This window comes from Vigna unguiculata, chromosome 9, assembly GCF_037176805.1.
Source record: "Vigna unguiculata cultivar grain cowpea cultivar isolate G323 ecotype 2 chromosome 9, ASM3717680v1, whole genome shotgun sequence".
Taxonomy (NCBI): Eukaryota; Viridiplantae; Streptophyta; class Magnoliopsida; order Fabales; family Fabaceae; genus Vigna; species Vigna unguiculata.
In genome coordinates, this window is record NC_140800.1 from 33,833,546 (window position 1) to 33,903,176 (window position 69,631).

General features: G+C 36.3%; 7 protein-coding genes and 1 pseudogene across 21 annotated transcripts in view; 4 read left to right on the top strand and 4 right to left on the bottom strand.

The window, feature by feature from the left end:
• The first annotated feature begins 11,073 nt into the window (after positions 1-11,073).
• LOC146883928 (uncharacterized) lies at positions 11,074-13,574 on the top strand. Its single transcript, XM_085666783.1, has 4 exons — positions 11,074-11,417; positions 11,693-11,868; positions 11,957-12,454; positions 13,237-13,574. Exons 1-4 carry the CDS (start codon positions 11,074-11,076, stop codon positions 13,572-13,574), a joined length of 1,356 nt encoding a protein of 451 aa, XP_085522909.1.
• A 10,223-nt stretch (positions 13,575-23,797) lies between these two features.
• LOC114163754 (Major facilitator superfamily protein) lies at positions 23,798-27,897 on the top strand. The gene is made up of 8 exons (XM_028048058.2): positions 23,798-24,040; positions 24,853-24,997; positions 25,092-25,260; positions 25,868-26,138; positions 26,440-26,705; positions 26,806-27,021; positions 27,120-27,222; positions 27,446-27,897. Exons 1-8 carry the CDS (start codon positions 23,890-23,892, stop codon positions 27,502-27,504), a joined length of 1,380 nt encoding a protein of 459 aa, XP_027903859.1. The 5' UTR covers positions 23,798-23,889; the 3' UTR covers positions 27,505-27,897.
• Positions 27,898-28,704: 807 nt separating this feature from the next.
• On the bottom strand, positions 28,705-31,130 carry LOC114196195 (uncharacterized). Its single transcript, XM_028086760.2, has 3 exons — positions 30,896-31,130; positions 29,825-29,984; positions 28,705-29,087 (listed from the first exon to the last, which is right to left on the bottom strand). The coding sequence occupies exons 1-3, from the start codon at positions 30,996-30,998 to the stop codon at positions 28,838-28,840; spliced, it is 513 nt and encodes a 170-aa protein (XP_027942561.1). The 5' UTR covers positions 30,999-31,130; the 3' UTR covers positions 28,705-28,837.
• LOC114162617 (MAG2-interacting protein 2-like) lies at positions 28,705-39,324 on the bottom strand (annotated as a pseudogene). Its single transcript, XR_014984481.1, has 9 exons — positions 38,291-39,324; positions 36,626-37,596; positions 34,882-34,970; positions 34,351-34,710; positions 32,783-34,007; positions 32,293-32,558; positions 30,896-31,943; positions 29,825-29,984; positions 28,705-29,152 (listed from the first exon to the last, which is right to left on the bottom strand). The product of XR_014984481.1 is annotated as an MAG2-interacting protein 2-like (transcript).
• A 1,126-nt stretch (positions 39,325-40,450) lies between these two features.
• LOC114162619 (uncharacterized) lies at positions 40,451-45,785 on the top strand. Of its 8 annotated transcripts, XR_003599259.2 has the most exons (6): positions 40,451-40,465; positions 40,564-40,977; positions 41,186-41,714; positions 44,431-44,648; positions 45,034-45,109; positions 45,407-45,785. XR_003599259.2 is itself a non-coding variant. In XM_085666331.1 (5 exons), the coding sequence occupies exons 3-5, from the start codon at positions 44,439-44,441 to the stop codon at positions 45,382-45,384; spliced, it is 297 nt and encodes a 98-aa protein (XP_085522457.1). In that variant the 5' UTR covers positions 40,505-40,977; positions 41,186-41,714; positions 44,431-44,438; the 3' UTR covers positions 45,385-45,396. The 8 variants fall into 8 exon arrangements, 4 of the variants coding, with proteins under 4 accessions (XP_085522456.1, XP_085522457.1, XP_027902372.1 ...); XM_085666331.1 differs by lacking the exons at positions 40,451-40,465; positions 45,407-45,785 and adding an exon at positions 45,374-45,396 and having other exon boundaries at positions 40,505-40,977; XR_014984483.1 differs by lacking the exon at positions 40,451-40,465 and having other exon boundaries at positions 40,507-40,977; positions 45,000-45,109.
• A 922-nt stretch (positions 45,786-46,707) lies between these two features.
• LOC114162859 (uncharacterized) lies at positions 46,708-48,528 on the bottom strand. The gene is made up of 4 exons (XM_028046843.2): positions 48,300-48,528; positions 47,839-47,914; positions 47,185-47,311; positions 46,708-47,009 (listed from the first exon to the last, which is right to left on the bottom strand). Exons 1-4 carry the CDS (start codon positions 48,417-48,419, stop codon positions 46,826-46,828), a joined length of 507 nt encoding a protein of 168 aa, XP_027902644.1. The 5' UTR covers positions 48,420-48,528; the 3' UTR covers positions 46,708-46,825.
• A 239-nt stretch (positions 48,529-48,767) lies between these two features.
• Positions 48,768-59,029, top strand: LOC114162857 (deoxyhypusine synthase). 5 transcript variants are annotated; one of them, XM_028046837.2, is made up of 9 exons: positions 48,768-49,005; positions 51,322-55,652; positions 56,447-56,689; positions 56,771-56,938; positions 57,095-57,313; positions 57,562-57,648; positions 57,880-57,985; positions 58,075-58,310; positions 58,585-59,029. In XM_028046837.2, the coding sequence occupies exons 3-9, from the start codon at positions 56,627-56,629 to the stop codon at positions 58,660-58,662; spliced, it is 957 nt and encodes a 318-aa protein (XP_027902638.1). In that variant the 5' UTR covers positions 48,768-49,005; positions 51,322-55,652; positions 56,447-56,626; the 3' UTR covers positions 58,663-59,029. The 5 variants fall into 5 exon arrangements, with proteins under 5 accessions (XP_027902638.1, XP_027902639.1, XP_085522402.1 ...); XM_028046838.2 differs by having other exon boundaries at positions 56,462-56,689; XM_028046840.2 differs by lacking the exons at positions 48,768-49,005; positions 51,322-55,652 and having other exon boundaries at positions 56,775-56,938.
• Positions 59,030-60,877: 1,848 nt separating this feature from the next.
• The window catches only part of LOC114163335 (neuroblastoma-amplified sequence protein), a 12,531-nt gene continuing 3,777 nt past the window's right edge, over positions 60,878-69,631 (bottom strand). For 2 of the 3 annotated variants that reach the window (XM_028047582.2, XM_028047584.2), the window contains 6 exons: positions 68,329-69,299; positions 66,584-66,672; positions 66,053-66,412; positions 64,485-65,709; positions 64,045-64,310; positions 60,878-63,696 (listed from right to left, as the gene is read on the bottom strand). In XM_028047582.2, coding sequence (XP_027903383.1) covers positions 61,102-63,696; positions 64,045-64,310; positions 64,485-65,709; positions 66,053-66,412; positions 66,584-66,672; positions 68,329-69,299 — 5,506 coding nt within the window. In that variant the 3' untranslated portion in view covers positions 60,878-61,101. The remainder of the gene's footprint in view (positions 63,697-64,044; positions 64,311-64,484; positions 65,710-66,052; positions 66,413-66,583; positions 66,673-68,328; positions 69,300-69,631) is intronic. The other variant, XM_028047583.2, reaches the window with a different exon arrangement.

The following is a 69,631-nucleotide window of genomic DNA, read 5'->3' on the forward strand; positions in this document are numbered from 1 at the left end:
TTTAACCCAATTATATTAACTTTTTTTTATGTGTCGAACGCTTTTCATATTAGTATTGGAGTTTTTTTATACTGTTTGACACATTCTTGGTTTAATATCTACTGAGAAATATGTTCGACACTTCAAAACAAGTTAACTTAATTGAGTTAAAATGACTATATTCATTAATTTTTTAAAGTTTAGGGACCAAAATATATTGAAGTTTCAGATAGGGACGAATTCCAATTTTGGGTCAAAGTTTACGGACTAAAAACATACTTAACCCTTTTTTAAATTTATTTATCCATATTTTTTCTTCCATTTTCATAATTTTTATGGCTTTTTAATTTGTATATTTTTCTCTAAGGGTGGGCAAAAAATCTAATTTTTATGATTTAATCCTTTTTTTCTATGATCCAATCCATTTAATATCCATTCTATTAAAAATCCAATCCATTTAAAATCCATTTTATTGGATCTGGATATCAATCTAATCTACATTTTATATATTTTATGGATTGGATATTCATTCTCAAAATCTAGATTTTCAAAATATATAATCCAAAATATACAATCCAAATTTTCACTTTATATTTTTTGTTAGGTTAGGCTAAAGGTTGAGACAGACTAGCCCAAATTTAGTTGTATTTGATTGAGTTGGCGTGACCCTATACAAAATTTGGCCGAATTAGGCCAAATTCTGTCAAGTCGGTCCCCATCGAGATTTGACCCAGTTGGTCCTGGACAAAATATGGAAGTATTCGGCCAAATCTGTCAAATTCTTTGGTGTCATCCCTATGGATACAAATTTGGATCCACATCCATTATTTGGATCCAAAATGGATGTAGATTAGATTTTTGATAGGGCTGACACCATAAAATTTGGCAGATTTTTGTCGAGGCCAACGAGGCCAAATTTCAGCATGGGATGAATATGGATGATTTTCGAACGAATTTCGGTCGGGGACGACGTGACCAAATTTGGGCTAAGGTCGACTCGGCAAAATTTCAGTCGAGATCGACTGGACTGGATTCGACTGAATTTTGACCAGGGCTAATTTTGCCTAATACGACCAAATTTCTGCCAGAGTCGACTTGGCTAAATATGGCCACGTTTGGGTCAGGGCCTGATCAGTCAAATTTCGATCAGGGTTGACTCCACTAAATTCGTCGGCTGGGACCGACTTGATTGAATATGGCCAATTTTCGATCACAACCGACTAAGTTGAATATAGTCAAATTTCATTCGGGACTTAGTCGACCGAATACGGCTAAATTTGGGCAAGTGCCGACTTGACCAAATTTTGGTCATGACCAACTCGACTGAATTTGGCCAAATTTAGGTTAGGACCGACTCGCCTAAATATGACTAAATTTCGGTCGCGATCGACTCTGCCGAATACGACCAAATTCAGGCCAAGACCAACTCGGTCAAATTTTGGTCGAGGCCAACACGATCGAATTTTGACCAGAGCCGACTTGACTAAATTTGGCCGAATTTCGGTCGTGTCCGACTCAGTTGAATATGGTCAAATTTCGATTGTGACCAACTCATTTGAATACGGCCAAATTTCACTCTAGGCCGTCTCAGCCAAATACGACCAAATTTGGGCCAGAGCCGACTGGGCCAAATCTCAATCGGTGCCAACTCGATTGAATTCAACCAAATTTTGACTGGAGCCAACTAGGCTGAATACAACCAAATTTTGGTCGCGATTGTCTCGGCCGAATACGGTCAAATTTTATCTAGGTCGACTCAGCCCAATGCAGTCAAATTTGGGTCGGGCTGAACTCAATCGAATACTTCCAAATTTTGTCCAGGACCAGCTTGGCCAAATTTCGATTGAGACCGACTTGACAGAATTCGGCCAAATTTTGTATAGGGTCACACTAACTCAATCAAATACGACTAAATTTGGACTAGTCGGTCTCACCTTTTAGCCTAACCTAACCAAAAATATAAATTGAAAATTTGAATTGGATATTTTGGATTATCCATTTTAAAAATTTAGATTTAGAGAATGGATATTCAATTCATAAAATATATAAAATATATATCAGATTAATATCCATATCCAATAAAATGGATTTTAAATTGATTGAATTTTTAATAAAATAGATATTAAATGGATTAGATCATAGAAAAAATAGATTGCATTATAAAAAATGGATTTTTTGCCCACCCTTGATTAGAATTTTGTAACACATCTCTTTGCATATTGAATGTCAGAACAGAAAACCAATAGCAGACATTTGCAAAAGTTTCAAATTACTGTTGTTACATAAGGTTAGCTTTCCTATTTCCAGTAAAATAATGTCTTTTCTCTTCCTTCATTCGATCAATAAGAAACTATTATCTGAAGAAGAATAAATAGCAAAGAAGAACCTTAGCTATACTGCAACCAGTAAACCAAAGCACCATTATTTTATGAAAGAATCAAGTATTTAAATGCAGTAATGTGAGACGTGCGACATGTAACGTGAAACGTGCTATGTGGGACGTGGAAGGTGAGACGTGGACGTGATACGTGCAACGTGAGACGTAGGACGTGGGACGTGAGACGTAGGACGTAGGACGTGAGACGTGAGACGTGAGACGTGAGACGTGAGATGTAGGACGTGGGACGTGAGACGTGGAAAGTGGGACGTGGGACGTGAGACGTGAGACGTGGCACGTGAGACGTGAGACGTGGCACGTGAGACGTGGCACGTGAGACGTGGGACGTGAGACAAGAACGTGGGACGTGAGACGTGAGATGTGAGACGTAGAACGTAGAACGTGAGACGTGAGACATGGGACGTGGGACGTGAGACGTGAGACGTGAGACATGGGACATGGGACATAGGACGTGGAACGTGGGACGTGGGACGTGAGACGTGAAACGTGGACCGTGAGACGTGGAATGTGGGATGTGGGACGTGGGAGTGAGACGTGAGAGATGTGAGACGTGAACGTGAGGCGTGCGACGTGCGACGTGCGACCTGAGACGTGAGACGTTCGTAAACACTAAACCTTGAAATTTACATTCATAAACTTTAAACCTTACAATTTAATTGAAAATTTTAGAAGTTTAATAAAAGAATTGTTAATGTATCCATAAATTCGTACTAACAAATTTAAATTATATTCGTGTAAAAAAATGTATTAATAAAAAGAGATTAAATACATATAAAAGTGAAAGAATAAAAATATGAGGGTAAAAGTAATAATTAATGTTTATTTAAGACATAAAAATAAAAATTACGAGGATAACAACAATAATTTATATTTATTGAACTCTTAAATGAGCGGAAAGAAGCAGAGGATGATCTGAAAAGTTAAACTAAGGATGGGCAAAAAATCTAATTTTTATGATCCAATCCATTTTTGCTATGATCCAATCCATTTAATATTCATTTTATTAAAAATCCAATCCATTTTATTGGATTTGGATATCAATCTGATCTACATTTTATATATTTTATGAATTGTATATCCATACTCTAAATCTAGATTTTCAAAATGGATAATCCAAAATATCCAATCCAAATTTTCAGTTTATATTTTTGGTTAGGTTAGGTTAAAAGTTGAGACCGACTAGCCCAAATTAGTCATATTTGATTGAGTTGGCGTGACCCTATACAAAATTTGGTTGAATTAGGCCAAATTCTGTCAAGTCGGTCCGATCGAAATTTGGCCCAGCTGGTCCTGGAAAAAATTTGAAAGTATTCGGTTGAGTTCACCTCGACCCAAATTTGACAGCATTGGGCTGAGTCGACCAAGACAAAATTTGACCGTATTCGACCGAGACAACCGCGACCAAAATTTGGCTGTATTTAGCCTAATTAGCTCCAATCAAAATTCTGTCGAATTCAATCGAGTTGGCCTCGGATTGAGATTTTGCCGAGTCGGCCCTGACCCAAATTTGGTCGTATTCGGCTGAGATGGCCTATGATGAAATTTGGCTGTATTCAAATGAGTCGGTGATGATCGAAATTTAGCTGTATTCAACTGAGTCGGCCATGACCGAAATTCGACCAAATTCAGTCGAGTCGGTTGTATTTTTCTCTCCATTTTTTGCACCCATTGTTTTTCGTATCATTTAGTTTTTTTTCCCTGCTCGTTCACATTTTATTGCTTATTGGATGGTTGGTTTTGTCCCCTCGTTTCTGTCCAAATTGGTTAATGTTAACAAAAATTGGGACCTAATTAAACAAAAATAACAAATATAGGGACAAAATTGAATTTAGAACATTGACTTTGACACGTGGCACGCTACTGGGTTGACACGTGGACATTTAAAAAAAATTCAAAAAAATCATGAAGTGACATGTGGCACACTCCTGGGTTGACACATGTACATTTTAAAAAAATTTAAGAAAATTAAAAAATAAATCAAAAAAACCACGAAGTGACACGTGGCAGTCACTGTTCATGGTCATTAATGATTTAAACGGTGTTAGCAAAAAAGGACCCAATTGAAAAAAATTGATGAAAATTCAGACTTATTTGAACACAAAACCAAAATTAGGACTTATTTAAAAAAAATTGACAAAAATGGTGATCAAAAAGGTATTTTAACCTATTTTATATTATTAACAATATTATTAATAATAATATATAATAATATAATTAAAAATAATAATAATAGAATTGTTGTTATTGGGTCTTTGGACCTCTATACTTAGGCTTTTAACTCTTTTTATTTATTTTTTAAATTAACTATGAAAACTATGGGATAGGCCTTATAAAAAGAAAAAATAACACATGACTCACTGTTTGCACATAAAATAAATTTTGATGTCGTTAAAAAATTAGGAATTAAAACTAATATTTTTAAAAGGACAAAGACTAAATAGTATATAAGTTTCGACTGTCAAGCAAAAAAATATTTTTCCCAAAAAGTAATGCCTGTTGTTTGGGGGTTTAATTACTATTTGAGTTAAAGGTAAACTATTCTCACTGAATTTAGTTTAATTATATAACTTAGGATCTTTTTTCTCTCTATTTTTTAATCAAACTGTATATTTAAATTACTGTTTACGCTTTAAGAAAATTGTTATACTTTTCACAAAAATAACATGAAAATTAGAAAAAACATAAAACATTTCATACCAAATATATTTATAAAGTTTAAACAAACAAAATAATTCTGTTGTTTTAATACCAGACCATGTTGTAAACGCAATAATAGAATTAGTTTGGAGGTAGTTTTCTCCCCCACCTCCATAAATTTTCTCCTATTTGAAAAAAAAAATTACTCGAAGAGGATTAAGAAAAAAATTACTTCTGAATTTGTATAATTCGAAACTCATTTTGTTTTCAAATTATATTATCAGAAAGTTATTTTTTATTTTCAAATTCTACAATCTGAACTTCATTTTAATTTGAAAATATTCTTTAACTTTTAAATTATATAATTGGAAAATCAGAGATAACCATCAAATAGTACCATTCAAAAAGATAAAAATGATGAGGGTGCAAAAGGAAACTTATGGAGATACAGGAAGAAACTGATTTAGTTTAGCCATTTCTGCATCACAGTACGTCCGATTCAAATCTCTAATCTAGAATAGACCATTATTTTGTTGCGTTTTTCTTTCTCCACTTCCAAGTTTGATTGTGAAGACCATTATGTCCTTTAAAAAAATAAAAATAAATTATAAACTAAATATTTTCGTAGCTGGTATCCAAGAATGAAAGTCGATAATACCTGGTTTCTGAAAACTAGTAACACCGAATTTTGAAAGCCAGTTACATCGGATTCTAAAAGTCGGTAACATTGGATCTCATAGTTTAATAAAAAAACTTCGTAACATACTACAACCATGACAGAATACTATAATCTAAAAACATAAATATTATATATGAGTATGAGATAATGAAACTCGTCTCGTTCCACTCCGTTGACATCCTTAATAAAGATCAACATCGACCACAGACGTTTCGATCTCCTCAACTCTTCGCACTTCTTCACACCATCATTTGTTATCTAATGGAAGTGTTATATTTATTATGTAACTACAAACAAAAAGGGTAGCATTGGAATTATAAAAAATTTGGGGATGTAGGAAGAAAATTGGGAGTTCAGGAAGAAAAACCCTATTTTGGTTTAGGCTTGAAGGGTTTAAATGTGTCATAAAACTCAAACAAAAATAAACCGAGAGAACCCTCAAAATACTTTTATTCTTCAAACACTAATTTTTCTTTCTCTATTTTATGTTTTATATTAAAACTTTAAAAAATGAACATGAAAATCCAAAAAACCTTTCTCAAATTTTATTTAGACATAGTTGTAATTGTTTTTCGTAAAATACTTCGTTTTTTCCATGGTTTCCCAGGTTTCAAGTAACAGTAACCAATCTTTTAGAGAAGAAAGAGAAATAGATGTAATGTGAAAAGAAAGTTGGAACATTTACTGATGAAGTTGATTTGAATGAATTAAGAAAAAATGGGTAGCATTAGTGAATGTAACGTCGTGCATAAACGTTTGTTTGTGGGGAAGAAAACAAAGTTCAATTATGTTCGGCAAATGTCAATGTCTGCCATGAATCGTGACGATGACTTGTTAAGCAGTTATGCATAGACTGAGATCAAATTGCTGCATTACCGACATTCTATATTTTAATAATTTCACTTTTTTTTCTATCAATATCTACTTTACCACCAACCCACCACATGGTTAAGGCTACCACATGCTCCTATAAATATCATGTGTAAATACATACAAATTTTATATTTAATGCTATTTAAACACCCATCGTCAACTTCATTCTTCTTCATAAATATGATTCTTCAATAAATAGTTATCGTGCAACCTACAATTAAGCCACGAAGATCGCACATAATTAAAAATCCTTTTTTTAAGTTTTACTAAAATTACGTAAATTATGTTTTCGGTATGTCCAATCAATTTCGTATGTGTCTTAAAAGTCGAGATCAAGAACAATTTAAATATTCATTTTTTTCTTTTATCTTTTTAGATATCTTCTATTGTAAAATCGTAATCAAATTCTACACTTTAAAGCATAATCAAATTCTACACTTTAAAACAGACAATATCTAAAGAATGTGATGATTGATCTCAAGAATAAATCTAATAAATTCACGCTCCGAATACTTATGCCGCATCATTTTAATGTGACGAGAATTGTTTAGTTGGGTTAAATTGCTCTTAATTTTGTTGTCATAAGTTGGTATTGTTGGTATAAATCTTCAATATCAAAATGCTGTTTGGTCTTGGTTTTCCTGCAACTTACCGAAAATCTTGGTTCTTCTTCCACTCGTTGACCTTATTCAACCAAAGAAAAAGCTTTCGTTGAATCTCAAAAGCTAGGGTTGAAGATTGTGGTTTCGTTAAACAAGCATATGTGAGTGGCCTGTTTATTTGTTTATTGATGGAATACAATAAAGTGCTATTTGTTAATAGATCTTCCAAGTAGGCAATTTTCCATTCTTATTTGTATGTTAACTATAGATGGCAAATAAACTCGTCTCCGCGGGTATTGTCCGAACCCGTTCCCGTTTTGACGGAGAATTTCCGCATTGACTGGGTATGGGTATAAAGAATTCCCGACTTTTTCAATTAGGTATGGGGATGAGTATGAGGATGTACATATCCCCACTATAATACCTGTCCCTGCCATATCTCCGTCTCCGTTTAAATTATTAAAATATTCACAATTAATTAAGTAACATATATATATATATATATATATATTCTATCTTTTATTTCTTCTAATTATTTGGTTTGTCATGACTCATTTGCATCTCCAATATATATTTTTCATCTTATCATAACCTTTATGTAATTATGTTAAAATGATGTATGTCAATTAAAAAAAATTTATGCTTCACATTTGAATATTTTTATTATTTTTTAATATTTTTATTTATTATATATTTTCCTTTCACATGAGAATGTTTAATACTCTCAATTTAAAGGTAATATAAAAAAATCTTTACTTATTATTATTAATTTTTGTTTAATTTGAAGAACTTTTTTGTTTCAATAAAATAATTTTTGTTATTTTTCAACTATTGAGTATATATGTTGATATTTGAAAAGTTTTCTTAGATCAAATATTTTTCATCTTATCATATCCTTAATTATATATTTGATTTCCTTTGTACGATTTCTTTCAAAGTCTCTCAAAATTATTTATAAGACACACATTTGTTAATTTTTTAATATTTTTATTTCTTGTTTATTTTCATCACGTGGAATAATATTTTGATATATTCTATCTAATTATTTTTTATTTTCTAACTCATTATCAATCATACTATAATTTTTCCACTTTAATTGTATAAATAACTTTTATTTACTACAATATAAAAATTTAATGTAATTGCCATGAATATTTTTGTCACTATCCAACATATATCGGAGTTCAAAAGATACAAAATTTATGTCAAAATTATATTATTATTGTAAGGCCACTTTTTTTCTGCTTCCTTTTTAAGGGCTGCCCTACAATAATGGGCCTAAAGGCTGGCCCATAGGATAAAAGCCCTTCGTGTTGCCCTAATTTCACACTTCCTTTCACTTTCAGAAACGTAGTCGTCATCTTCCCCCGTGCGCCAAAAATAAGCTCTGCTAGGGTTAGGTTCCTGCCATCTTCAAGCTAGCTCGAAGTTGTTTCCTACTCCATGTAAGTACTGTGGCTAGCCCATACTCGTCTCTATTGTTCCTTTTCGTTCTTTTTCCAGTTAGGGTTTCCAAGTGACCCATATCGTGCTTCTGTTTCTTATCCTTTCAGCTCCTCCGTTCGTTCCTTGAGCTGCTGTGCTTGTGCGTTTTGTGTCGAGGGCGTGTCGGGTTATTTTGCTAGCTTATTTCCAGGTAAGGGAAGCTAGAACCCTATTGTTCGGTACAATAATGGTTGTTTTGATGATATTCCGTGATTTTCATGCTTATATGTGACTGTGAGTGTTTGGTATGAGTTATTTTGTTGTTTGGGTATGAAACTATGCTGATGGCAGAGAGGAACAGTGGCGGAGTCTGATAAACTCGCCCAGGCGGGAGTTGTAGGGACTCGCCTAAGTATTTCTTCGCGAAGGGTCGCCCAGGCGACCCACTGTACATTTTGGGCGAGCGAACTTCTCGCTTAGGCGAGGGGGGTCTCGCCTAAGCGAGAACGCGCCCAGGGTTCTCATGCTGGAAGTCGAGCTCTCACCTAGGCGAAGGGAGCTCGCCTGAGCGAGGGTCCTCCTCACCTGAGCGAGACCTTTCTGCTTGAGCGAGATGCTGAGCGAGAAAGGGGTTGGTCTTGATGTTTCCTTGAAAGTGAACAACATGCTTGTATGAGTCTTATCTTTAAACTTATGAACTGAATGGCCTGTATGAATGAGGTGATGTATGAGTTGTGATTTGTGAGTCTTAACATGACGTGAACATGATAATTGTATGAGATGATTCATGAAATTGAAATGATGAGTTTGGTATGAGTTCGACATGAGACATGAAAGGGTTGGTATCAATGTGGCATGGTAATGGTATGAGACAGAGCTCCACATTCTAGGTTCGAGAACAATGAGTTGGCATGGTTTGGTTGGAAATACTAAAGAGGTGGATTACGAGAAATTCTATGTATATGTATATGTATATATATATATATATATATATATATATATATATATATATATATATATATATATATATATATTGTGTGTATGCATGCCGAGTCTGTTTGATTGATTAAGAAAGTTTGGTCTGTGTCAGTGCGTAAGTCCTTGGGATCTCTAGGTGAGATTCCCAGGGTCGCGCTTCAGTGGTCGGGACGTAATTTCATGGCCCCTGTTAATAGGTGTCCATGGTGGTGCCCCATCTGTATAACTAGGTAAGGATTCAAGGTAAGGTTGCATCCTGACACTCTAAGGAGTCAGTTAGTATCACTTAGAGCGGATTGACTCCTGTGGTGAGAGTAGCAGGAGGCCCGAAATTCATTAAGGGCTAACCTTGTGGTGAGGGAAAACTGATTCATTGTAACACTTGTAACACATAACTCGGGGGTGAGCAGCTCGGGGGTGAGCAGAGGTATCCACCACAAGCACAAGCATCCGCTGAATCCGATCAAGTTATACGTATTCGGATGAGTCGAGTCGAGTCGTAGTGTATTGATTGAAACGTCTTAACATACTTGGATGTTGTATTGATATTGGATGGTGAAAGTATATTTAACTGTATGATAAAAATGTTGATTGGCTCTAGCTTACCCTTTTCTTGTTGGTTGCTTTGTATGTCGTGTTTTTATCTTTGCGATGATCATCAATTTATTGATGGGAGCAGATGCGAGGGATAATCGTGGTCATCAGGGAGGAGGCGACTCTGCAACTTAGTTTTCTTGGAATATCTTGAGGGCTACGACCTATGTATTTGTCAGTCTTTGCTTATGCTTGTGTTTCTAGTAGACCGTTTATGACGCTTTTTTTTTATGGCACCGTGGTGTGCCTTAGTTGTAAGGTCTCATGTTTAAACTCCCGAACTGCGCTGTTATATTATAATCATGTGACGTTTTCTTTTAATTACACTCATGAATTAATTGGGACGTTACATTTATGGTATCAGAGCGGTCATTCCTTAGGTCTGTGGACTTGGATGTCCGCTTAGCTTTCTCTGTGTCTTCTGAGTGTTCTTAGTTAAATTCTTGTCTTTATCGAGCCTAACCAAGTGATTTTCTGTGTGCCAGTGAACTATGACACCTCCTCGTAGGACTTCGCAATCGTCCCAGGGTGATGTGCCTGATATCGTCAGGGCAATAGAGGCGATGGTGGCTGCCATGACACAACAGAGCACCGCGATGATGCAGCAGCACAAAGCATCCATGCAGCGACAGGCAGCGTCGCTTGAACAGCAACAACTTGTGATGCAGCAGATGGAGGCTGCTAGGGCAGCTGCTGAGGATGCCCATCGGCAGCATATGGAGGCCCTTCGCCAGCTGGAGGAGAACAAGACGGCTGCCCCTATGCTTGGCCCTAAGCCACGACCGCCAGTCAGAGAGTGGAGTCTGGAAGACTTTCTACAACACCATCACGTGAAGTTCAACGGGAAGACTAGCCCAGATGCAGTCGATTAGTGGCTGAAGGACCTGGAGAGAATCTTCGATGCGAAGATGTGCCCAGCAGAAAACAGGTTGGCTTTTGCCGTCTATATGCTGACCGGGGAAGCCGAACACTGGTGGATGAGCATGAAGTCCATCATGGAGGAGAGAGGAGAACCCGTGACTTGGGAGGTCTTCCGGGGAAAGTTCCTCTCAGAGTATTTCCTTGACAGCGTCAGATATGTCAAGGAGGTGGAATTCCTCCAACTCACACAAGGAGGGAACGGAGTAGCTGACTATGCTGAGAAGTTCAAGCACCTCAGTTGCTTCTACACCTTCCCGCTCGATGAGGAGTGGAGATGCCGTAAATTTGAGAACGACCTTAGGGGAGACATTCGCTTGATGGTGGCACCCTTGTCCATCAAGGATTTTGCTGCTCTAGTAGAGAAGGCCAGAGTGATGGAGAAGATGAAGAATGAGGTAGAGGGTCAGCGACCTCAACAGCCTTAGAGGATTGGTGGACCATCTGAGTCCAAGCCCAGACATGATGAGCGGAGGAGACCATACGACAAACCTCACCATCATCATCAGGGGTCTAGGGGTCCTCCTCCCCAGCAGGGTCGAGTTCAGTGCTATATGGCAAAGGCCCTCACTTGAGGAGTGTTTGCCCGTGCATGGAGGGTTACCGCAGATGCAACAACTATGGCAAGGAAGGCCATTTTGGGAAGGACTGTCCCAACCTTGCTAGGACAACAACACGTCCTCCAGTTCAGACTCCTTACCAGCACCAGCAGAGGGACAGAGGCAACAGGCCTCAGTCGACAGGCAGGGTGTATGCTATGACAGGAGCAAAGGCGACTGGTTCAGGTAACTTGGTTATGGGTTGCTGCTTGATAGTTGGTGTGTCTTGTTGTGTATTGTATGATTATGGAGCAACACACTCTTTTTGTGTCAGATAGTGTTGTGAAACGTCTGGGTCTGCCAGTATGCGAGCTACAATGCGAGCTTGCGGTGTCTACTCCGGCGTCGGGATTGGTCACGACGTCGTCTTTGTGTGCTAGGTGTCTAGTGGAGGTGGAGGGACGCAGGTACAAGTTAAATCTAATCTGCCTGCCACTGCAAGACTTAGAAGTGATCTTAGGGATGGACTGGCTCTCTACCAACCACATCCTTATAGATTCTCGAGAGAAGAGGTTGTTGTTTCCCGACTTAGAGGAGCTTGAGTTGGTGTCTCCTCAAGGAGTGGTGAAGGAGATCCAGAGTGGCGCGCGATGCTTCATAATCTTTGTCCGCATGGAGGTGGGAGAGAGAGATGGAACTTCAGTGATACCGGTGGTGCATGAGTTTGAAGACGTGTTTTTGGATGAAGTACCAGGGTTGCCTCCCAGTAGAGAAGTGGAGTTCTCTATTGACCTAGTACCAAGAACGGGTCCAGTATCGATGGCTCCATATCGTATGGCTCTGGCAGAATTGGTGGAACTCAAGAAACAGATAGAAGAGTTGATGGAGAAACAGTTCATCCGACCCAGCACTACACCTTGGGGAGCATCAATCTTATTGGTGAAGAAGAAGGATGGGAGTTCGTGCCTGTGTGTGGACTACAGGCAACTGAACAAGATGACGATCAAAAATAAGTATCCGCTCCCTAGAATTGATGACTTAATGGATCAACTGCATGGGTCATCAGTGTTCTCGAAGATAATCTACGATCGGGTTACCACCAGATTTTGGTAAAGGCTGATGATGTACAGAAGACGGCCTTCAGGTCCAGGTATGGCCACTACGAGTATGTGGTTATGCCTTTCGGCGTGACCAACGCTCCGGCGATGTTCATGGATTACATGAACAGGATCTTCCGGCCTTTTCTAGATAAGTTTGTCGTAGTCTTCATAGATGACATTCTCATCTATTCTAGAACTCAGGAAGAACATGTCGAACACCTAAGGTTGGTACTTGGTGTTTTGAGGGAGAAACAGTTATATGCCAAGTTATCCAAGTGTAAATTTTGGATGGAAGAGGTCCAGTTTTTAGGCCATGTGATATCCGCCTAGGAGATTATAGTGGACCCAGCAAAGGTCGAGGCGGTAGTAAAGTGGGAAAGTCCTAAATCAGCCACAGAGATCAGGAGTTTTGTGGGGTTAGCAGGTTACTATAGGAGATTTATAGAGGGATTCTCCAAGATAGTGGCACCCCTGACACTGCTTACCCGGAAGGACCAACCCTTCACTTGGACAGATAAGTGCGAGGAAAGTTTCCAGGAGCTGAAGAGAAGATTGAATAGCGCTCTGATACTTGTGATCCCAGATGTCGGGAAGCCATTCGAGGTCTACTGCGATGCCTCCCACCTCGGACTTGGATGTGTTTTGATGCAGGAGAAGAAGGTTGTGGCATATGCTTCGAGACAACTTAAGGTGCATGAGTGTAACTATGCCACTCATGACCTGGAGTTGGCGGCTATAGTTTTTGCCTTGAAGATCTGGAGGCACTATCTTTATGGTGCTCAAGTTCGGGTGTTCAGCGATCATAAGAGCCTCAAGTACTTGTTTGACCAGAGGGAGTTGAACATGAGATAGAGGAGGTGGATGGAATTCCTGAAAGATTATGACTTTGAGCTCCTATATCATCCAGGGAAGGAAAATGTGGTGGCAGATGCCTTAAGTAGGAAGGTTGTACATACGACACATCTCATGATAAAGGAGATGAAACTGCTAGAAAGGTTCAGAGACATGAAGATACAGGTGGAGTTGGGGTCTGAGTTCATTAGGTGTAGTACCCTGACTATATCTAGTGACTTCTTGACCTCGATTAGAGAGAGGCAGTTGTTGGATGCCAGTTTGAATAAGATTAGAGAACAACTTGGATCAGATAAAGCCAGAGACTTTGCTTTGGGTGATGATGGCATACTGAGGTTTCAGGGTAGAGTATGTATACTTGATGATGCGGAGGTAAAACGGTTAATTCTTGAGGAAGGACATAAGAGTCGTCTTAGTCTGCATCCTGGCATGACTAAGATGTACCAGGATCTCAAGGAAACCTTCTGGTGGCAAGGGATGAAGCAAGATGTGGCTTAGTTCGTGTTAGCATGCTTGACGTGCCAGAAGGCGAAGGTAGAGCATCAGAAGCCCGGTGGGATTCTACAGCCTTTGGAGATACCAGTGTGGAAATGGGACAGCATCTCGATGGACTTTGTGACCCATTTGCCACGGACCTTTAGAGGGCATGACACCATCTGGGTGATAGTGGATCGATTAACCAAGAGTGCCCACTTCTTGGCGATGAACTTGAGGATGTCCATGGCCAAGTTGGCCCAGCTGTACGTTAAGGAGATCGTGAGATTGCATGGAGTACCTTCGAGCATAGTTTCCGACAGAGACCCACGGTTTACATCCCGGTTCTGGTAAACCTTACAAGAGGCTTTGGGGACCAAGTTGATTATGAGCTCAGCCTACCATCCCCATACTGATGGCCAATCAGAGAGGACCATTCAGTCTCTTGAGGACTTAGTGCGGACTTGCATATTGGATCATCTGGATGCTTGGGATGAGGTGTTACCTTTGATAGAGTTCACCTACAACAACAATTTTCATGCGAGCATTGGCATGGCGCCATATGAGGCTCTTTATGGCAGGAGGTGTAGGTCTCCTCTCTGTTGGTATCAGGATGGAGAAGCAGTATTTGTCGGACCAGAATTGTTAGAGCAGACCACCAAGAAAGTGAGAATGGTGAGGGACAGGATGCAGGCTTCTCAGAGTAGACAGAAGGCCTATGCAGACCGTAGGAAGAGACCCCTGAAGTTCGCAGCTGGTGATCATGTATTCTTAAGGGTGACCCAAACCACGAGCGTGGGAAGGGCTCTCCGCTCAAGGAAGCTTTCGCCCAAGTTCCTTGGCCCCTATCAGATCACGAGGAGGATTGGGCCGGTGGCTTACGAGATAGCCTTACCCCCGTAGTTGGCGAACCTTCACCCAGTGTTCCACGTCTCACAGCTGAGGAAGTATGTGTTTGACCCAGCTCATGTGTTAGAAGCCGAAGATATACAGATCAGGGTCGACCTCACCGTGGAAGTACCCCCCATCGCTTTGGAGGAGAGCAAGGTTGAAGAACGCCGAGGGAAGACGGTCAGTCTGGTTAAAGTTATCTGGGATCGGAGGACAGGTGACTCGACTTGGGAGTTAAAGGAGGACATGAGAAAATCACATCCACATCTGTTTGTCTGGTGAGTCTTTATTTTCGAGGTCGAAAATTTTCTTGTTGGGGAGAATGTAAGGCCCCTTTTTTTCTACTTCCTTTTTAAGGGCTACCCTACAACAATGGACCTAAAGGCTGGCCCATAAGATAAAAGCCCTTCGTGTTGCCCTAATTTCAAACTTCCTTTCACACTTTCAGAAACGTAGCTGTCATCTTCCCCCGTGCGCCAAAAATAAGCTCTGCTAGGGTTAGGTTCCTGCCATCTTCAAGCTAGCTCGAAGTTGTTTCCTACTCCATGTAAGTACTGTGGCTATCCCATACTCGTCTCCATTGTTCCTTTTCGTTCTTTTTCCAGTTAGGGTTTCCAAGTGACCCATATCGTGCTTCTGTTTCTTTATCCTTTCAGCTCCTCCATTCGTTCCTTGAGTTGCTGTGCTTGTGCGTTTTGTGTCGTGGGCGTGTCAGGTTATTTTGCTAGCTTATTTCCAGGTAAGGGAAGCTAGAACCCTATTGTTCGGTACAATAATGGTTGTTTTGATGATATTCCGTGATTTTCGTGCTTATATGTGACTGTGAGTGTTTGGTATGAGTTATTTTGTTGTTTGGGTATGAAACTGTGCTGATGGCAGAGAGGAACAGTGGCAGAGTCTGATAAACTTGCCCAGGCGAGCCTGTCAAGCCCAGGCGGGAGTTTCAGGGACTCGCCTAAGAATTTCTTCGCGAAGGGTCGCCTAGGCGACCCACTGTACATTTTGGGCGAGTGAACGTCTCACTTAGGCGAGAAGGGTCTCGCCTAAGCGAGAACGCGCGCAAGGTTCTCATGCTGGAAGTCGAGCTCTCGCCTAGGCGAAGGGAGCTCGCCTGAGCGAGGGTCCTCCTCGCCTGAGCGAGACCTTTCTGCCTGAGCGAGATGCTGAGCGAGAAAGGGGTTGGTCTTGATGTTTCCTTGATTTCAAAAGTGAACAACATGCTTGTATGAGTCTTATCTTTAAACTTATGAACTGAATGGCCTGTATGAATGAGGTGATGTATGAGTTGTGATTTGTGAGTCTTAACATGACGTGAACATGATAATTGTATGAGATGATTCATGAAATTGAAATGATGAGTTTGGTATGAGTTCGACATGAGACATGAAAGGGTTGGTATCAATGTGGCATGGTAATGGTATGAGACAGAGCTCCACATTCTAGGTTCAAGAACAATGAGTTGGCATGATTTGGTTGGAAATACTAAAAAGGTGGATTACGAGAAATGAAAGCATGACACTTAAGTGATAACTTTATACTTTTTTAGAAATGAAAGCATGACACATAAATCGAACTCATTTGTTTAAATATTCTTTTAATCTCTATTTTCATTGTATTTGTTCAATTTTATTTTTATTTAAACATTTAATTAAGTCTTAATTTTTGTTAATTTAATATTTTCACTAATAGTGCTTAAATTTGATTTTTGTGAAAATTTCATGCCACATATTAGTTAATGATATATTTTTTTTTTGTTTTGAAAAAATTATCCACACATGTCAAGTCAATATCGTCCCATATGTCATTGTTAATGCCATGTGTCACCTTGTGATTGTGTCATTTTTTTTGTTTGATTCAAACCTATATTCATTATTTTTATTTAATTTAATCCCTATTTTTATTAAAAATGAACGATTTTATCCTTTTCGAATTGATACAAAATTTAATTTTTATATAAATAAAAAATAAAAAAAATCCAAAAAACCACAAATTAACACGTGACATTAACTTTAACACCGAATTGAATCATTTAAAAAAGAAAGTAAAATCAAATTGAGATAGAAAAAAATAGAAGACCAATTTGACATTTCTTAATAAAAATAAAGACAAAAAAAAGAGTAATTTAATCTAAAATTTTCTTTAATTTTCACTTATGTGGTTAATTTTCTTGCTTTGTTTCATCTGATAAAAATGTGTGCATCTTTTCCGGTAACAATAATATTGTTTGTTTTGGGTGAGAAGAAATTGTATATTTGTACATGGAACACCAAAGAGATCCTACCCTAGGATGGTATATAAAGTGCAGAAACTTACCAATGTATAGTCTCTGATGAGGCTGTGAAACAATTCAATGTATAATTGATAAAAGACATGGTTGGACCCAATTCAAAGTAATCTCTCAGACTTTGACCAAATGTTTCTTCTGCTTCCTACCAATGAGGTGGATAATTAACCCTACATCTCCTCAAAAACCTTTTCTGCCATCTCATTTTTTCTTTATGCATCTTCAATATAACCATTCCTTCATAGTTTTGGGTGGAGCCCCATTCCCCACTTTCTTCTTTCTTCCCATTTAATCACTATTTTTTTTTTCTGGGTACGGCCAAACTAATAATATTTAATGTTCAAAAGTAATTTTATAACTAGTACAACTTATATCAAGCCATTTGTCGCACAACATTAACTCACTTTTAGTGGTTTGGTTGCAATGTATCGCTAAATTCAAAAGCTCTTCCAACTAATAAGATGGATGTTTGAAACAATCCTAAATTCAAACTAATAGTGTAAAATATATTTGAAATTATCAAAGCATTTCAAAGTTTAAGTCAAATATCTTGGCATATAACAAAATTTCCCCCTTTTTTTTATAAATTCACACACACAACACTTATACATGATATAAAATCATCAAAAAAATTCATTAGTAATCATCTAATAGTTTGTCAACTTATAACAAAATCGATCCTACTTCTCAACTAAATTGGATCACAAAATCACTTCTTTCCTCATATTCACAAAGTAAAATTATACCACTAAATTTCTCATATCCTCATCACCCAACTTAAAATTAAAACAAAAACAAAATTATATTTCTATGTCTCAATTTTTCTTGTACCTTAAGTATACAATTTTTAAATAGAACAATATATTGAAAACACTCATAGAATTCTAAATTTTTCCAAGGAATTAAACACCATGCAAGGGTATTTGGCCGCATATATTTTTGTTATTCTGTCCTGATTTCAGAATTCGAAACATATAAGACCGAGATCAACAATGGTTAGCTTTTGGTCTCGGGTGTTACCCGAGGCAGAAAACCCATTTTCTACCTCAGTTTTACTGAAAACCAAAGCAATATCTCTTCATTATTGCCTCGATTCTGATGCAATCGAGGCCTAAGACGTTCAAAATTTAAAAATATAAGAAATGATACAATTAAAGGGGGTTCTAGAATTCTCTTCATTCCTCCGTCGTCCCCACTCCACGACCCAAGCCCATCTTCCACTCCATTTTTCACTTGCAGAGAGATTAATCTTTCCAACATCACGAAACACTTCATAAATGCGTCCTTCCATCACCGATTATGGTTCCTCACAAACCTCACCACCCAATCTCAATCACTTGCACAAAATCATCAAAACAAATTTATATCAAACCATCACATATTCATCTTTACCAATTTGTGCCAATACATTGAACCATATCTAGCGGTCCCAATATTCTCCTCCTTTCTTCTCCTATGTAAAAGAAGAACAAAGAAAAATAACCATTAAAAAAAACAAGAACAAAAACAAAGAGAGGGGTTGAAAGCTCGGTGGCTACGCATTTGAGCGAAAGGAAGAAAACGCCTGACACGTTTGGAGAAGAAGATGGAGCCAAAAACCCCAAACGCATAGGAAATGGCGTCGCCGATGCTGTCTTCGGCAACAATGGCGCGGTGTGGCTGCCATAGCGCGACATGGTGCGGTGGCGGCATGGAGGCTAGTCGTGCAAGGAAGAAGCTGTCCAACTCTAGCGTGGAGAAGAAGATGGAAAGCGCCGACAACACCAGTGACGTTGTTGGTTCCGACGATTGCTCCAGCGACGACTTTGGTTGGCGACAGGGAAGTTCGTCTACGGTAGTTCTTGGTGGGGGAGACGTTCCCGCATGAAGGATGAAGAAGAAGCCCCCCTTTAGGGTTTCTTGTACAGGATAGAAGAAAGGTTTGGGCCTAAGGATTTTAACTAGCTTTATTGCCTTGGGTTCAAACAATTGAGGCATATAAGGCCTTACTGCCTCGGGTTAGTATCAACCAGTGCATAAAACTTTTGTTTTAAATTTAAAAATCTATGTGGCGGGAGGGGGGAAATTTTAGAGAGGCTTTAGGCCTCTGGTCCCTTAGAACTGAGGCATAAGACTAGTTTTTACCTCAGGTCAACTAGTAATCGGGACATAAAATGTTGTATAAATTACAAAACTGTCACCACGTGTTTATATGTCTCGTTTCCACTATGATCGAGGCATAAAGCTCGAGTTAAAAAGCGTAAAATACACTAGTGAAACCTTAGGTCAAGCTAAAAATCCAATTTTTACCTGTAACCCATCAACTCTAATTCATGTATGTCTTAAGATTGAAATTAAAAACAGTAAAAAGATCTTACATGTTGTAAAACTCAAGGTGATAATTTTTTTCCTTAGCAAGATAATAGAAAATTTTATAAGGTAGGATCAATGTTAGGGTTATAGAAATTTGGAAATGAGAGATGAGAGAATGGGATATAAAAGTAGTTTTGCTGTTTTTAGAACGGACAAAATTTATAAACTTTTCAAACACACATTTAACTTACTTTCTTAAATTGTTTTACACACCCAATTAATCACAAAGAAACAATACTTTTATAAATTGGATTACTAATTTAGTTTCTAAAATTATAATAGTAAGTGAAATTAGTTATTAAAATTCAGAAAAATGGCAAAACAATCCATAAAATTACATACAATCAATTAATGTAGTGTCTTTGTTATTAAAGAAAGAAAGATAGAGATAATCTATATATTATTATGAAATATGGTTAAAATATAATGAAGGGCATCGCACAGATTGAGGGTGATTAACACTAAATATTCTAATGTTTAAGTCAAGATATAAAATGAGTGTATTGAAACATATTTGGTGCTTAAATTGGTCTTATATAATTTTGATTTTGACTTAAATAGTGATTATGGGTGATGTGACAAAGTGAATTAAGTTTTTCATGTTTGATGTGTGAACTTGGAAGACAATACACATGAATAATAAACATGTGTCATGTGAGGTAGTTGGTGCATAAATGGTCTAAAATTACAAACTTGATTCTTTATTCATCAAGTGATGGGGAGGTAGAAGATGCCCAAGAACACGTAAAACAATGGTTGTCATGGCATAGTAATAAAAATTAATTGACACATTATAATTCTTTTTAGCCCTATTAATTTCACATTAGTCTTTTAATCTGTATTAAAAAAAATTCAAATGTAATCAGAAGTGGACTTTTTTTTTTTTGAATTAGGAGGCATCTCTCCCAAACTTTTAAAATTCTTTTTATGTACAACGAGAATATATGAAAATTAAATTAAATGAATTTTATTATTTTAAAAACATATTAAAATACTTTTTATTTATTCTCTTTTTTCTTTGGAGTTACTTAATATTTGTATTCATTTACTATTTCTTTTACGTGTGTTTTTGTTTATGAAAAAAAAAATAAAGTTAAAATAAATTTATTAATTTTGTTTTCATTTTTTATATGTTCTATTCCATCATAGAAGAAAAAAAATCTCACTTTTAGGTCTATGAGATATAGATTAGGCTTACTCGACCTGACCCTTTGGTTTAGGCTGATTTGACCCAACCTTTCGGTCTAAGATTCTGGTCGATTAAGCTTGATCTTCAATTAGAGTCTACTACAATTAACCTTTAGTTGCGGTTGATTCTAGTTAGTTTTCAATTGGAATAGATTCAAGCTGACTTTCTACTAAGGCCAACTTTGACAAACCTCTAGTCGAGCCCGACTCAAGCTGACCTCTGAGCAAGTCTGACTTGGCCGACCTTCGACCAGGCAGACTTCGATCAAGACCGACTCGAGCCGATCTTCAGCTGGGAGTGACTCAAACCGATATTTAGTCGAGGTCGACTCAAGCTTATAATCAATCGGGACTATCTCAACTAACCTTCAGTCATGGTTAACTTATGTGGACCTTCGACTTGATCTGGACTTAGATGCACCTTAAATTTTAGATTTTCAATATCCAAGAAAATGATCTAATCCTAATACAATTAAGTGGATTGAGATTTGAATTTTCAAAATCCAAAAAATATTCATTCTAAATTCATTCAAGTAGATTAATTCATAAATATGGATTTAGATTTGAGATAAATCCATTTAAATAGACTGAAAATTTGAACTTGGATTATAATAAATTGAATCTCAAAATTTAGTTCTTTTATTCCCTTGTTGTTGTATGTTTTCCTCTTTTTTTTTTTCATTCTTCTAAAGTATGTTTTTCTTCCATTCTTTCCCTCTTTTTCACATTTTTCTTTTTTTTTTTAAATTTAAGCTATATTTCATGTTTTGGGAATATAATCTGCCATTAAGAATCTCTCTTCTTTAATGAGATGACATTTTCTCTGTAATATAATATTTTGATTATATGTTAAATTTTATGTTCTTCTTTTGTGTAAGTATGTGTTATCTTCTCCTGAAAATTATTTAAAGATACTTTTAGTTATTATCTGTCAAAGGTTAAATCATATAATCCACGAGTAAATTATGACATACTCAATCTTAAACTCTCATAATTAGAATCGGTTATTTGTGTTTGGGTTGGTAGGTCATCCATTTAATTTATACCTCAGATAGACTACTAGTCTTTAAATATGTAAGTAATAATTTATAATATAGACTTTTAGTTTGACTCCTTCAAACAGTGATCTTAGGCTATTTATATCTCATTTATTTTGTTTTTTTCTCCAAAGCATCAGATCAAATTACTTCTTACTCTACTATTCTAGTTTCTTTTCATGCAATTGTAATTAATTTTTGTTAGGTCTTTTGAGAAAAGATTACCGGAAAGATTTAATATCAATGAACATGAACCTAACTTTAAGACTTTATCTTTATATGGTGATTAATTTTATCATTTTTACTCAATGTGTTATGGGCCTTCAAGTGTGAGTCTCGGCTCTAAAACTATTATTGGATCTTTTGAGGGAGGATCACCGGAGAGATTTAACACCAATGAACATGAGTTCAACCCAACATAAGGGATTGACACCATTTTCAACCTAAAATCTTAAGACAATGAGTTTATGAGCCTTTATCTTTGTATGATGCTCAACTTTCTCATTTTTATTTTGTGAGATTTAGACATACACTTAAATTTCCAACAATTTTGTGATCCTGTATATAAAAATGGAATAAACACATGAATTTTACATAGGATAAAACAAGAATTATCCAATTTGTTTTGCATTGAGATAACATTTTTAATATATTTGTTTACATTTATACTCTTTCAAACATTAATTTCTATTCCCGTCCTTTTACTACTTTCCTCTATTTCTCTTTTACAATATACCAATAAAAGGATAAGAGTAATTAATATTTTTGTTGAAATAGTTTGTGCAATTAAGTTAGGGAAGGAAAGTGGGTCCAACGCACACTATCCATTTATGCTTTTGCAGGGAATACTAGATCCGAGACCTCGCCGCTGGGAGCGTTTCTACGCTGCGGAAAAACCATAAACCACCGACACCACCTTCTATTCATCACCCGTCTCATCTCTCGCCACGTGTAACCCATTTATCAGTCAACGACGGTGATTAGAATATCACCACCAAACCGCGTTGTTCTCCTCTTCATTATCCCATACAACCTCACCCATTCTGCTTCTGCATCCCACGCTTCACACTTTCCATAATCACATTACTCACTTCATCTTCATCGATTTTTGGTGCCCACTCTTCTTTTTCTAATAACCTTTCGCATACAACTACCTAAAACCTTATTTTATGTATCCTCATTACAAATACATATTCAAAATAATTAAATATTGATCCAATATATTGAATATTTTGGACAAATAATCTTAAAATAACAATTAATTAACTCAATTAAAAAATATGTTTACGCAATGTGTCTGGAAAAAAAATAGTCTTAAAAGGACACTTAACACTTTCAATCGAATTTTGAAAAGGTTTCATTTTTATTTATGGTATCAAACACATGATATTATTGTTTTACGTCAGTCTAATTGTTTATTAAGGCTTCTCATTCAATATACATTATTATAATACTTTTAATTATTATTAATACTATTTATCCATAGTTAACTTATGAAATAGTATTTTAATAAATTAAGAAAATAAAATACACCCGTACATTGACTATAAAAAATATGTATATATTAACATGAATGATGTTTTTACACCAATGACGGATAACGGTTAAACTTAGCTAATAATATTGTTAAAAAAACTACACCATCCTTCGTTGATAATATTAGTAAGCTTAACTTGGGTAGTGATTCATGATTAAATGGTAACATAAATTTGTTTTATAATATCTTGATATATAAGATTTACTTAGATAGTTTTCTGAAGAATTATTACTAGTTTTTTTTTTTTTTTGTAAAATTAAAAATAAGCGGGTCCAATAACAAAAAAAAAAAAGGATTGCACGTGACACTGTTTTCCTTAGTTTTTTTTTTTTTTTTGGTGCATGTGGAAAGCAAATGGATTACCGGGGAGTGGCGGTATCATAAAGGCAAAACCGGTTTAACCAGTTTCGTGAGGGTGGAGTGACTGCAGCGGATAAAAGCAGCATTTAGAGGCATATATATAACCCTCCCTGGCTTGGTTCATCTCTCACTCAACTCGCAGAGAAAGAGAAATTGAGAGAGAAAGACAGAGAAATAGTTGGCAGAGTGAAAATGGAGTTGTTCTTCTACGCGGTGTTTGGTGGTTTGGCCGCGGTTGTGGCAGCTCTGGAACTGAGCAAGAGCAACAAGGACCGAATCAACACCTCTTCCGCATTCAATTCCTTCAAGAACAACTACCTCCTTGTCTATTCCCTCATGATGGGTACAGATCTCTCTCCATCTCTTTAGATCTCGCTCGATCTCTTCCTTCGCTTCTCTCATTCCGCTCGATCTGCCTCTTCCTTCTTTCATTTCTCTATTCCAATACCTCCAATGCTCGCCCTATTCTTTTTTTTTCCCTCGCCATAATTTCCTTTCATGTTTTCCTCATGGAATGTTAATTATCACCGAAATTAAAATTGAATCAGGGAAGCCATTGTTTGTTTGTTTTTACCTTACTTTCTGTTATTTGGGAAATTGAATGTAGCGAGAAATCGAAAGCGTTTCAGGCGGATCCTGACGATTAGTTTCTCTGATTGTAGTGACGTGTCGGTTCTGGAAATTCTGATTTCTTTTTTTTTTCTTTTCTTTCTTTCCTTTTGGTTAATAGTGCATTTCTACGCTGTGCATTGTCTTTTACTCCGCTCGTTGTATAATCTGAACTTCGCTTTCTGATTGTTATGGTGTTCGATGAGATGGTATTTAAAAGGACATTTTAATTTAGTTAAGTTGTCTATCTCTTAGAGTGGTTGATTTATTGAATTTATTTTATTTAATATGTTTCTCTGATTTTAATTACGTTTTTCGTCATTGAGTTATGACTCTGAGGAGAATGTTGTTGGTGATTGAGAAATTGAAAATGCACTGATTGAAATCTGAAAATTATTATCAAAGGTAGCTCTGTTTGTCGGTTGTTTGTGTATGGCTGCAACTTCTATATGTGATCGTGCTATTGTTGAAAATGTCAAGTTGGTATTGGAGTTGCTGTTTTAGTTTTTGGGAAATCTAATGGGTTGCCGTTTTCTATGGTTAAAGCTGGAGATTGGCTACAAGGTCCATATGTGTATTACCTTTATAGTACATATGGATATGGGAAAGGTGAGATCGGACAACTCTTCATTGCTGGTTTTGGGTCTTCTATGCTCTTTGGAACAATTGTTGGATCTCTAGCTGACAAACAGTGAGATGACTTTTCTGTTTATTATTACATCTTGCTGCACACCTATCATAGATTTTTTTTTTTCTGTCTCACATGCTTCTTATCCTGAAATCAGAGGCCGGAAGAGGGCTTGTGTAACTTATTGCATAACCTACATTTTGAGCTGCATCACCAAGCATTCTCCTCAATACAAGGTTCTGATGTTGGGTCGTATTTTGGGAGGCATTGCAACTTCACTTTTGTTTTCAGCATTTGAGTCATGGCTTGTTGCTGAGCACTTCAAGGTGAGGAATAATTGTTTGATTTAAAGCTTATATGCTCTTTACTAAGAATATTTTCTCGGGAGATATTGATATAAGACATTCGGATAGTGCACTTCATTACTGACTTGTAATATGGTTTTAGATTTATGTCTATTTGTAGGGTGTATCTGACTTGAATTATACAATGTAATTTAACTGCCACAGGCTCAAGAGTCGGGTTTATGTCCTCGTAATGATAATTTAGCTTGATTGTTTTAATTCCAAATTGGGCTAGTCTTGTATGTAGCTGGATGACTTCTGAACATGTTTCGCTTTAAGAGTCTAACCTCTACTCAAAATATTGCAACTAAAAATTTCAAATGTAGTTAGATAGTGTATCGTTATGTCTATGTTTAGAGTAAGTGTCTTGGTTCAGTAAATCATGTAAATATATCAATAGAGAAAGTTGCATTTTGGTATTTGGATTCATTAAATGGATATTGAATTAAACTCACGGTGTATACTTGAGACAGTTTTCAGCATACGCTTCTTGTTAATATGGTTTTTTATTTTGTGTTGACATCCATTTGTTACGTTGTGTATTTATGATTCTGAATGTTCTCTGTTTTTTTTAACTTTAATTTGTCAGAGGGGCTTTGACCAACAGTGGCTATCATTAACATTCTCAAAGGCTATATTTCTTGGAAATGGCCTTGTTGCTATTTTGTCTGGTCTGTTTGGAAACGTCCTTGTTGATACATTGGCTCTTGGACCTGTGGCTCCCTTTGATGCTGCTTCATGTTTTCTTGCTATTGGTATGGCCATCATACTATCTTCATGGACGGAAAATTATGGGGATCCTTCCGAGAGCAAGGACTTGCTTACCCAATTCAGGGGTGCTGCTGTTGCCATTGCTTCAGGTAGATTCCTTGCCTTCAATTTATTTTCTCTGTTTTTATACAATGCTTTGATACAGTAAAGTTGAACTTCGAAACTCTTTACCCGTCAAATTAATCTATATGCCAGTTTACATGTAAAAAATGTGTACTTTGTTGTAACCAATAGTAGCTGTAACTTTTTCTCCAAACTATATAATAGTAGTTGTTATTTAAGCTCCCTTAAATGGAACTGATCCAGCAAAAGTGATGCTTTCGCATTTCTTATTCTGTTATCATTTATTTTATTACTTTATTCAACTCATCTTGTATTCTCTGTGCTCAGATGAAAAAATTGCCTTGCTGGGTGCCATACAGTCTCTCTTTGAAGGTTCAATGTACACCTTTGTGTTTCTATGGACTCCTGCATTGAGCCCAAACGATGAAGAGATTCCCCATGGTTTTATTTTTGCAACTTTCATGTTGGCTTCAATGTTGGGAAGCTCACTTGCATCCAGATTGATGGCCCGCTCTTCACTCCGAGTAGAGAGCTATATGCAAATTGTTTTTGCAGTTTCTTCTGCTGCTCTGATGCTCCCGATTTTGACCACTGTATGCAACTCTTCCAATATACTCCCCTCATTTCCCCCTAGTATTCTGATTAACTTCTCACACCATTTTTCTAAATATTGTCTTTGTTATTGTGTAACAGTTCTTGGTAGTTCCTACTGGGGTGAAAGGTGGAAGCATCTCATTCACTGGCTGCATTCAACTTCTTGGCTTCTGTGCTTTTGAGAGTTGCGTTGGCATATTCTGGCCATCCATTATGAAGATGAGATCTCAATACATTCCCGAGGAGGCCAGGAGCACCATCATGAACTTTTTCCGCATTCCTCTGAACATTTTTGTGTGCGTCGTGCTGTACAATGTATGTTTCACAATCTTCTAGTTTAATACAATGCTTTATCTTAATAACATCATAATTTTTTATTTGTTTTTGACCGATTGTGTATTTTCTCTGTGCAGGTTGATGCATTCCCCATCACTGTTATGTTTGGCATGTGCTCAATTTTCCTTTTGGTGGCTTGCATCTTACAAAGGCGACTGATGGTGATTTCAGATAAGCCAAGTAAGACCCTTACACAAATTATCTGCTGCTTAAGTTGATTTAGAAACAGGATTTGGATGGACAGAAACCTTATTTAGACTAATTGGTTGTGTTTTAAATTTATCCTATCTGGGAACTACTGGTATACCTTTGGTTTCATTGCTCCTTCCTGAGGTTGTTCTTGTAGTTCTCCTATAAGAAACACGTTCTTACTTATAGCTGGGATAATTTTTGTTTGAAACAGAAGCAGCAGAGTGGCAACTGAAGGATAGGGACGGCGAGTCTGAACCATTGAACATTTAACTGGTTTTTGCCCGAGTTTTGCCAAGTCACTGAACTTAAGCTACTTCAGTCTTACTGATACATTTTCTGTCTACGACTTTGTACGATGCAATCTGAGTGAAGGTAAACCTGATGCTCACAAAGAGAAGAAATTGAAGCAAGAAGCAGAAAAGGACAAGAGGAGCAATTTTTTAAGTGTTTTTAGTATAAATATCGTAGTGCATTAGATTTCTATTGGCTATTACTTGAGGAGAAATCTCCGTTTTGGTAGTTCTGATGGTATTCTTTTGGGGGGCAGTATCTAAGTTTGTCCCGTTGGGAATAGTATATATGCCATACTATTTCTTTCTTTATCTTTTTATTTTGTAATCAAAAATCGCACTCCATTCAATTAATGCATCTCCTTTTATCTTCCTTTTTTTTTCCCTTACCACCATTTTAAAGATGCTACCATCTATTTCACCAATCAAACTGTCCTTTGCCCCAAGGATTTCATGTGACCATCGTGGACCAATTATCAGATATTATTATTTTAGATAGAATTTTGTCTGTATTTTGATAAAATACATTTTCTTGGAGTCCACCATACCATACAATCAAAGGAATTGCACAATTAATATAAGAGGAAACAGTTGATTGATGGGGCCGTGAATTGAGGGAGGGATTGGCGTAGCGTCAAACTTTTTAATTCTTTCCCGTCACAAGCCGCGTCCCCATCATGCCTCTACACTCGCTATATTTCAATGCCTTTCTAAATAAACTGTTCACCAACTTTACTTTTAAATAAATTGATTACATTTACATGTTTTTATTTTTAAGCAAATTTATTATTTAGAGACGAAACTATTTTAATCAATACAAAATGTCACTTTTGATCACTTTTTGAATAAAGATTAATTTTATATAATAGCATAGCATTTATATCTTTTTAAAAATGAAGTCGTACCATACTCATTAGTTTTCATCATTTCTGTCATGAAAACCAAACTCCATTTCCTTTTAATAAAATTTAGTAATTTTAATTATAAAATAGTAGCATTAGCTTGTTCCACATATTGATCACAGCACTAGCGAGATGGAAAATATGATAGAACTAATGAAGGTCTTCATAATAATAGCAGATAATGTGATTACATTATACACACCATATCTCCGCAATGCTTTAAACAAACTTGTACAACAGGAGAAACTACCACTTGTGACTTGTGTGATTCTCATGACTTATCCGAAAAGGCTAAATTATTGAAATAACTGAATACATTGTTTGATAAGTGTATATACATGAAATAATGCTTAGATACAAAGAAGTTTTAAAGTGAACTTCATTGAATGTTGGATTGAATACAAGATATTATCATGTCACACGGGTTCGTTTGGCTTCTGCAGAAGCAACCTCCAAATCTCCTATGAAAAAAAGGATTTTGTCCAAAATTCCACGACATGATCTCTCTTCAGCTAGAGAGCTTTCTCCATTGAAGTCAATTTCTGAATGGAAGCTGTGAGCACTTTCTTTTTCTTGATTTTTTCTTGAACCCAGATGTCGCTGTATCTCTCCTTGGTGAACAAGATAGTAGTCACTGCCTTCTCTAATAATCTTCAAACCCCTATTTTATCAAACATCAAATAAAGTATTTCCCTTCCTATCAGACTCCTACCGTTGTTGCAAAAGCTGAGATCAATTATTGTAGTGTCAACTCAAATCCAAAACAATTTTCAGACAAAAATTGGTTTTTGTTTAATAATAAAGATTCATGTCAGAGAGCCTAAACTAGATCTAGCAATGGTTTTAAAATTTTTAAAATCAAACCGGTAGAAGTATTGGTTTAGTGTTTAATGGTCAAACACTCATTATTAAAAGAATAATTGTAACAATTAAAGAGCACATAAGTTATCCTAGCGGAACAAAAGATTGTAACTTTATTACATTAAAAACTAAACATTCAAGGCACACATAAAAAAAGTGTTGATCAAATATGGGTACCTATAAGAAATTCTAGAAGGAAATCAGAAGAAAAAATAATTTGCCTTCTTTCTTTAATTAAAATTAATTTATAGTGAATATATAGAAGTTATTTCAAGATAAGTCCATTTTAATTTATAGTAAAACAATTCTTATTTTTTTCCCGGTAGTATCTATGTAAAGATTTATCCAAACATACCCTATATCATACTATTCAGGTCTAAGTTCAAAAAATACACATCTTTATTCTTTATTCTTGTATATTGCTCTATTTTTTCATTTCTGATCAATGTGAGACTTAGACTCACACTTGGATTCTTAAGTACATCGTATTATACAAGAATAAAACAAAAAGCTCATCTGAAAAATTAGAAAACTCACACTCCAATTCGATCACAACGATCTTGCACCTCGTATACATCTTTCCATGATTTTGAGCCAATGGGAGCATAAAAAGCAGAATGATCTTCTCCCCATCTCTCTCTAAAAAGTTTAGACCATAGACCATTGTCTGAGCCCACCAGCTTCCACTTCCTACATACTGCACAAGTGCTTCAACTTGTTTAGTTCAACCCTTATTCAAACAAGCTAATATAATTCTGAATCTAAGAACTTTAAGAAGTTTCATACATTACCACCAACTAATTAAAAGTTGTATTATCTGCAAATTTAAACCGCATTAGGAACCTCACACATATTCCCTACTCCAAAATGTTTTTCTCTGCCAAAAACTTTTGATTGGATTCAATTGTATTTGTGCAGTAAGGGGTAAACATCAAATGTTTGATAAAACTTAAAATCAAATTATCTTTTCATCACTTATCAAAACGACAATTTCAAGGGGCAAAATTTGGCCAAGCTCCATCTATCTTTCTTGAAAAGCATGGTCACTGTTAGAACACGACCAAGTGAACACAAATAACATATCTCACTGGTTCAAAGTTCACTGGTAGAGATAGCAGTGGTTGGAACTGTATGGATGCAGTCCACATAACCTAGGCCAAAGAACAGGAACCTTTACAAGGTAACTAATATAAGATTACCGCTTCACCTAAACGAAACTACACAAAACGAAATTCTTTTCCTGATTTTATTTTGACATGATCTGCAATACCCACTACGTTGCCTTCCACCTTTTGTTTTGTGGTTGCAAAAATGCCTCAATTCAGACATCAAAGGAAAGTAAGAACCAGTGATTCACATGATTCAGGGAAAACCGAACAAACAAATCAACCGAATTTAGGGGATCATACTCAGCTCATGATCGCTTCAATTTCAGATCCAATTTAGCGGAAAACATACCAGATTATCCAAGCCAGCAATATGAAGAATTGAATCAGACGAATTGAAGAAAGTCAATTCAGACCAAATATTTCAACACAAGAAAAAAAAAAAGTTTTGCAAAGAGAGAAGAACGTAATTATGAAAAAAAAGTGAGTGGCTGAGGCTGACCTTGTTGAGCAACAGCAAGATGGCAATAATCTAAGAGACCGAATATCTTCATACATATTTCCACAGGTAACCTCTCCATTTTCGACAACTTCACAATAATCATTAACTCACACAGTTATTCATCTAACAATAACATTCACAACTTTCGTTTCCTCGGATTCTGTCTGTGCACTCATAATACTAACAAAACACTCATTTTTGTTGTTTCTGTTAGTTGCTTCTACAAGAATCCACAACAGCTCTGTTTATTGTATAATATAAATATAATATTATTATTATATTATTTTGGCGCGTAGGTATATGTTGGCGCATGCCAGCTACTCGCTCTGTCAACCACTTGTTCAAGAGAACGCATCCTACCGCTATTATAATTATTTTGGGTTAAAAATGATTTTGTTCTTTTTAATCTTAAAGTTAAAACTAAAATTAATCTTATTTAAATTTTTTGAATTAATTTAATTTATCTAAACGCGTAAATTTAATTATTTTAATAAATTTTATTAAATTTATTTAATGTTTTAAATATATTTAAAAAAACATATTTAACCTATTATTTTTTATATAAACTTTTTTTGCTATCCATATTTCTTTAACAGTTTAATAATGTAAAAAAATCATACCGTAAATTAGTTAATAAAAACTAGTAATATTTTCTTTTACATCAGTACATATTATATCCTAAACTAATTTAATTATTTACAAATTGATGTTGTTAGTTATTATATCATAAAGGGTAATTATCTTGAGTGTGTGTAACTGTGTATAAGTTCTTCATGTGTAACTAAAGTAAGGAATATTTTTGTAAACAATGTATCAAGCTATTAAAAATAACACACGATTTGGCTAGAGCAAACGAATCTCTATATAGTATGCCATGCCATAAATGTTTAAGAAAAATTTATATCAAGCATAGAATTTATCAGTGAAAAATGCGAGATAGCCTAAGGGGCAACACTGATTCCCCTTTATAGCCTGCATCTTCAGCTGTAATATCATCATTGCTCCAAGTATCAGAAACAAGGACAGCACTTAGGTAACGCAGTAGCACCTAAAAGAAACAAAGTAAATAGGTTTCATCAGTGGATTATATTACATTTTGTTCAAAGAACTAGTTGACTTAAAAAGATAAGCAGTTAAGGATTCGATGAAAACAATTTTCATAATCGAACACCCCTTCAATTGAAACCACTGATGCACAAAACTACAAGTTCATACCCACTTTACACTGATACAAATACTACTTGACACTGAATTTACCAAGAGATTACCAAAGCCAATTACAGAACATTTACAACATTATATATAGGCTAAGGAACAATAAGACAAATAATTTCATTATAAGAAACATTATTTTCTTCACAGTTTATCTTTCAACGCATTCCTGCAAATCCTCATACCTCGGTTCAGTTCAAGTCATAAGTGTCAACCAGTTTTAAAATGTCCTTCAAAATGTGCTTTCTTTCTAGCTTTACTGACTCAATGAGAGAGATAACAACATTCACAATATAAATGGAATCCCTGGACAAAAAGCGCTCTGTCTCAACCCCAGGAATTATTTTTTCTAGTGCTCTGGAATGTTCAGTGAGACGTTTTTGTTCTTCTAACTTCAATTTCCACTCTCTCCAAAATGAGGATTGTACTTTGCCAAGTTTATCCATATCGTCTGAATAAACATATTCAACACATTGTCTTAGTCAATTACAGATGCAAAAATGTAAGAAAAAAAAAAGTGGGAGAAAGAAATCCACAATCAATACAAGCATGATCATCAAACAATATTTTAAATAGAAACAGCATACATAAAAAAGTTAAAAAAGAAAATGCAATCTAAAGAGTCAACTACTGATAAATATACAATTAACAGCAAATAACAAAAAAGACAATCACCAGAACTGGGTGATGCATGCTTTTCCTTAAACCTCCTCTTCAACAGCTCCCTCCGTTGAGAAGGGTCAGTCTTTAGTCCAGAGTTATGTAGTAAGCTGTATGCCATCCCAACACTCATGATACTACAAATTTCTTGATAGTCTTTTCTTATTTTGAGTTGTTCTTCTATAATTTCTACCCCATTGAAGGCATCCACAAGATTCAAAAGATAGGAGCAACCCATTATATCTTCCTCTTCGGTGACTGGTGGCTCCATAATTGATTCTGCTAGAGAGGCAATCAGATTGTCTCTTGGGGCAAATCCATTTCTTGCCAACCAGCACAAAATGGTTACCACAGCTTGTGTTCTGATATTTAGATATTGCTTTCCAGTACTGAGTTTCCTCTGATGCTCTCCTTTCTTACTTAATTCAATCAACCAAGGGAGCTGTGAAGCAGCGAAAGACAGAACTTTCCCATTTTCAGTCAAGATTGATGCCCAATCAACTCGATCGCCAATAGCCAAGGTTTTCGCAACGATGGAAAGCACGTCTCTAGCTTTCTGAAGATGAACATCTTGATTGTCAGCACCAATACCATCAAACTCCTGAAAACAACCATTAACATCTAGTAAATTTTGAAAACTTTGATTTGGAAGGGAGTTTAAAGATGAGCCTTTTACTGAAAATTTGGAAGGATTTGTCTCTGTTGATGTCATCAATATTTCACACTGGCCCTGCATATCTAGATCCTTCCATGCGTGGAGAAGCTCACCAATAGATTCCTCATCACAGTGGCTTAAAGCAAACCCTAATAGCTGCTTTCGAGAATCCACATCCATATTATCAAGGGCAGGGCCTCTTGCAATTGCAGCACATAAATCCCATATGGTACCATGTCCTTTTCTGGCCAAACCAAGACAAAGATCAAATGCCAGCTGTAAATCACCAGAAACTGCAGCTTCTCGAGCAATAGCTTCCTCAACAGTTGATATGTCATCAGCGGACCTCAAGCCAAGAAGTCTGGCAACCTCAATAAGTTCATCAACATGAAAATATGCTCCACTTTGATTTGTGATTGCCATTTTTATAATTTCCATAGGATCTTTTATTTGCCTGAATTGCATGGGCAGAATATTCACTCCAAGGTTTGGAAGTTTAGCAGTAAGTGCATCAATAATATCTGCCTCTGCCTTTACATTTCCACTACTTGGATATAGATTAAGACATTCTCTGGCCTTCCAGATCTGGAATAAACTGTAGCAACATAATTAATCAATTCATGTAGTTGAGGATGGGCTAGCATAAACATAGCTGCTTATAGAAGACTATCAAGAAGAAAAAATGGTGTTTTGAAGTGATTTAGTAGACAGTTAACAAAAGCATAATGTATATTAAACTGTGATTTCAATCACTATTGCAAAGTAGGTAAAAACTGAAAAATCTACAAAAAGTAAAACAGAATACTTTGCCCAATAGTTCTTACATCTGAGCATGGTTGTGATAACATGATGGATTATCGTGAGAAAGGCTAACAAAGATTTTAAGCATTAGATGTTACAGATAATAAGCTGTTAAAGGTAATCTTACTTCAGAGCAAGAAAGGCTTGAAGCTGAGAAGAAGTACTCCCTAGCTGCTTGAATGACAAGGTTTTCAGCCTTCTCAGAAGCCAAAGCAACTGAACTTGTACCCTTCAAGTAATTTCTTGCAAGAGAAAACTTCCCAGCTTTGAGCAGTCCTCTGCAAAATTCAGTCAAAATATACTCTGGGTCCAGGAAAGGAAATGCCTTTTCCCTCAAGTATTGCATATCACGCCACATGCTGGCCCATTCACTATCGGACCGGCTTGGCTGACGACGAATAAATTTAGAAAGAATAAGACGTATAATCTGTTTTACACCCTTTTCATCCAACTGAGCACCTAGGAAAAAGTTTAATGGCTTTGGGACCTGTATAGATCCATAAAACAACAAAGTAAATACAACATAGCTACAAAACAATAACATGAATTGTAGAATCATTCTACAAAATAGTGGAAACAGAAATTGTGCAATTCAAGCAATAGTGATACACACATTGGTTACACAAATTTGGTTGGGTATAGAGGTCAAAATACCAACCTGGTAAAATGCCAAAAGCCTCCCTGCTTCAATGTGACCTTCAGCAGTTTTAAGTCTTCTCTCAAGGTCCTCTACTTGAAATGCACCATCTGTTCAATAATGTACTCATAAACCGATTAGAACTAATGCAACTGAATTAGCCACATGAAATCTACACCAATTCACAACAACACATGCAGGCACACATTGATTTGCAGCATGTGCCATTGGTTAGTTTTGGGATTAAAATTATGTGCACACCTCACCTCAACAACTCAGGTATATGTCAATCAAATATACAACACAGGAAGCAAAACAACATTGGATAACAGAATTGCAAGCAGAACTCTCATCCACACTGAATGACTAAAACAAGAAAAGCCCTTTTCAGCACTGGAGAGAATACAGTGAAAGAAAATGATTAGGCAAGAAGCACATAGCAAAATTTTGTATTCCAGGATCTAACACAAAGAAACTGACACAAATTTGTTACACACAGGACTAACAAGACAAAGGATGTAAATTTCCAAAAGTTTAGAGGAAGATTAGCATGGAAAGCTACAGCCATTTGAAGATTTTTGGGTTATTTTTTCTTTTGATACTAGTAGTCTGAAAAATATACCATGCGCATTTGAAGTATTGAAGGAAGATAGGCACAGAAAACTAGATTCATTACAAGACATTTTCTTCCAGTTCTAATATTCAAGAGATTGATGTAAAGAGTGGAAGTGGCAGTTTGGAGAGCAGAAAAAAAATTCTTTTCAAGAGATGAGGAGGCAAATATGACCTTAAATATGAAAGTGGTGTGGAAAACAAGCCCATAGTGGCAGTAGTCTAGGATGTAGATGTGGTAGTAGTTGCTTGTGAGTTGAGTTGGTCACAGAGCTCACTGAAGCAGGTTTGGAAAGTTTCATGGTGGGATTCAATGGACTATTGCAGACAAGTGTGGCAGCTATCATTGAGTTGTTGGATGTTGTCTAGTTGTGTTTGGAGCAGGGAAAGCCTATGAATGAAGGTTTGGAACACTTCTTCCATGTCTTTTGCTGTGTTCTTAGGTAAGCATATAGATGCAATGAAAGCACCACATTGACAAGCAGAACTGCCAGCTGTGCCAAGAACTAGGTTGAAACTAGAAAAAAAATGCAATAATGTTGTATTTTCCTCATGCCTATACTCCTCGAGCAGTAAGGCTGGTTCCACGGATTTGGACTACTGAAGCACCCTCTAGAGAAAGGCAAACTAGGAGAATTAAGGCCCAAAGGCCATTACAATAGCCTAATATTTGAGATAGTATAGCGGCCTTCCTGGTGGGTTGTAAATACAGCAGGGTCTATCAGATGTTTGGGTCTGATTACTATCAGGGTCTCATTTTGTTTGTGAAAATTAATGTGACAAAATAATACAGGGATTTACTTTCAGTTTAATAAACATAAAAAGTATGGGAAAATGTTTAAAAATAAGCATGCACAAGATTTAACATAAAACAATGAGCAGGATCATTCCAATGTCAGCCATTTAACTCTGAGTTAAAAAAAAAGAATTAACTACTGGAACGAAACATATGATTTAAGGATCAATTAAAAGTTAAAGGTCTACTTCCTAAAAGGTACAATTTAATGGGTACTTGTACTCTTTTCACTTTTTTCCTTCAGTTGTAATGAAACCCGAGGAAAAATTGATGAGCAATAAATCAACCATGAAGAAATTGTTAACATTACATCTGAATGTTATTAAGGAATTAGAATAGACCTGAAGCAAAACTCACCATGTAGTTGAGAAACTTTAGATAGTATAGCAGCCATAATACTCCACTTATCTGTAACTGTAGACAAGTATATGCATTGCAAAGCACAATCAACAGCTTCAGCCTCAGTTTTGAAATAGTCATTACTTTGGAAGTTTCTGCACCCTTCTTCAATTACCACCAAGCATATATCCAATTTATTCTCTTCAGAAGTGTCCTTCAACCATCTGACTAAAAATGATTCCTCCATATTTCGATTTGTACAATCAGAAACAATGACATCTCCGAGTAAGGATACCTTGTGAAACTTTTCACGCAGAAATGGAATGGCTCTACTGTGTAACCTTTCGGTTACATTTTCCTCTTTCACTCCCTTAAGCAAAAATTTAAATTTTTCATAGTCTGACAATTCTACCCACTTGGCAAGATTCATGCTGAAGCCCATTTCACTATCATCATCATTGGAGTAAACAATTTGATTCAAGTATAACACATCCTGATGGAACGATTGTAATTCAGATAGGCCTTTGCGAAGAGCAAATTCAAGCAGGCTGAGGCAATTATCCAGCTGTCCACTAAAATCATCCATTGCTCTAGCTCTATTCGTATACCAGTTTGAGAGCTCATCAATTGATGGCCAAGGAAATCCATGGAAATGCTTAACAAAAGGTTCAGTTTTGACTTGTATTAGAATGTCATGGTTTTTAACTGATGCATTAATGAAGTGAACCATCTTCTCACATTCAACCCAATCATCTTGCCTCACGGCAAAACCAGACGGGGGAGATCTCCCAGGAAGAAGCTGCCCATACATTTGTACCGGAACAGTTTCTGGGATGGCAGCTAAAATTTCCAACATAAATAGAGACAAAGAATATGGATGACGCTTGAAGAGCAAGTTTAGTGCTCCAATTTTTCCACTCTCAGCAAGTGATATGGCAGCCTCATTAATAGGCATAATGCGGAATTTGCTATATTCCTGCACAGAAAACCTGCAGAAAACTGTGTCAATGAACTTTGAGTCAGTGGAAACCATTAGAATTATTGAACAATCGCAAATGATCAAATATCCTATCAGTCATTCATTCTAAAAATCAATAATATGATCATATTTTGGAATTATGTATATATACATACCTCTTAAAGTTTAGTTAACGTGATATGATTCAAGGAAATGGGTATTTGCAACATTGTCAACAAAAGGAAATAAACAGATCAAAGCACGTTAAAGTTTTTAATTGTTGCAATCACAGCCTGGAAGTTGATCTTAAGGAACTTAACATTAAGATTTAAGAAAACATTAAAAAAATAAACAATTTCAGCTTAAAGACTGGTTTTCTTTTATAGGTGTGTGTGTTTACCAGTGTACTGTAAACAAACTGAGAAAATAGATGGTAATGAATTTAACCAAATTAACATTTATTCAATATTCCTCCCACGAGCATATATGCTGAGGTATTCGACAACTATGCCTAATTCATGTTTACTTTCTGTTAAAGAGGATTCTCATTTCCCTATCCTCCACTTTTTTTTTATCGGTAAATTTTCCTATCCACTGTGCTAACTTAATGATATTTCAATTTTATTAAAAAATATAAAAAGAAAAACATGTAGACAAAACTTTGAGATTTAACAAAAGCATAAAAAATATAGTTCATGTTAACAAAATAGACATCTGTAACTTGCCTGCCCATGTTTATTCCAAGGTATGTTTCCAGCCTGTCTCTAAATTGTAAGATTTTAAGTCTGGCAAGGCGAAGATTCCATACTTTACTAGAATTATCATCATCTACTACTGAGAATTTATGATGGTCAGTGATGCGTAGACCATAATCTAGCAAAGCCTTCACAGCATCTTCTGTCACTCCAATTCTATCAACACATTCAGAAAGTACAAAATTTTTATCCTTGATATTCGATAAAATGTTCTTTATTTCATTTACTCCATGGCTAGAATTCAACCACTGTGACTTCAGAACTTTTTCTTTATCCAATCCATGACTATCAGCAAAATCCAGAGCAGCCTGATATTTTTTCTTGTTAATCAGTATACTATACATTTCAGGGACAGACTTCTCAGTAAATGAAACAAGGTGCCAGAACAATCTAGAAAGATGAAATTGATTAAGCCTATCGGTAATTATCCAATCTGTCTGATGCAACTCTTCCGTTGACCCATCATGCGAAGCATCACCTCCTTCTTTCAATGATTGACTTGCTAAAAGAAAAACACAGCCCTTATATTTCAGTGCTCTTTCCAAAACAGGTAAAAAATATGCATGATCCTCTGCTGGAACTGTAGAACCATTAAGGATGTCAATCAACATAACCACACCACTCCTGTTTACAATGGCAAGGATATGGTCACACCACCAAGTAAAATCCATAAAATCCACACAAGATTTGTTCACTCCATTCGATAAATCACCAGACATTGCTGAACCATCTCTCTCTCCCAAGACAAACCGGGAGAGTGTGAGGCCTTCTTTGTCCAGCTTAAAAATATGCAAGCACCCTGTCAAATCCAGAGTAGCAACGAATGAAGCCTGTGGTGAGATTAGCACCTTTGCATATGTCAGTAGACCTCTGTAATCTTTTGGCTTTAAATATAACCCCTCAAATTGCAAAGAGAACAACTGCTCCAGTTCTGTACTTGAATTCCTCCGCAACAAAGAAAGATGGCTAGATCCTGAAGATAAATACATAAGTAATCAGTGAAGAACTTGGACAGATAATATTTAATAGATATTAATGACTTGTAGAAACTCTACACTCTATTCTCCATATTCCAAGAATACTTGATTAATAAAAGACGAAATTTTGTTAGAGAATATAATGGAAGAAATGCAGGTGCAGATGATAAAATATGTTTTTGAAATTTGAATCAAGCACACAATATAAGTTCATTAATGGAATTACTCATTTCCATTATCCAAATAAAAAATATAGTTTTCCATGTGTATAAGGCTTGAAATCAGTGAAATCTCTTCCCAAAATTAAACAACAGTGACAAAATCCTATTAGGTGGGTCAACTACATGGATCAAACAATGCCAGAATGTTCTACTGTGAATCATGTCCATAGAGACCATAGACCTCTAACTCTAAATCCTTCTTAATAGTTTTGATGTAGTTTTTCTTGGTCTTCCTCTGGCTCTAGTGATAGGGCTAACCTCCAAATAACTTGGGCTTCTATTAGTCTCTTCACAGTTCCTAAACCAACGAAGGCAAGATTTTAGTGTCTAATACGATCACTTCTAATCCTATCTTTCCTAGTAGGTTCACTTTTAAAACCCAACATTCTCATCTTTAGACCCTTAATTAGATACTTTTAATAGGGCATTAAACATGTAAAAACTTTAATTGTTCGTTAATATGGTCAAAACCTTCTAGTAGATGACAACCCACCAAGACTTTTTTGTGGATTTACTATAATCATTTAAACTAACAGCCAATTTCTCAGATTATAAAGAAAAGTCCTTTTTATACAGCAGAAGAGGTAAAGGTTCATAATGAAAACAAGATTTCTTTCGCTATTGAAAATATTTATTAAGATACTCCATTTATTGCTTTGTTTGCCCTTGTAAAATTGGCTGAAACTGATCAGGTGAAAGGTTAACCCATGACACCAACAAAAGCAAATATCCAAAACCCATCCACATTTCCTGCATAATCTTTCAGCATGTAGAAAGCGAAGTTTCTTCCAGTATATCAGATCAGCAGTCAGAAGTAAAAGTGAGTGGGTGAGGCTGACCTTGTTGAGCAACAGCAAGATGGCAGTAATCTAAGAGACCGAATATCTTCATACATATTTCCACAGGCAACCTCTCAATTTTCGACAACTTCATCATAAACTCACACAGTTATTCGTCTAACCATAACATTCACAACTTTCGTTTCCTCGGATTCTGTCTTTGCACTCATAATACTAACAAAACACTCATTTTTTTTTTTTGTTAGTTGCTTCTACAAGAATCCACAATTAGGGATGTAAAAATGGGCCGAGTTCAACGGGCCGACCCGCATCCCGTGTGACTTAATCTAAAAAAACACCTGCAGCAGCAGCTGTTGTGTGTTTAATTTTGGTACTCTTTCTGCCAGACAGACTTCCATTCCACTGCCTGCCATCCATTTTCTCTCTCTAGCGAAATTTGGGAAACCAGAGACCAGACCCGTCGTGTTTCTCCTCCACCCACGTCGCTGGCCAGGAACACGAAGGCAGTGCAGCCCATTCACCACGTCGCGTTTCTCCTCCACCGTGACATCCACCACGTCGCTGACCAGAAACACGAAGGCAGTGCACGGAGAACGCAGAGCCACCATCCAACTGCGATTTGCGGACGATTCCGACGGCCACGACTACCACGAAGACAGGTTTGTTCGTAATTTTTGCGTTCTGATTTTTTTTTCGATTTATAACCTAAAGTTCTGATTTTCGTAAGCCTAAAATTCATTTCCCATAATTGGAGGTTATGTTTTATGTCTGGTTGTTGTTGCTGCGATTTGCCCTTCTTTGAATTGGACCCATTATGTGAATCGTAATTGCTGGTGATGCTTAAAATTTGCCCCAATATCTTCGTAGTTGCTGCTGTTAACAGGGATGGCAAAATAGTCAGGCCTGACAGGCCGGCCCGCCAATCCGACTGAAAAAGCATGAATCAGGCCAAGAATTTTAGTCCACTGATCCATGACAACCCGGTCTGTCAAGTCCGCTGGCCCGTCGGGCCAGGCCACGGGCTAAAACGGACCAGCCCGCGGGCCGTATAAGTTAATGAATTAAAAAAAAACACGTGCAGTGTAGCAGAGGAGGTGGGTGGAGTTTTGAAGTCTCTTCTCTACTCTGCCACTGCCAGACTTATTCCTTCATTCCTCTCACACTCTCTTCTCCTCCTCCTCCACCACCCGCGTTTTGGGAAACCAGAAGAGAGCACCCTCGTTTCTCCTCCACCCACGTCGCTGGCCAAGAAACACGAAGGCAGAGTGCAGGCCATTCACGGCGTCTCCTTTCTCCTCCACCGTGACATCCACCACGTCGCTGGCAGGGGCAGCAGCGCCACCATCGGACTGCGATTGACGAACGATTTCGACCGCCACGACCACCACGAACACAGGTTTGTTTGTAATTTGCGTTCTGGTTCCCTTTTCTTTCAATTTGTAACCTAAATTTATGATTTTCGTAACCCTAAAATTGGTTTCCTGTAATTGGAAGTTATGGTGTATGTGTGGTTGTTGTTGCTGCGATTTGTCCTTGTTTGGATTGGACCCATTCTGTGAATCATAATTGTTGTGCTGTTGTTGGTTAAATTTTCCCTCAATTTCAATTTCGTAGTTGCTTCCGTTTTGGTGTGGTGGTGATGTTCATTTCTTTTTTTCTTGTTTTTCTAGTGTTACTATTTTTTATCTGACTGTGTGATAGGCTGATAGTTGTGGTTGTTTTCTTTGTTTGTCTGTTTATCTGTAATCATGTTGGAGATATGTGGAGAACATGTATTTCATCGTTGCACTGTGATCAAATAAATACTGCCACTGTTTCATATTGTTCTATCATCCTTGAGACAAAAATATGTTCTTCATTAATGATTGAATTATATGATAGAAAGTACCAAGTTGCAAAGTTGTATGTGCCGTATTTGCAAAGCTGGGATTGAGTTGTTTGGCATTAACTTAAACTGAAATTTGCTTATACACTGCAGTATATTTGATGTAGAACTATAATGCCACCTCCTTTTTAACTGTTCTGAACTCTAATTTGTTTGAGGCATCTCTACCGGGGTTTGATGATGGGGAGATTTCAGAAGATGCTCCTATTGATTTGGAGGGTTTAGATGCTTCTGCAGCACATGTTGCCAAACAAATTATACAACCTCTCATCCATAATTAATGCTTCTGTTTTTTTTTTATGTAACTGTTTGCACTTTGGTAATGCTCCATGCCTAAAGTACTCTAATTCAGACTTGTTATTGATGTTGCAACAGTGTCTTGATGACTTGCAGAGAGCAAAATGTCATTTATATATATTGTAGGGTTGTTTGTTTTGTGATCAGTTATATTATATACTGCAGGGTTGTTTTTGTTGCAATAATTTTGTTGAAATCTGATTTTGGACTGAAAATGTAACATATGGAAAAAAGCCCACGGGCCAGCCCGCCAGCCCGCCAGCTTGCGGGCCGGGTTCAAAGGTGTAACCCGTTTCACCCTTGCGGGCCAAAATCGGGCCGGGTCAAAACGGGCCGGGCTGGCCCGTTTTGACATCCCTAGCTGTTAATCGCATATTTAGATCGGAGGTAACCATATCGAATCATTGCTGAGATGACCGATTGGTCTGGATTGTTTGTTCATGTTTGTGTAGTAAAATGCTGTTATATTCATTTTCGAATTGAGATGTTTTTTGCTATGTTATTGAGATGTATGATGTTGGACTGCCGTATAATGGTATTGTGTTGCTGTTTGATGTTTTGTGCTAAAAGTGTTGCTATTTTAGTACACAGTTTTATGCTGAAAGTGTAGCTACTGTAGTAGAAATTTGTGTTGTTATATGGGTTGCTTTGCTGTTTGGGTTCTTGTTTGTGTTTTTTGTTATTGAGTTTTGTTATTCTATTTGTTTTGTTTGTGTTAGGATTTAGTGAACCAGATATAATATAATGGATGAGCATGAGTCTAATACTAATCCTCCTCCAAGTAAAGATCATGAAACTGAGAGTGAGAGAATGTTCATAATGAATCTGTGAAGGTTGATATGGTTGAAGAGATATGGATGAGAGTCTAAAACTTAGAGAATCCTCTTGTAGTAAGAAAACGGAGAAGTCAAGAACTTCTGATGTATGGAAATATGATTGGGGTTGGTGAGGATGGAAAAGAGAGGGCAAAGTGTAATGGGTGCAACAAAAAATATGTTATTGGTAGTAAAAACTATGGCACATCTCATTTGAAGCATCACGTGGAGAAATGTAAACTTAAATTTGAAGATGTTAGACAAATGATAGTGGATGGGCAAGAAAAGTTAAAAGGTAGAAGAATAGATCCAATGGTTTACCGTGAGTTGTGTGCCAATTTAATTATCCAACATGTTTCAACTTTATTGAGTATGAAGCTCTTAGAACTTGAGTATGAAGCTCTTTGAGTATGAAGCTCTTAGAAGTTGAGTATGAAGCTCTTAGAACTTGGATAAGTTATCTGAATCCTGATGCATGCTTAGTTTCTAGAAATACGATAAGGAGTGATGTTATGAAAATACATATGAAAGAAAAAAACACGCTAAAGGAAGAGTACAGGAAAATCAGTAATAGGATTTGTTTGACATCTGATTTGTGGACTTCTATAATTGGTGAGGGATATATTGCTTTGACAGCATATTATGTTAACATAAATTGGTGTGCATGGGGAATTGAGAAAAGAATATTTTCTTTGACTTTGGATAATGCATCTACTAATGACGTTTTGATCAAAACTTTAAAAAGTGAGCTTATTTTGCAAAATTCTTTAGTATGTGATGGTGAGTTTTTGCATATTCGTTGTTGTGCACACAATAACTTGATTGTGCTCTTGGTGATTCATTATATCATATTAGGGAGAGCATAATGTATGTAAAGGATTCTGAAAGTAGGATGATGAAGTTTAAACAATGTATTGAAAAATTAGGAGACATTGATGCAAAAACTGCTTTGTGTATAGATGTTCCTACAATGTGCAATGAGAAATGGGAAAGAGTGAAAAAAATCTGTATTTTCTTATTGTCCTTTTATGAGATTACAAATATGATTTCTGCCACAAACTACCTTACATCAAACTTGTACTTTTTACAAATGTGGAACATCCAAACCTGGAAAGCTTAAAAGATGAAGGCCGCTACCGCCAGGTACGTTGATACTGCTGGAATCGCCGCTAATAGAGGAGCCGCCGAGAGAGGCGCCGCCGTTTTGACTACCATGGCCATGAGAGGAGGAAGGAAGAATTTGAAGAGGGCTACAGAGGAAAAACATGTTACGCTTCAAGACGGGCAAAGCATCATGCAGGTGGTGTCTTTACGAGGCTCTAATATCATTGAGGTACTGCTTTACCAGTCTTAAATCTTCCAATTTTTCTTTTTTATTTATGCTGAGGAAAATGAGAAAATAACTCTGGTAAAACTGACAAATTTTGATGGAGAAATAAATCAAGGAATATTATTTGAATATTTGCATCTGTGAGAATGAGAGGTAAAGTACATATTACAAAGGAAAATAAGTTGCAGTTCTTTCTACCCTGATAGTAAACAAAACAATTGGTACTTCTGTGAAAACAAATAGTTTCTAATAGTGTTGCAGGGATTGCGTGGATACTTCTATGATTTCTCTTAAAATCAGTTTGTTCAATGTCAGCACCCCTTTATAATGTGTGTACTACTTATGTGTGTATAGGTTCTCATTTATATTTCGATTTTGACGTGTGAAGGTCAAGGATGCATTTGGCAACAAATCACTAGCTCTGTTCCCTGCTAAATTTCGGAAAAGCGTGTGGATTAAACTAGGTCTGTCCTATTTAAAAAGCAATTCAGCAGTATGCCATGTTAATTTGTGTTATTAGTTTTTAAAAACAAAATCAATTGATTTACTGATAATAATAATAATAATCAAATGGTTGTGCTATAATTGCTGATTTTCTATCTGGACATTAGTGATAGTTTATTAACCGACCTCATGGAATGGATAGTTATAATTTGTCTCCTTTTCAAGTGTACTTAATAAGCTGTTTTTTTCTTAAACTTTTATTGCTTCATTGTTCGGGAATTCAGAGAATTTTTAGCTAACAATGAATTTGTCTATAGGACATTGGCATCAGAAATGCGGGCAAGGCCACCACAAAAAAGTTCATCACTTCATCTACTGATGGGATATTTTTCACCAAGCCAAGTAATAAGAGGTTCTGACTTATGTTGAATAAGGTGCTCACGGTTGAGAAAATCATTAAAGAGAATTAAAATGTTTGTTGAAGCTGGAAGGATCAGGAATGGAGGAGTTCTGTCAGAATTTGAGATGTAATAAGGCATTCACATGAAGACTTGAAGTGATTTTCTTTTTCTTCCTGACTTTTTTTTTTTTTGTATCAGAAGCAATTTATCTCCATTATTCAATTTTTGTATACAATGTCTGTAACATGTACTCTGTTTATAATAATCGTAATGTAATGATTTTGGTGTATAAAAAGTTTAGTATCTGTATTTTAAGCTCTTCTAGCAGGATGTTTAGAGTACCGCTACATTTGAAATCACCTTTTATACCAACGATTAAATGAATAATGTATAAATATAGTCTTACAACTTTGCTATTTTGAGATCTTGGGTTAAAGATTATTGGTTTTGTGTAAACTCTTATTATATATATTTTTACATCTTTTATATAAAAAATCAGATTTTAAAAGGAAAAGGTATAGTTTTTTTTTTTTAATTTAATCAACAGCTATAAATGTAATTTATCTTTTAAAGTATGTCCATCTCACTTTTGAAATGGTTAAATTGCTTAAATAATTTTCAAATTGGCACAAAATTGTCATCCTATCCCTTCTCCTTCTGCAGTATTTTATTTTCTTCTGTTAGTTTCCAAACTTGTACATATAGGCAGTTTATTTTCTCTTCTTGAAGTATAATTGGGATATAAGGTTGACTTCTAATCCATTTCCTAGGAAAAAAAAAATGAAAACCAACCTAAACTATTATTCATATTCTTTTTTATACTACATATTAAAAGTTCAATTTACCTAAAGAATATATTTTATTTAAACTTTTATATACATTTTAAATGTTAGAAATTATAAATGTATGCTTTACTTTAGAATCTAAATTCATAAAATCACAAGTTAGATATATTTTTAAACTATTTATTTTATTTTTTAATTACTAAAATGATTTATTAATACCAATTTAATTCCTGTTCAACAATAAGTCTTGGTCCCAGCTCAATACTTAAATCTTAAATTAATGTCTTCATTAGTCGGATTTCAAAATCATTGATGCTTGCCATTATTTTCATATGGAGAAAACTATATTTCACACATTGTTTCTGGTCAGTTTTATTATAGTTTGACTAGCTGGTGCAGATTCAATTCTTTTCTTTTGGTTGAGAAATCTGAAAAGCAAATCTTCAATAGAATCAGCACATAAAAATAGGACAAGAACATTCTTTCACATACATTGTCGTTTTAGCTTGAGTGTAATAATTCATATGCCATGGGAGTCTAACTATATGATTCAATCATCTGTATCTGAACAAGACTCTGAATCTTCATCGGCTTGCAACTCGAAAGGTCTGAGTCTGTTTGTATTGGCTTCCAATGGAGGTAGTCCATCATCACTGTCCTCCAGCTCATTCTCTTGTTGGGAGGCAGAAGTTTCTTTTGATTCATCAACCATTGCAAATTTAAAACTTTCAGGCCTGTATGTTGGCAAATGATTGAAAGAGTGAGTATAATACTTTGGGCATGAGAACCGATAGATTCTACCATACAAAATCCAAAAGTTGATATAAAAAGTAAATATATGGCTATTCAACAAGGGAACAACCAAAGCAATTGAATATACAAAAATCAAAGCAGGAAACAATAACACACCATTCAGGAGTTTTCTGTAGTTCTCGAACTTGTTCGTAGAAAAGAACTTGAGAAACAAGGCATGCAACCTTGCTACCCGATTCAAGAGCCTTTTCCTTTCCGGTTACATCAACAACAACAAAACTCCCTGCAACATGAGAAAGAAGGGTTAAATGTTAAACTCTTTGGCAGATGGGTTGGAGTAACATAAAATCTTAAAGAACACATGGCGCATTAGCCAACACCAAAAACATGCAATTTACTCAAACAATGTTACTAGCAGTACACACTGCAAATATGTTCGAGTTTGAGATGTATTGTTTAACAAAACAGATTGGTGAAGTTGACATGGCTTCTAAATAAATAGTTCTACGCTTCATATAGACAAATTCATTGTTAGCTAAAAATTCTCTGAATTCCCGAACAATGAAGCAATAAAAGTTTAAGAAAAAAACAGCTTATTAAGTACACTTGAAAAGGAGACAAATTATAACTATCCATTCCATGAGGTCGGTTAATAAACTATCACTAATGTCCAGATAGAAAATCAGCAATTATAGCACAACCATTTGATTATTATTATTATTATCAGTAAATCAATTGATTTTGTTTTTAAAAACTAATAACACAAATTAACATGGCATACTGCTGAATTGCTTTTTAAATAGGACAGACCTAGTTTAATCCACACGCTTTTCCGAAATTTAGCAGGGAACAGAGCTAGTGATTTGTTGCCAAATGCATCCTTGACCTTCACACGTCAAAATCGAAATATAAATGAGAACCTATACACACATAAGTAGTACACACATTATAAAGGGGTGCTGACATTGAACAAACTGATTTTAAGAGAAATCATAGAAGTATCCACGCAATCCCTGCAACACTATTAGAAACTATTTGTTTTCACAGAAGTACCAATTGTTTTGTTTACTATCAGGGTAGAAAGAACTGCAACTTATTTTCCTTTGTAATATGTACTTTACCTCTCATTCTCACAGATGCAAATATTCAAATAATATTCCTTGATTTATTTCTCCATCAAAATTTGTCAGTTTTACCAGAGTTATTTTCTCATTTTCCTCAGCATAAATAAAAAAGAAAAATTGGAAGATTTAAGACTGGTAAAGCAGTACCTCAATGATATTAGAGCCTCGTAAAGACACCACCTGCATGATGCTTTGCCCGTCTTGAAGCGTAACATGTTTTTCCTCTGTAGCCCTCTTCAAATTCTCCCTTCCTCCTCTCATGGCCATGGTAGTCAAAACGGCGGCGCCTCTCTCGGCGGCTCCTCTATTAGCGGCGATTCCAGCAGTATCAACGTACCTGGCGGTAGCGACCTTCACGCTGGCCTCTCTACGAGTGTCTCCGTGAGGGATGGGGTTTACAGCTCTAGGGTTTTTTTTTTTTTATGGGTTGGAATTATTTTTTAACCTAAAATGTTTAACTCATTTAGTTTAAAACTCCGTTCAACCGCTTCGTGCTGCTGCGGTGCCCGTCGTTGGTGTTCGAGGGGAGCGACGCGAGTGAGAGGCACTACGTGAGGGGGAGGATTGAGGTGCGGAAGGGGAGAGAGAGGGAGGGTTTGGTGGAGGAGCTGAGGTATCAGAGAGTGTGTGTGAGTGGTGCTGATGGAGGTGTGGTTTCGTTGGATTGGCCTGATAACTTGGACTTGGAAGAGGAGCGTGGATTGGACTCCACTCTCTTGCTTGTTCCCGGTACGCCGCAGGGTAGTATGGACGCCGACGTTAGGTTGTTTGTGGTGGAAGCTCTGAAGAGGGGCTACTTCCCTGTTGTCATGAATCCCAGAGGATGCGCCGCTTCTCCTCTCACCACTCCCCGGTAACATTAACAACACTCTTTTCTTAAATAAGTATTGTTAGGTTAGGCTGCTCAGAAATTATTCATTCTAGGGCCTCTCTACGAGTGTCTCCGTGAGGGTTGGGGTTTACAGCTCTAGGGTTTTTTTTTTTTTTATGGGTTGGAATTATTTTTTAACCTAAAATGTTTAACTCGTCAAGTGGTATTCAGAGCCACTCGTGCTTGGACCGCGTTGAGATAAGTGTTCTTCATTTTTTTCTTTGCTGTTATTTCTTCAATTTTTTTTGTTTGATTCCGTCTTGTTCTGGCTTGATTGAGTTGTGCGTCTCTATTGTTCATCTGTGCTATTGATGTTTTAGTGCTGAAATTGACTCAATGTGCTTGTTCTAATTTTCTGAATCAATACTTTAAAGACTGTATTTAGCTCGCTGAATCTGCTGCCATCAATGTATGTCCGTAGGTTTGATTTCATTTTCTTACTTAGCTTTAAAATTTTTTTTTTGATCTTCATGTTCTGTCTAAGTCATGTTTAGCCGTTTCACATGTTCCTTGATTCCATAGATGTGTGCCTAATTTTTTTTTCTGTTGATCTGTTGTGTCATCTGTTTTGTCACTGTTGTGTATCACATGCTTAGTTTCCTGTGTTTTGTGGAGTTCACATATTGCTAGTAGATCAATAGCAATTTTCTACAGTGTATTTTTCCACTGATTCATGTTAATTCGTGCTGCTGCTGTTTTTTTGTTGTTGTTCCTGTGTTGTTTTTGCCATTCATGTGCTTGCCAATGACTGTGCTGGCCAATCTGTCATGTTTTCCACTGCTTTGATGATACATCTGCTCTGTTCAGATAGTTTCAGTGGAATTCTAGTTGGTTTTGGTCCACACATAGGCTGACTCTCTGCTACTTAGTTTGCTTCAGTTCATTGCTTTTTTTTTTTTTTCCAATCGCGTTTAGTGCAGTCTTGTATTCCTTCATAGATGATTAACACTTTGGTTATGTGCTCAATTGTTGCTGCTGCACTGGTATATCTATTTGAGCTTCAGTGTTGTATCAGTCTGCCATTCAGATTTCAGATTTGCTTTAATCAACTCATACACATTGTGAAAATATTGCTTGGTTGTTGGAGTTGTTTGAATCTGAATTCCAAACTGCAGTTGTGTCTATTTGCTTTGAATACCAGTCCTTGTGTTCATTTTTTTTTCCCAGTACTGGTTTAGTATCCCTTTTTTTTCCTTTCCTCTATTTGTCTACTTGGCCATGTGTGTTTAGCCCTTGCGTGAAACAATACTGCTCTGGTTTAATAGTTGCATCTGACTTCTTCATGATCTATTGAGTTGAATCAATTGTTCTAGTGATGTTTCTTATTTGTTCACTGAACTGAGGCATGATGAGTTAGTTTTCTATTTCTTCTTGTGGCTTGATAACATTGTGACGTGAACATTGGTTTCACTGTTAAACATTGGATTTGCCTCTATCAGTTTCAGTGCCCTGCATCCTTTCACTGATTCTTGCTGCATTACTTTTCTTCATGTCTTAGATTCAGCTTTGCCATCTAATTTGTTGAGTTGCAGCTGCTGTTTTCTCAGATTGTGATCATTGAAATTGCTACTTGTTGCTGTGTCATAAATCCAGTTTTGCCATATCAATTTTTGTCTTGCAGTTTCTGTTTTGGCAAGCTTCTGTTATCAGATTTTCACTACACTGGCCAAGCATACTCTGGTTGCCTTTTGTTGTGTCTTATTTCTTTGTTTCCTTTTTGTTTCTTTCCAATTGTTTTTGAGTTGAATCATTTGCATCTGTCATATGCCATTGACCATTTGAATGGAATTGGATAATTGCTTTGAAGTGAACTGTGCTTTAAAACATTAGTTGCATATGTGATCTGTGAGTTAAAAAGAAAAATCTGTGAGTTGAAAAGAAAATTTGTGGATAAGACTATGATTGAAATTCTGCATTGACTCATTTGAGTGAAGAGAAAGAGTGCATCAAAATACAACACAGTTCACAATTTCGTATTCACCATTACTTTCCAATACAATGTGCATGTGCTCTTGATTCAACTTGTTTTGAGTCTCTGTTTGAGTTTGGTTTTTGTTCATCTTGTTCTAGACACCTTCTTTAGGTTCCTTTTGTGTGCCTTCTTCATTGGTTAGCTTGTTTTTCTTGCTTGTCTTTATTGGCTATCCTTTGAGTTTGTCTATTCAATCTTTCAATTGATGTTGTCCACTTCTTCCATTTGAGCTTTTATTGCTTTCTGCTTTGTTATTCTTATGTGGAAGACTGTGCATGCTCTTGGTTCACTTTGCTTCCAACTCACTGTTTTGGTAATCCGTGTAGGTAAAGCCTCTTCTTGAAGGTGGAATGGTGAGTGAACCTGTTGGGAGGTACACTGCCGAGGGAACACATGAGTGAGCTGGGACTTGAGACCCCACATTGATGTTGGAAAGAGTGCACCACGAGGGGATACAAAGGAGTGAGCTGGGAAATTTGTATAACATAGCATCACATAGCTTCCTTTTGTGTTTTATTGTTTTGATGTCACGGACTTTGTGTAAATTTTTTTTCAATTTTATGTTTTTATTTGCTTCATTTGGCTTAGGTGGGAAAATGCTTTAGAGCAATCCCATCCTTAGCATTTAATTGTAATAGTTTAAGCGTGTTTAGTGTGAGGTTCAAGGGGTTCCAAAGGCCACTTGTATCTTCACTTGGGTTTTTCGTCTAGTTTATGTTTTCAGTTTTTACGATTTCAGTCTTTATGTTTTCAGCTTTTATGCTCTGTGTTTCAATGTCCAGGTTCTGTTTTGCGTGCTTTGTATGCTTGTATATCTGTTTTAAGTCCCGTGATATCTAGGTGCAATGTGTTTAACACCTAGTTGACCTTTTTTTGGTCTTTCAGTTTTCACTTTCTTCACACACTTTCTCAATTTGTTTTTCATACAATCTGTTTCATTTGTAATTTTTATTGAGAAATTTTGTGAAAGCATTTTAGAGATCTCTGGCTAGGAAAGGCTTGGTTCCTAAGCTTGTCCATGTGACTCACCTCCCTTTCCTGGGAGTATCTCTAGAACTCTTTTCCACTACTTTCTCTTTAGAAATTCATCAACTTTGTGAAAAATTGTTTTTGTCAAAATTGTTTCAAAATGAATTTTTCTTCTTCTAGCCGTGTGCATTTAGGTAGGCATAATGGTAGTCATGAGTTGCATCAAACCATTCATAGTGATATTCCATTCTTTGGGGTAGATATAGGACCAATATCATTTAAAGATTGGATGTGGGATACTGAAAAATTGGTGCAACCCTTGTTTAGTGAATATAGTCATATAGACATTCTTAGGCATGTTACATCTAGATTTGTAGGACGTGCATTTGATTGGTGGCAAGAGCGGCAATATCTAGTGAAAAAGGGGAGAATATCATGCATCAATACATTTTATGAATTAAAAACATGCATGTGGAAACATTTCATACTCCCTTCATTTAGGATCACTAAAGAACAACAAGCTAGGATAGAAGACTTCATTGACATTGGGGATGCATTCATCCAAAACATTGCTAAGTTTTCTAGACTAGAAAAAGATTTTAAGCACAATTTAGACTTGCTTTTGAGTGAACAAAGAAAGAGAGAAAAATACAAAAGAGAGCAAGCTAAAAAGCTTCGAGAGTTTGAAAAGAAGAGAGAAAAAGAAGAGCTTGTGATGCTTTGTGCTCAACAAGAACAAGAGGAAAAAGAGATAAATGAGAAGAAAAAAAGAGAGGAAGAAGAAAAGGCTAAAGAGGAGAGTCTAAGAAAAGCAAAAGAAGAGAATGAGAGAAAAGAATTAGAGGAAAGAGAGAAAATAAAACAAGAGAGTAATCTTGCAAAACAATCACAAGTGGTAGAGTTAAAGTGTTTTTCAAAACAGCGAACAGAACTTTGTGTTAAGGATTTGGTGATCAATTCTTCACCAATTCCTTACATGAAGATCCCATTTTCAAAGGGCGTTTTCCCATCTTTAACCTCTACTCACTTTTCCATTAAAGCTTTTGTTTTCTTTTCTTTTCAAAAATTTTGTTCTCCATCTCATTTCTTTATTTCATACTCCTCAACTTGTTTTGCCAAAACACACTTTGATATTAAAATTCTTTTCAAAAATCATCTTAGTCAAAGTGTGAAACATTTCTTTTGTGAAGTGGGTTTAATACCATCTTTTTCAATCTTCAAAGACCCATTTTCACAAATATTCCATCCAATTTTACTGCATGGTCTTTATGATTTTAATTCCATTTTATTTGATGACTATTGCAGATTTGTTTTTGATCCTGGTGGTACTATTATTTTGGTTGCTGTGAGCCTTTAATAACCCTCTAGATCTGAGGACAGATCCTTTTCAAGGAGGAGGGGATGATGTGATCCCAATAAGGCTTATAGCATTGGGCCAACGCCTAGGCTTATTCATTTTAATTTCTTTTATTTTCTTTTATTTTTAATTAAATAAAGGATGTTCTAATTGGGCTTGTTTTGTAAATTACAGCCTATAATTCCAATGTACCAATTGGTATTGGGCCTGCGGACCCATTCTTCTCTACACCTAAAAGAGCCCATTACCTTTCAACACTGAATTCAGCCTTTCCTTTTGTCCGAGATTGGACCACCACGGGCTCCCTGATTGGTTAGTTCACGTGTACAAGCCTTGGGCTTGGAAGTGGACGCCAACATTTTCCTACATGCTGCTGATTGGCAAATGGGGGCCCAAAACAGCACGCCTCCAGGTTGCCACACACGAGGGTTTTGGGCATCGCGTGTTTCATTCACCACCAGCAGTGCCATCACACATTTCTATTGGGCCAAGGTTCCTCCAAACATACAACAGCCCAATAGAAAATCAATTCCACTCCAAGCCTTGGGTCTCGTCTCGTGGATATTTTGCAGAATGAACCCAACATCTACTTCACTTCTCGTGCGTATATGTTTCTGCTGAAGCACGATCTCGGTCCATGCTTCTACACCATTCACAAATGTTGCTATCCGGCCAGCAGCGTCAATTGGGCCTAGTAGGACAATTCCTTCCACGCATCCAACCATTTTTTCTCTTCTGCAGAAAGAAACCAACTCATGGAGCATCGCTAGGGTTTCTATCTCATTTTTCAATTCTCGGCCAGCGTTTGTTTAACCCCAATTCTTCTACAGCCTTGATCACGCCACCGTTAAGGTTAGGGTCACGCAAAGTCTTCATTCACGTGTTAGGGCTAGGGTTCACTTGATTCCCCTTAGGGTTAGTGCGAGTTCTAGTTTTTCCGTTTCCCTTCCCGTTAGGTCTATTAGACGGCGTCTGTTTGTTGGTTTTCTGGTTGCCTCTTCTTCACCTATATAAAGGCATGCCAATCTCATGTAATTTTCAGCTTTGATGAATGAGAATTCCGGTAGAGATCACTCCCACCGTTCATCAGCTCACCCAAACCTTAGATTAGGTTTTGGCCTCTTAGGGTTTACCAAATCAGCGAGAAATCAGAGCGAACCGAGCTTAAACATCATAAATCTTCATTCCGCTGCGTTTTCCCTCGCTCGCTACGAGATTCAATTGGTGGAACGTCGATTGGGAGAGCGATACCGCTAAATGATTGGGAGAGTTTTTATGGGTTTTAAACTAAATAAGTTAAACATTTTAGGTTAAAAAATAATTCCAACCCATAAAAAAAAACCCTAGAGCTGTAAACCCCATCCCTCACGGAGACACTCGTAGAGAGGCCAGCGTGAAGGCCGCTATTAGGATCAGTGTTGTGATATATTTGAGGAGGCACCTTCGATTTCATTGTAGTGTTGAAAGCTTAAAAGATGAAGATGAAGTTATCAGATATATGGCTGAAAGGATGTTGATAAAGTTTAATAAATACTAGGATGAATATAGCACTGTCCTTGCATTTCCCAAGGATGAAGTTGAAAACATTGGGTTATTGCTATGAGAAGATAAATCCTCTAAATTGGGAAGCAAAGTTAGAGAAGATTAAAGAAAAATTGTACAAGTTATTTTTTGAATATTGCTCAAAGAATGACATTTTCAATCTCCTAAAACGTAAGCATAGTAATATGGTATGTCAATAACATCATCCTCGATTGATTCTACCAAGTCAAACGCACTTCATGAAAGTTAGGAATTAAAACAATGTAACATTCGGACTACTATTAATATAATACGGGAAGGAACCACCGTATTAGCAACCACCGATTACTCTCTTACCTGCACAACAGAATCACAAGCTCACGTTATGCCGTACAAACAAACCTACCAATAGGGTTTGGGAAGGGTTTCGGCAGCTTCCAACACTAAAATGAAATCGGAGGTGCCTCCTCAAATATATCACAACACTGATCCTAATGTGCTTCGTTTAGACCTGTAAAGCGACGTATTTAAAAGGCCCAAAAATAAGCAAATGGGTCTGTCAACACACTAATCTAGCCCAACTAAAGCACACGAAAATAAAAAGAGAAAGCGGAGGGAACTCCAGAAGCAGAGTGCGTGTGAGCATAAACCCCTTCAGAACAATCATTCACCATTCGTTGCCGTCAAGTACTTGATCGAATAGGACCCAACAGTGAGAATCATTACGCATCCTCTGTCTCAATCGTTCATCCAGACGAGGTTCACTCAACGGCAGCGTCTACATTCGAAGCTCCATAGCTGCAGCCGAAGGTATCTATGCCTCTATCCCTTCTCTCTTGTTCACGTCTTACTGAAAAAACCTTAGCTATAAATACCCATTGGCCACGGGTTTCCCCTCTTTGTCTCTGTTTTATTTATTTCTAGCCATTGTTTGAATATTAATTGGATTGTTTTAGGGTCAACAGCTGTTAAAGCCAAATTGATGAAGCTATTAAGTACCTATGAGTTGGCATTCGAGTTGCTATTATTGGCAATCTGTGGAATCTATGTGTGCACTTTATGTTTTTGGGTTTAAGTCGATTTTGTTTGTGTTTTGGTTCGTGACTGGGTTGGTATTTTCTGATTGTTTTTCGGGTGGGAATCATTGGTTAATAATGTATCTAAATTTGTATTTGGATTGAGGAGCTAGAGTCAGTACTGTTTGGGTTACATGAGTGAGGAAATGGCCATGAAAAAAGAAAATGAATCGCATTGGTGTAGATTTAATTCCATAATTGATTTGTTTGGAATGAGCATTTCGTTAATTGGTAATTGAGCCCAAGCCTTTTGCTGTTTTCATTAATTGGGTTTTTTTCAGTTTATAATTGTGGTTTGAATCTGAGTTAATGCATTCTTTGGGCTATGTTTATGAGGAAGTGAATAATGAGTGAAATTTGGATTGTTGATGATTTCAATTTCGTTTAGAATACTTGATTGTAGAGATGTTCTTTAATACCTCATATGTTTGAGACAACTGCTTATTGTTTGTGGTGACTTCTCCATAGCTTTATGATTTTGGTTTGAGAATTCTAAATTCATTTTTAAAACTTAAAACACCGTCTCAGTGGCGTTGCGTGCAGAGGAGAGAGAGAATAATGGAAGAAACAAAGAGAAAGGGAGAAGAAGTGCTAGTATAAGTTCATTCCACGGTGTTCAAAGAATCAGAAAGTCTTGATGGAAAATGTGCTAAGATTGAAGGCTATGATTTCAACCGTGGCGTTAACTATCCGCTGCTACTCAGGTCCATGGCCACCACTGGGTTTCAGGCTTCGAATCTCGGTGATGCCATCCAAGTCGTTAATCAAATGGTTTGTTTTGTCTGACCCAATTTCTATGTTTAGGTAAACTTATGCTTTTTTGCTTATAAAGTTGTGATTTTTGGGTTGAAGCTAGATTGGAGGCTAGTTGATGAAGCCGTGACTGAGGATTGCAGTGACCATGAGAGGGACTTGGAGTACCGAAAATGCGTGACTTGTAAAGTGTTTCTGGGTTTCACTTCTAATCTTATTTCCTCTGGTGTTAGAGACATTGTTCGGTTTCTTCTTCAGCATCGCATGGTGAGTCACTTTCACTTGTTCGAAGGCCAATTCAAGCCTTTCCGATGGTTTTCTTAAGTGCTTCTCACACCATCATGGTTAACTAGTAAATTCAAGTCAAGTTATTGATTTTGTTCTTTTTTTTTTTGTTTTTTGCATGTGTTTTTCTATGTGTAGGTTGATGTAGTTGTTACAACTACAGGTGGCATTGAAGAAGATCTTATAAAGTGCCTTGCACCAACATTTATAGGAGATTTCTCTCTGCCTGGGGCGTATCTACGCTCGAAAGGGTTGAATCGGATTGGTAATTTGTTGGTCCCTAATGACAACTACTGCAAATTTGAGGACTGGATTATTCCTATTTTCGATCAGATGTTAAAGGAACAAAACACTGAGGTATTTTATTTACCTTATGCGTTCAATCCAATGTAAAATATGTAGTTTGGTTTTCGTGGAACGCCTGCAGTCATATTTATTAATTCATACTATTGTTTGTAATTGTGATTCATGTTTAGTTTGTGCTAAACCAAAATCAAACTAACTAAACTATGATTTTATGCATGACCTGCCAAACCTTCTACAAAGCAAATTCTTTTGAAGTTTTCACTTGTAACTTTTTCCTTGGTGCATTTTCTGTTTCGCAGAATGTGTTATGGACACCATCTAAATTAATAGCTCGATTGGGGAAAGAAATAAACAACGAAAGCTCTTACCTTTACTGGGCGTACAAGGTAATTATGAGACCGAATTTTAAAGGGTCGTGCTGCTCCCTGTACTACTCTGTTTCTGATTTGAATCTTTTTCGTAATTAGACTCTTGTCCGTATCTGTTGTGCTCTATATAATAGTATATACAAGATGCAATGCAGTTATTTGTTTAGATGTTCAGATCTACTGAACAATTTGGGAATTGTAATACGTATTACGATATAATATTAATAACATTTTTATGATATTTTGTAGAACAACATTCCTGTTTTCTGTCCGGGATTAACTGATGGCTCGTTGGGGGATATGTTGTACTTCCATTCCTTCCGCAATCCTGGTCTGATTCTGGACGTAGTGCAAGGTTTTTTCCACACTCTTTCTGCTTTTTGTTGCATGCATGATTTTGAAAAATTTGGGAACCATCACTAAAATAGTTTGCAATATAACCAGATATAAGGGCAATGAATGGTGAAGCTGTTCATGCAAGTCCCAGGAAGACGGGAATGATCATTTTAGGAGGTGGCCTTCCAAAACATCACATTTGCAATGCCAATATGATGCGTAATGGGGCAGACTATGCTGTTTTTATCAATACTGCACAAGAATATGATGGTAGTGATTCTGGAGCTCGTCCTGATGAGGCTGTTTCATGGGGAAAAATACGTGGATCTGCTAAAACTGTCAAGGTACATCCTATGCATACTTTCTCAAGTGCTTTCCTTCTCAGATTTTTTTTTTTGTCTTGCATGTAGCAATGCCAATTTTCTCGGCATGTTTTTAATAATTCCTTTTCATCAGTTTTTACTTTGTTGTAGTCATGCATATTGTAACCTTTATTATAAAGCCAGCAATTAATAAATATTTAACTACTCAAACACTATTACTATTCATGAAACAAAATAGATACCAAACAACCATTAATACCATATCTCTTAAATGTCTTTTTGTACATTAAAACAGGTCCATTGTGATGCAACGATTGCATTCCCTCTGCTGGTTGCTGAAACTTTTGCTTCAAGAGTTAAACCTCACCATTGATGGAGCCTAAAGACGAATTCACTCTCAAGTTTGATTTAGTTGTTTCTTGATTGACGATATTGAAGTTTCAGTTCGCTGTGGATGCTTAACATGACAATCATTTGATTCTTCTGCTGTACATAGCAGAGGACACAATGCAGGCCTTTTCAACCATTCTAAAGTTATCCACTGATCTTGACAGTGTGGAAGTCTGGATTTGTAGATGTAGTTATAATTTTTCACTGGAGATGATTGTACTACTGTAGTGTTTAGGTCAAGTAAATCTTGAAAAACTAACTGATCTCTTACGTTATTTATAATTTTTTCTAACTGGAGGCTGTATTACAGGTTGGTGAAAAGTTATGACAGTACAACTAATTTCTGCTAATGTTGCATTTTTCATTGCAACTAGTGTCAGAAAGTATAGAGATAAAATGAAGTCAATAAAAAATTAATAATTTAGTTGATCTGGGTCTGGATTGTTAAAATCATAAGATCATCCAACAAATTGGTCGTCGTATTTTTTATTAAAATGAAAAGTGCTAAAGTCTATGATTGAAGCTTTATTCTTTTGTTATGATTGAAGCTTTATTCTTTTGTTTCTTCTGTGCAATGAATTCAGTGTTCAACTGCGTGTTATGGGCTTTAGGCCTTTTTTTCTTCCGTCCAATCCAAATACTCGCCTCCTTTGACTCAACCTCTGATGCATGGACACGTTGGATGAGGCTACGTATCAGTGTCACATACGTATCTGACACCGATACGTAAAAATACGTTCAAAACTTGTCCATCTAAACTATTGCACATATTGATATGGCTGATTTAATTTAAATTTTTCTTTTTTCAGTACCACACTCACGGATTCTTATATCAGACCATCAAATAATCTCATTTTGCTCTTTTTTTTTCCAGTGTGTTAATATATGAGAATATATATGAAAATGTATATTTTAAATGATTTTTAAACTGAAAATTTTTAAATAATAATAACAATAAATAATAATAATTTCAAATAAGATATAAATTGAATTTTAAAATATTGATAATAACATAAAAATATTATATATATTATAAAAAATTATAAAATCATAAAAATTATAAAATTAAGTATAGAAACTAATAAAAACAATTCCAAACATTTTAAAAATTTAAGAATAACATGTATAATTTTATTATAAAATTGAGTACCGGATACTATCATATCTTATATTTTTTAAGATAACACGAATTACCGTGCAGATACGTGTTATCTGATTTGTGTTTGTGTATCATAAGACTCATAGGACTCAACGTTCTAGAATCCCCCACAAAAGATATTTTAAAACATACTAAATAAAAAATTAGTAGAAAATTGTCACAAGTAGATTTTTTGACAAAAACATTCCATTTATAGAGTTCTAACCAAATGTATCCCGTGAATATTTTTAATATTAGGTAAACTATAAAAATTTATAAATTAAAAGTACTTAGTTTGATGGTAATGTATTATTTCACTGATAAAAAAATGTTATAATATAAAAATTTTAAAATATTTTTAAAAATTTTAAACTAATTTAATTTATTAAAACGTGTAAATTTAGTCATTTTAATTAAATTTTATTAAGTTTATTTAACGTTTCAAACATATTTTATTATAGTATTTTAGTTACTTGTTTAACACATTTTCGTTTCAATGTTAGTCGATAAATATGTTTGAAACCTCAAATAAATTTTAAAAATTTTAGTTTAAAAAACTAAATCTATGTATTTCTAAAAACGATGAGCTAAATTAATTCAAAATTTTTAAAAAAGACTAATTCCAATTTTCACAAATAATTGAAAAACCGAAAACATATTTAACCTATTATTCTTTATACAAACATTTTTTGCTACCCATATATCTTTAACAGTTTAATAATGTAAAAAAAATCATACCGTAAATTAATTAATAAAAATTAGTAATATTTTCTTTTATATGAGTACATATTATATCCTAAACTAATTTAATTATTTACAAATTGATGTTGTTAGTTATTATATCATAAAGGGTAATTATCTTGAGTGTGTGTAACTGTGTATAATTTATATCAAGCATAGAATTTATGAGTGAAAAATGCGAGATAGCCTAAGGGGCAACACTGGTTCCCTCGAACAGTGAAACATTTTTCTCCAACGCATATTATTTATTGGATGCCGAAAGTAAATAAACTGATTTTTCTTCTTCTCTTCGTTTAGTAGACAAACAGATGCACAAGTCTGAGTTGGGAAGACAGTTAATTATTAACCAATACACAAGTACACAATTCTCCGCCACCTCCGAATATACATATACATGTATGAAATTTGAAATCTATAACTACCATTCCTTTGACCAAGTAACTCATCTCAAACAAATCGAAATATATGTAAATAGTAGGTCAATAAAAACCCCTGGATCTTAATTGATACAAATGCTACCCCCTAATCAAATTGAAAATGTTATCAACTAACACTAGCAGAAACCAATGGCAATATGGATTGAATAAAACTACTAAGTTTGCCTCTCAAACGGCCAACGGTATTCTTCAATGTTTTACATGTCTTCTCAACCGGGAACTCGCTGATCTGTAGCATTTGCAGCTGCATCTCCAGATACCTCTTAAGACTGGCCCCGGCAATGTTAATGAGACTGAGTGATTCATTACCGTGCATAAATTTTGTGACAAGAAATCCAGCTAGAATATGTTGATCAGCCTTCACAAGTTCTGAAATGAAATTAGGGAAAAGGATCCTTGTGAAAAGAAGCAACTGATTCTCATGATCTTCATTGTTGTGAGTTCCTCTACCTGACACCAGAACTTGTTGAGATTGATTGGATAAGTTTCCAACCAAATAGCAGATATAAGAGAACAGAGTACCATAGGTAGAATCAGTGATGATAGAAGAAAGACATCCAGAGGATAAAATTAAAGTTAATAACTCGTAGTCCTTGCTCCTCGATTGAGGGATGCCTTGTTTTGTGCTATCCTCAACTGCACCCAGGGACTGCAACTGTAATGTTTTGTAGGGCAGCAACAGTGACATCTTCAAAGCCAGAAAGCAATCAATTGGAAATGCCATCTGGATTAAGCTGCAGGCATCATCTTCATCAAGTAACAAAGCATTAGGCTTTAAATATGATTGGTCAATAAGTCTAAGCACATCAGTAAACCTTGAAAGGCTTATGAATTTTCTGAAAATCTCCGCCCAACACACATGCAAAGGGTGAACAAAAACAGAGTCTTCTATCTTCTCTTTCTCAGGATTGTCTACTCCCTCAAGGCTTTCCCATCCCTCGTCCCAATCATCATTGTTCCAGTCATTTCCTCCTTTGGTTGCTTCAGCAATGGTTTCTCCATTTTTCCCTGCAGTGAAAAGTCCATCCCACTCTTCCAAAATAGCCACAAGAGCATCAAAATGGAGATCTTCACGAGCTTCTCCACACAACCCCATAAAGCAAGACACGGCCTTGTCTGCATTCAATAGATCATCAGGGGTAATTTCTATGCTAGGAGAGATTGAGGCCGCAAGCTGAGATGATTTAAGAGCAATCAAAGTATTTGTAACCCTACTAGAAGAGTCTTTGTGATCTGGCAATGACTTGTCAACATCAGTCTCGCTCTTTCTACTAGCAAAAATCAATTCATTCCATTCTTCCCATGGTTGAACATTGGCTAGTATTTCTGTAGAGAAACCCCTAATATTTTTACCCGAGATAAATTGCATTAGCTCTAGCACAAAAACTCTGACCGAACTTGGCAACTGCAAATTGTCAGAGAATTGGACCATTCTTTCCCAAATTACATGTCTAACACATTGCATAACCTTTAAGTCACCTTCTAGCTTGCTTAAAGAAGACAATATATGATACAGGTTCTGGCTCTCATGGGATCCACTGATCAATTCAGACAAAACAGTTTCAAGAATATGCAAATAAAAATGAGGAAGATCCTGAGAACCTTGGCCACAATCAGAAGCTAAACCAGAATCTGATGATGCAACAGTAAAAACCTCTGCAACAGCACCAAACCCACAGCCAGAAAAAATCATAGCTCTGCAGAAACTATAAATTTCTGCAGAAGAATCACCTTTTAAGCCACAAATGACATAGCCACATATGCTGCCCCAGCCCTGACTAGGGGAGATGATATCTTCCATTACCAATTTCATAAAAACCTTCAGGCAATTCATTAAACATTGCGGATCAAAGCAACCAGTTTCTCCTGAACTTTTCTCCAATGCAATTTCCTTCATATCATCTGTCAACCTCATCCAAAAGTTCAGAAGAACAATAAGGCACTCTTGCCATGTTGAATTGTCAGGTAGGAGTCCATATGAACTGAAGAAAGGCAAGATTATGGTGAAATACTGCTTCATGATCCCCAAAGCATCAGGCCGGCTCAAAAGCCTAATATACACTTGGCACAAATCATAACTCTGTTCAAGCTTGTTTATAAAGCCTTGCAGATATTCAGGAGTTCTATTGCTAGAATCAGTAGTAACTTTAGTCTCCAAATCTTTCAGCAAACTTACAACGTAATACCTATAGACATCCTGCCATGACATGAAACCATCAGGCAATGAGTCTCCGTACATATTGACAAGAGCCTGTACCATTTTTGACAAAGCTGACAAGCTACTTTCCTCAATGCATGCATAAACTTCATCACTAAAGCACTCAAAGTACAAACCATGTAGCCCAGCAATATTTTTGAAGTTCAGGTTAGTGACAAAGGATATATTTTTGCATTCTTGCTCGAGGACCTTATAATATCGTGCCAAGCTTATATTGGCATTTACATGATCAACCTGCACCACTGGCGATAAATCTTTGGTATTTTCCTGTTGCAAGTAGCACTCTGATAACAAGCCATATACATAAGCAAGGCGTAGTTTGTTGCACCCGTCAATTGCAGGGTATACAATTGTTGAGATGGTTTCAATGGTTTTCTCACTATTACCAATTATTTCCCCTTTATAACCTGCAACTTCAGCTGTAATATCATCATTGCTCCAAGTATCAGAAACAAGGACAGCACTTAGGTAACGCAGTAGCACCTAAAAGAAACAAAGTAAATAGGTTTCATCAGTGGATTATATTACATTTTATTCAAAGAACTAATTGACTTAAAAAGATAAGCAGTTAAGGATTCGATGAAAAAAATTTCATAATCGAACACCCCTTCAATTGAAACCACTGATGGACAAAACTACAAGTTCATACCTACTTTACACTGATACAAATACTACTTGACACTGAATTTACCAAGAGATTACCAAAGCCAATTACAGAACTTTTACAACAATATATATAGGCTAAGGAACAATAAGACAAATAATTTCATTATAAGCAACATTATTTTCTTCACAGTTTATGTTTCAATGCATTCCTGCAAATCCTCATACCTCGGTACAGTTCAAGTCATAAGTGTCAACCAGTTTTAAAATGTCCTTCAAAATGTGCTTTCTTTCTAACTTTACTGACTCAATGAGAGAGATAACAACATTCTCAATATAGATGGAATCCCTGGACAAAAAGCGCTCTGTCTCAACCCCAGGAATTATTTTTTCTAGTGCTCTGGAATGTTCAGTGAGACGCTTTTGTTCTTCTAACTTCAATTTCCACTCTCTCCAAAATGAGGATTGTACTTTGCCAAGTTTATCCATATCGTCTGAATAAACATATTCAACACATTGTCTTAGTCAGTTACAGATGCAAAAATGTAAGAAAAAAAAAAGTGGGAGAAAGAAACAGCAAACATAAATAAGTATAAAAAAAATGCAATCTAAAGATTCAACTACTGATAAATATACAATTAACAGCAAATAACAAAAAGGACAATCACCAGAACTGGGTGATGCATGCTTTTCCCTAAACCTTCTCTTCAATAGCTCCCTCCGTTGAGAAGGGTCAGTCTTTAGTCCAGAGTTATGTAGTAAGCTGTATGCCATCCCAACACTCATGATACTACAAATTTCTTGATAGTCTTTTCTTATTTTGAGTTGTTCTTCTATAATTTCTACCCCATTGAAGGCATCCACAAGATTCAAAAGATAGGAGCAACCCATTATATCTTCCTCTTCGGTGACTGGTGGCTCCATAATTGATTCTGCTAGAGAGGCAATCAGATTGTCTCTTGGGGCAAATCCATTTCTTGCCAACCAGCACAAAATGGTTACCACAGCTTGTGTTCTGATATTTAGATATTGTTTTCCAGTACTGAGTTTCCTCTGATGCTCTCCTTTCTTACTTAATTCAATCAACCAAGGGAGCTGTGAAGCAGCGAAAGACAGAACTTTCCCATTTTCAGTCAAGATTGATGCCCAATCAACTCGATCGCCAATAGCCAAGGTTTTCGCAACGATGGAAAGCACGTCTCTAGCTTTCTGAAGATGAACATCTTGATTGTCAGCACCAATACCATCAAACTCCTGAAAACAACCATTAACATCTAGTAAATTTTGAAAACTTTGATTTGGAAGGGAGTTTAAAGATGAGCCTTTTACTGAAAATTTGGAAGGATTTGTCTCTGTTGATGTCATCAATATTTCACACTGGCCCTGCATATCTAGATCCTTCCATGCGTGGAGAAGCTCACCAATAGATTCCTCATCACAGTGGCTTAAAGCAAACCCTAATAGCTGCTTTCGAGAATCCACATCCATATTATCAAGGGCAGGGCCTCTTGCAATTGCAGCACATAAATCCCATATGGTACCATGTCCTTTTCTGGCCAAACCAAGACAAAGATCAAATGCCAGCTGTAAATCACCAGAAACTGCAGCTTCTCGAGCAATAGCTTCCTCAACAGTTGATATGTCATCAGCGGACCTCAAGCCAAGAAGTCTGGCAACCTCAATAAGTTCATCAACATGAAAATATGCTCCACTTTGATTTGTGATTGCCATTTTTATAATTTCCATAGGATCTTTTATTTGCCTGAATTGCATGGGCAGAATATTCACTCCAAGGTTTGGAAGTTTAGCAGTAAGTGCATCAATAATATCTGCCTCTGCCTTTACATTTCCACTACTTGGATATAGATTAAGACATTCTCTGGCCTTCCAGATCTGGAATAAATTGTAGCAACATAATTAATCAATTCATGTAGTTGAGGATGGGCTAGCATAAACATAGCTGCTTATAGAAGACTATCAAGAAGAAAAAATGGTGTTTTGAAGTGATTTAGTAGACAGTTAACAAAAGCATAATGTATATTAAACTGTGATTTCAATCACTATTGCAAAGTAGGTAAAAACTGAAAAATCTACAAAAAGTAAAACAGAATACTTTGCCCAATAGTTCTTACATCTGAGCATGGTTGTGATAACATGATGGATTATCGTGAGAAAGGCTAACAAAGATTTTAAGCATTAGATGTTACAGATAATAAGCTGTTAAAGGTAATCTTACTTCAGAGCAAGAAAGGCTTGAAGCTGAGAAGAAGTACTCCCTAGCTGCTTGAATGACAAGGTTTTCAGCCTTCTCAGAAGCCAAAGCAACTGAACTTGTACCCTTCAAGTAATTTCTTGCAAGAGAAAACTTCCCAGCTTTGAGCAGTCCTCTGCAAAATTCAGTCAAAATATACTCTGGGTCCAGGAAAGGAAATGCCTTTTCCCTCAAGTATTGCATATCACGCCACATGCTGGCCCATTCACTATCGGACCGGCTTGGCTGACGACGAATAAATTTAGAAAGAATAAGACGTATAATCTGTTTTACACCCTTTTCATCCAACTGAGCACCTAGGAAAAAGTTTAATGGCTTTGGGACCTGTATAGATCCATAAAACAACAAAGTAAATACAACATAGCTACAAAACAATAACATGAATTGTAGAATCATTCTACAAAATAGTGGAAACAGAAATTGTGCAATTCAAGCAATAGTGATACACACATTGGTTACACAAATTTGGTTGGGTATAGAGGTCAAAATACCAACCTGGTAAAATGCCAAAAGCCTCCCTGCTTCAATGTGACCTTCAGCAGTTTTAAGTCTTCTCTCAAGGTCCTCTACTTGAAATGCACCATCTGTTCAATAATGTACTCATAAACCGATTAGAACTAATGCAACTGAATTAGCCACATGAAATCTACACCAATTCACAACAACACATGCAGGCACACATTGATTTGCAGCATGTGCCATTGGTTAGTTTTGGGATTAAAATTATGTGCACACCTCACCTCAACAACTCAGGTATATGTCAATCAAATATACAACACAGGAAGCAAAACAACATTGGATAACAGAATTGCAAGCAGAACTCTCATCCACACTGAATGACTAAAACAAGAAAAGCCCTTTTCAGCACTGGAGAGAATACAGTGAAAGAAAATGATTAGGCAAGAAGCACATAGCAAAATTTTGTATTCCAGGATCTAACACAAAGAAACTGACACAAATTTGTTACACACAGGACTAACAAGACAAAGGATGTAAATTTCCAAAAGTTTAGAGGAAGATTAGCATGGAAAGCTACAGCCATTTGAAGATTTTTGGGTTATTTTTTCTTTTGATACTAGTAGTCTGAAAAATATACCATGCGCATTTGAAGTATTGAAGGAAGATAGGCACAGAAAACTAGATTCATTACAAGACATTTTCTTCCAGCTCTAATATTCAAGAGATTGATGTAAAGAGTGGAAGTGGCAGTTTGGAGAGCAGAAAAAAAAATTCTTTTCAAGAGATGAGGAGGCAAATATGACCTTAAATATGAAAGTGGTGTGGAAAACAAGCCCATAGTGGCAGTAGTCTAGGATGTAGATGTGGTAGTAGTTGCTTGTGAGTTGAGTTGGTCACAGAGCTCACTGAAGCAGGTTTGGAAAGTTTCATGGTGGGATTCAATGGACTATTGCAGACAAGTGTGGCAGCTATCATTGAGTTGTTGGATGTTGTCTAGTTGTGTTTGGAGCAGGGAAAGCCTATGAATGAAGGTTTGGAACACTTCTTCCATGTCTTTTGCTGTGTTCTTAGGTAAGCATATAGATGCAATGAAAGCACCACATTGACAAGCAGAACTGCCAGCTGTGCCAAGAACTAGGTTGAAACTAGAAAAAAAATGCAATAATGTTGTATTTTCCTCATGCCTATACTCCTCGAGCAGTAAGGCTGGTTCCACGGATTTGGACTACTGAAGCACCCTCTAGAGAAAGGCAAACTAGGAGAATTAAGGCCCAAAGGCCATTACAATAGCCTAATATTTGAGATAGTATAGCGGCCTTCCTGGTGGGTTGTAAATACAGCAGGGTCTATCAGATGTTTGGGTCTGATTACTATCAGGGTCTCATTTTGTTTGTGAAAATTAATGTGACAAAATAATACAGGGATTTACTTTCAGTTTAATAAACATAAAAAGTATGGGAAAATGTTTAAAAATAAGCATGCACAAGATTTAACATAAAACAATGAGCAGGATCATTCCAATGTCAGCCATTTAACTCTGAGTTAAAAAAAAAGAATTAACTACTGGAACGAAACATATGATTTAAGGATCAATTAAAAGTTAAAGGTCTACTTCCTAAAAGGTACAATTTAATGGGTACTTGTACTCTTTTCACTTTTTTCCTTCAGTTGTAATGAAACCCGAGGAAAAATTGATGAGCAATAAATCAACCATGAAGAAATTGTTAAAATTACATCTGAATGTTATTAAGGAATTAGAATAGACCTGAAGCAAAACTCACCATGTAGTTGAGAAACTTTAGATAGTATAGCAGCCATAATACTCCACTTATCTGTAACTGTAGACAAGTATATGCATTGCAAAGCACAATCAACAGCTTCAGCCTCAGTTTTGAAATAGTCATTACTTTGGAAGTTTCTGCACCCTTCTTCAATTACCACCAAGCATATATCCAATTTATTCTCTTCAGAAGTGTCCTTCAACCATCTGACTAAAAATGATTCCTCCATATTTCGATTTGTACAATCAGAAACAATGACATCTCCGAGTAAGGATACCTTGTGAAACTTTTCACGCAGAAATGGAATGGCTCTACTGTGTAACCTTTCGGTTACATTTTCCTCTTTCACTCCCTTAAGCAAAAATTTAAATTTTTCATAGTCTGACAATTCTACCCACTTGGCAAGATTCATGCTGAAGCCCATTTCACTATCATCATCATTGGAGTAAACAATTTGATTCAAGTATAACACATCCTGATGGAACGATTGTAATTCAGATAGGCCTTTGCGAAGAGCAAATTCAAGCAGGCTGAGGCAATTATCCAGCTGTCCACTAAAATCATCCATTGCTCTAGCTCTATTCGTATACCAGTTTGAGAGCTCATCAATTGATGGCCAAGGAAATCCATGGAAATGCTTAACAAAAGGTTCAGTTTTGACTTGTATTAGAATGTCATGGTTTTTAACTGATGCATTAATGAAGTGAACCATCTTCTCACATTCAACCCAATCATCTTGCCTCACGGCAAAACCAGACGGGGGAGATCTCCCAGGAAGAAGCTGCCCATACATTTGTACCGGAACAGTTTCTGGGATGGCAGCTAAAATTTCCAACATAAATAGAGACAAAGAATATGGATGACGCTTGAAGAGCAAGTTTAGTGCTCCAATTTTTCCACTCTCAGCAAGTGATATGGCAGCCTCATTAATAGGCATAATGCGGAATTTGCTATATTCCTGCACAGAAAACCTGCAGAAAACTGTGTCAATGAACTTTGAGTCAGTGGAAACCATTAGAATTATTGAACAATCGCAAATGATCAAATATCCTATCAGTCATTCATTCTAAAAATCAATAATATGATCATATTTTGGAATTATGTATATATACATAGCTCTTAAAGTTTAGTTAACGTGATATGATTCAAGGAAATGGGTATTTGCAACATTGTCAACAAAAGGAAATAAACAGATCAAAGCACGTTAAAGTTTTTAATTGTTGCAATCACAGCCTGGAAGTTGATCTTAAGGAACTTAACATTAAGATTTAAGAAAACATTAAAAAAATAAACAATTTCAGCT

Excerpts from the sequence above, each read along its gene's own strand:
- LOC114163754 (XM_028048058.2), top strand. The coding sequence starts at position 23,890 with ATGGAGTTGTTCTTCTACGCGGTGTTTGGTGGTTTGGCCGCGGTTGTG. Across the intron at positions 24,041-24,852 it reads TGTCTATTCCCTCATGATGG|CTGGAGATTGGCTACAAGGT; the intron begins GTACAGATCTCT and ends CTATGGTTAAAG. Across the intron at positions 25,261-25,867 it reads TTGTTGCTGAGCACTTCAAG|AGGGGCTTTGACCAACAGTG; the intron begins GTGAGGAATAAT and ends TTAATTTGTCAG.
- LOC146883928 (XM_085666783.1), top strand. The coding sequence starts at position 11,074 with ATGTGCCCAGCAGAAAACAGGTTGGCTTTTGCCGTCTATATGCTGACC. Across the intron at positions 11,418-11,692 it reads CGCTTGATGGTGGCACCCTT|ATGCAACAACTATGGCAAGG; the intron begins GTCCATCAAGGA and ends GGGTTACCGCAG. Across the intron at positions 11,869-11,956 it reads AGCAAAGGCGACTGGTTCAG|ATAGTGTTGTGAAACGTCTG; the intron begins GTAACTTGGTTA and ends TTTTTGTGTCAG.
- LOC114162857 (XM_085666276.1), top strand. The coding sequence starts at position 52,125 with ATGAATTTTTCTTCTTCTAGCCGTGTGCATTTAGGTAGGCATAATGGT.
- LOC114196195 (XM_028086760.2), bottom strand. The coding sequence starts at position 30,998 with ATGATTATTGTGAAGTTGTCGAAAATGGAGAGGTTACCTGTGGAAATA. Across the intron at positions 29,985-30,895 it reads TCTTGCTGTTGCTCAACAAG|TATGTAGGAAGTGGAAGCTG; the intron begins GTCAGCCTCAGC and ends GCACTTGTGCAG. Across the intron at positions 29,088-29,824 it reads CGTTGTGATCGAATTGGAGT|GGGTTTGAAGATTATTAGAG; the intron begins GTGAGTTTTCTA and ends TTGATAAAATAG.
- LOC114162859 (XM_028046843.2), bottom strand. The coding sequence starts at position 48,419 with ATGGCCATGAGAGGAGGAAGGGAGAATTTGAAGAGGGCTACAGAGGAA. Across the intron at positions 47,312-47,838 it reads AAGCGTGTGGATTAAACTAG|GGAGTTTTGTTGTTGTTGAT; the intron begins GTCTGTCCTATT and ends CTCATGTTGCAG. Across the intron at positions 47,010-47,184 it reads CTACAGAAAACTCCTGAATG|GCCTGAAAGTTTTAAATTTG; the intron begins GTGTGTTATTGT and ends GCCAACATACAG.
- LOC114162619 (XM_028046571.2), top strand. The coding sequence starts at position 44,439 with ATGAAGGCCGCTACCGCCAGGTACGTTGATACTGCTGGAATCGCCGCT. Across the intron at positions 44,649-45,033 it reads GAGGCTCTAATATCATTGAG|GTCAAGGATGCATTTGGCAA; the intron begins GTACTGCTTTAC and ends TGACGTGTGAAG. Across the intron at positions 45,110-45,406 it reads AAGCGTGTGGATTAAACTAG|GACATTGGCATCAGAAATGC; the intron begins GTCTGTCCTATT and ends ATTTGTCTATAG.